The 61,197-nt window shown below is 32.8% G+C and overlaps 6 protein-coding genes, 1 long non-coding RNA gene and 1 other non-coding gene across 10 annotated transcripts; 6 read left to right on the top strand and 2 right to left on the bottom strand.

Moving 5' to 3' along the window:
- The first annotated feature begins 2,257 nt into the window (after window positions 1-2,257).
- LOC100807186 (beta-glucosidase 18) lies at window positions 2,258-12,024 on the top strand. The gene is made up of 12 exons (XM_006593235.4): window positions 2,258-2,538; window positions 2,661-2,727; window positions 2,997-3,055; window positions 3,127-3,202; window positions 3,282-3,356; window positions 4,947-5,034; window positions 5,211-5,463; window positions 5,594-5,709; window positions 6,185-6,437; window positions 6,553-6,655; window positions 11,538-11,646; window positions 11,729-12,024. The coding sequence occupies exons 1-12, from the start codon at window positions 2,356-2,358 to the stop codon at window positions 11,985-11,987; spliced, it is 1,641 nt and encodes a 546-aa protein (XP_006593298.2). The 5' UTR covers window positions 2,258-2,355; the 3' UTR covers window positions 11,988-12,024.
- A 5,221-nt stretch (window positions 12,025-17,245) lies between these two features.
- LOC100807715 (beta-glucosidase 18) lies at window positions 17,246-21,653 on the top strand. Of its 3 annotated transcripts, XR_005887636.1 has the most exons (14): window positions 17,246-17,479; window positions 17,666-17,732; window positions 17,851-17,909; window positions 17,999-18,074; window positions 18,160-18,234; window positions 18,440-18,527; window positions 18,668-18,920; window positions 19,010-19,125; window positions 19,246-19,498; window positions 19,614-19,716; window positions 19,924-20,032; window positions 20,131-20,389; window positions 20,640-20,711; window positions 21,489-21,653. XR_005887636.1 is itself a non-coding variant. In XM_041007633.1 (13 exons), exons 1-12 carry the CDS (start codon window positions 17,336-17,338, stop codon window positions 20,375-20,377), a joined length of 1,590 nt encoding a protein of 529 aa, XP_040863567.1. In that variant the 5' UTR covers window positions 17,246-17,335; the 3' UTR covers window positions 20,378-20,389; window positions 21,489-21,653. The 3 variants fall into 3 exon arrangements, 2 of the variants coding, with proteins under 2 accessions (XP_040863567.1, XP_006592906.2); XM_041007633.1 differs by lacking the exon at window positions 20,640-20,711; XM_006592843.4 differs by lacking the exons at window positions 20,640-20,711; window positions 21,489-21,653 and having other exon boundaries at window positions 20,131-20,510.
- Window positions 21,654-22,197: 544 nt separating this feature from the next.
- Window positions 22,198-22,271, top strand: TRNAN-GUU (transfer RNA asparagine (anticodon GUU)). Its single transcript has one exon. It is a non-coding gene; the product is annotated as a tRNA-Asn (tRNA).
- Window positions 22,272-24,379: 2,108 nt separating this feature from the next.
- LOC100788649 (nuclear/nucleolar GTPase 2) lies at window positions 24,380-29,855 on the top strand. The gene is made up of 11 exons (XM_003540409.5): window positions 24,380-24,751; window positions 25,030-25,163; window positions 25,270-25,399; window positions 25,838-25,998; window positions 26,351-26,452; window positions 26,571-26,675; window positions 26,842-26,970; window positions 27,161-27,301; window positions 28,042-28,142; window positions 28,625-28,682; window positions 29,340-29,855. Exons 1-11 carry the CDS (start codon window positions 24,520-24,522, stop codon window positions 29,694-29,696), a joined length of 1,650 nt encoding a protein of 549 aa, XP_003540457.1. The 5' UTR covers window positions 24,380-24,519; the 3' UTR covers window positions 29,697-29,855.
- A 2,136-nt stretch (window positions 29,856-31,991) lies between these two features.
- Window positions 31,992-40,071, top strand: LOC100808247 (MLO-like protein 11). Its single transcript, XM_003539544.5, has 15 exons — window positions 31,992-33,132; window positions 33,677-33,734; window positions 33,884-34,110; window positions 34,208-34,324; window positions 35,408-35,468; window positions 36,185-36,279; window positions 36,905-36,979; window positions 37,147-37,232; window positions 37,609-37,658; window positions 37,900-37,940; window positions 38,195-38,365; window positions 38,451-38,486; window positions 38,730-38,797; window positions 38,999-39,059; window positions 39,363-40,071. The coding sequence occupies exons 1-15, from the start codon at window positions 33,007-33,009 to the stop codon at window positions 39,717-39,719; spliced, it is 1,629 nt and encodes a 542-aa protein (XP_003539592.1). The 5' UTR covers window positions 31,992-33,006; the 3' UTR covers window positions 39,720-40,071.
- Window positions 40,072-41,695: 1,624 nt separating this feature from the next.
- Window positions 41,696-42,379, top strand: LOC121173221 (uncharacterized). The gene is made up of 3 exons (XR_005887637.1): window positions 41,696-41,765; window positions 41,866-41,965; window positions 42,070-42,379. It is a non-coding gene; the product is annotated as an uncharacterized lncRNA (long non-coding RNA).
- Window positions 42,380-43,760: 1,381 nt separating this feature from the next.
- Window positions 43,761-52,164, bottom strand: LOC100789185 (choline transporter protein 1). The gene is made up of 10 exons (XM_003540410.5): window positions 51,810-52,164; window positions 51,134-51,492; window positions 50,727-50,872; window positions 50,008-50,191; window positions 49,053-49,126; window positions 48,848-48,961; window positions 45,999-46,355; window positions 45,643-45,903; window positions 44,737-44,964; window positions 43,761-44,259 (listed from the first exon to the last, which is right to left on the bottom strand). The coding sequence occupies exons 1-10, from the start codon at window positions 51,992-51,994 to the stop codon at window positions 44,068-44,070; spliced, it is 2,100 nt and encodes a 699-aa protein (XP_003540458.1). The 5' UTR covers window positions 51,995-52,164; the 3' UTR covers window positions 43,761-44,067.
- A 2,834-nt stretch (window positions 52,165-54,998) lies between these two features.
- Window positions 54,999-60,019, bottom strand: LOC100808770 (vicilin-like seed storage protein At2g18540). The gene is made up of 8 exons (XM_003539545.5): window positions 59,223-60,019; window positions 57,316-57,361; window positions 56,864-56,913; window positions 56,498-56,539; window positions 56,133-56,246; window positions 55,709-55,787; window positions 55,540-55,611; window positions 54,999-55,451 (listed from the first exon to the last, which is right to left on the bottom strand). The coding sequence occupies exons 1-8, from the start codon at window positions 59,906-59,908 to the stop codon at window positions 55,404-55,406; spliced, it is 1,137 nt and encodes a 378-aa protein (XP_003539593.1). The 5' UTR covers window positions 59,909-60,019; the 3' UTR covers window positions 54,999-55,403.
- Between the last annotated feature and the right edge of the window lie 1,178 nt (window positions 60,020-61,197).

A 61,197-nucleotide genomic window follows, 5' to 3' on the forward strand; every position in this document is an offset into this window, starting at 1 on the left:
GAAGGGTTTTTTTGTAGGCAAAAGAAATATATCAGTAAAGATTAAATAATACAAGAAGTGTTAAAATATGGCCAAACAGATAAAAGACAACATATAAATAAACATTAAAGTGCCTCTTCCTTGACACATGGATAATATTCTACAAGCGCAAGACATCCTTGTCACAATCCATGAAAACAAAATTCCATTAATACATGGATCCCCTCGTTTAAAATGCAAGCAAATACCCTTCACTAGTTATCTATCATAACTCCATGCACATAATATTATTGCTCTAGTAAAATTTCACTGTGTAAAAGCTCCAATCCCTGAAGCAACACCAAGCTCCAATGACATACGAAAATGACACGCCCAAAAGTTTGCACCTTAGCCTTGCTCCCTGTAGGCTGCAGTCTTCATTAGGCATGGCTGCACCCATGACTCGCGAAGTCCTTCCCTCCCTACAATTTTTGTGGAGGTCCAAAAATTAGACTTATTCTTATCCCATCTTCAATTCTATCTTGTTTTTATTTATTTATAAAAAATGGAGAAAAGATAATTTTTTTTAATTAGAAGGAATCTATTATAACATACTAAATTGAAATTTCAAGTAAAAATTATTTGATCTTATTTATTTTTTGATAACTTAAGGAAGCAGTGATTATGTCATCTTATTTATTAAGGTTTAAATTTTAAGTGCTTACCAACAAATTATATAAAAATTGTTTGTTCTCATTTATTTTTTGAACTCAACATGAAATTAAGTAAAAATTCTACACAAATATAAGAAAAATAATAATTTCATGTATAAAACAAACATTAATTCATTAAAATTGTAACATTATAATAGTAGTTTAAAATATTTATAATATCATAATAGCAGTGGGGGGAGGACCAACATACCTGACCTTATTTCCAAATTTGATTTTTTTAATTGGAAAAAACTTGAATCTGATCCTGGTCTCAGTCAATTCGATTTTTTTCCGTCAAAGTCGAGATAAGGATAGATCAATCCCCACAGAGATGGATACACTTGTCATGCCTAATCTTCATATTACCTCGTTTAATATCTCCTCTTTTTTCATAATTTGTTGTAACTTCCAAATTTTTTCTTATGTTGAATGACTTTAGATAACGAGGACTAAAAGAGTTAAAAAAAATTATAACTACATATATCAAGATATAATATTTTAAATTATAAGAACTAAAAAAATCATTAAACTTTGAATAAACAATAGAATAAGATAATCCTTGATAATTACTACTATAAAATAATTATCCTAACACAAACACTCTCATTTTAATCAATTTATGTCACATGATGCAAAATCCTGTTACTAAAATAATTTCAAGTAAATATTTACTTGTTTGATTCGATTATAGATAGAAAATTGATTTTGAGTAAAAGTAGCGTTAGATTAAATATTTTATATATTAAGTTTTATTGTTAACCTATTTTTAAAATAAAAATAACATTTTAATATAAATTATGTCACTTTGAACATCAATGTACCATGCCATTACTACCTTTCCTTGTGCTCAGCATGGCCATAATAACACATATACTATATTTGTTTATTGGAAAAAAGATGAATAATATTAGGAAAATATTCTTTGTGAAAGTTGTGGATGTTAAAAGATTTTAATAAATATCGTCTTACTGTGCGAACAACTGTTTGCTAACTATGCACTTTCTATTCTTTTGAATGTCGGCTAACTATCTTCGACCCAAATAATGCTACTGAACGAATTTTATAAATATCTTCATAATTATTACTCATCAGGAAAACTTTAATTTATTCATTATTATGATTAACTAAATATCTTCGACCAAATAATGCTACGATACTTTCACCAGTCTTTTCATTAGAACCAATCAACCAATTCATTAAGATTAAAGAATTGGTAAATTTAGTTAATAATTTTAAATTTATTTCTTTTTTCAAAACTATCTTTAACATTAATAAGACATATTCTTATTTTTTTTTAAATATGTTATTAATTTTAATTCTTTTAATCTCTAATCATTAATACTCCCTTTATCTGTATGTAAGATACTTTCTTAAAAAAAAATATTTTCCCATTTTCTCAAATTCTATATTTTGTTATTAAAATATCCTTAATTACTCTACAGTAAATGCTATAAGATTATATATGTAAAAAAAATTAATATAATTTTTTAATTAACTTTTATAAAAAATAAATCAAACCAAACTTCTAATTTAGTTCTTATAAAAAGCACCCTAACAAATATAATGAAACTGCTTAGGATTTACGGAATTAAGAACCAACATAATAAATATTAATTTGAGCATGTGGGAATTCTGGCACTATCATCACCAGAGACTACTTTGAAACGTTTTTCTTGCATCGATCATGGGTGCCATCACTAGTCATACCAACAAAATGAAAATGCTGCAGAGGCAGCTAAGTGTTGTGATGACACTCCTTTGTTGTGTTCATTTTCATGTCCAATGTTGTGATGAAGTTGAAGATGCAATCAGCAGATCTGACTTCCCAGAAGGGTTCCTCTTCGGAACGAGCACTTCCTCTTACCAGGTACTTGTTTACTTTTTCTTTCACCATTTTCATAAATTTTGTTGGACTTACGTAGTACTTCCCCTTCTTGAAATATTTAAAATGGTGTTTCTGTCAATGGAAAATTTGAGAAACAACAACAGATTGAAGGAGCACCTTTTGAAGATGGTAGGGGTTTAAGCAACTGGGATGTTTTTAGTCATACACCAGGTATATGGTCACTACTCATCTCATTGCACTCTATCTAGATTGTTTGTCGTCCATACAGTTAATTGTAGACTAACTCATTGGTCGGAATCTTACTCGACTTGATCCTCTTAAACAAGAAGTGATCAGTCAAAGATTTCCAATGGAGAGTAATCATTGATAAAATCCGTGAATACTCCATACCAATATCATAATAACAAAAAAAAATATAGCTAATTGTAGAATTGTAATGAAGGGCATGAATAATCACTATGAAACTTATCAATTTTCAGGAAAGATAAAAAATGACGAGAATGGTGACATTGCAGATGATCATTATCATCGCTACTTGGTAAATATCAGCTTTTTACTTTACCTGCATTTATTATATACTCTGGCTCATTTATCAACCTTTGTCAACAGGAAGACATTGAGTTGATGTCGTCTCTTGGGGTAAACGTATATCGATTTTCTATTTCATGGACAAGGATTCTACCAAGTAAGTATTTAAATTTACATACTAGTTCACATAATCTTTCAAAATTTCCGCATAATTTGATCTTCATGAACCGTAACAGGAGGGATATATGGGGACATAAATCCAAATGGGATAATGTTCTACAACAAGATTATAGACAATCTGCTGCTTAGAGGTGAAGTAACAATGTCAATGTCCACTTGGTTCTCTATAATGCTACTTTGTCTTGACCATAGTCACATATATAATTCGCTCAACTTAGTGGAGAACCGTGAATTAATTTGCGTGTACCAATTCACGGTTCATTTACGAACCGGTGCCGAAATTAGTGGTTGAATTCGTGAATATGGAGAAGGGAAAGATTGTGAGTGCATAGGGATGGAAATGAGTCGAGCAGCTTGTCAAGGGTCTATGGCTCGGTCTATTTAAGGCTGGGCTTAACTTGTTTACTATAAAAGTTAAGTTCAAGCTTTTTAAGAAGCTTTTTTAAATAAAAAGACAAAAGTCAAACCATAAAAAAAGCTTGTTAAATTTGACAAGCCAGCTTGTTTAAGTAATAATAATAATAATAATAACTATTATCTATATCATTTTTATGATATTACGAATGACAAGATGAAGTGACATAAAGTGTTTAAAGAGTTCACTTGCATGTGAAAATTTTTCAAAAAGAAAAAGATTCAAGTTAAGAGGATAATGCAACCAGATTAATACTTCCAAAGAAAAAAATGTTTTGTAAAGATATGTTCAGACAATTTAAATATTTTTATTTGACTATATTAATATAAATCATCTCTAATCCATATATTTTTTAATATTATGCTCTTTTTTTTATTTTCTTTTGATATACTTTGTGTTTTAATAACTTAAATTCAATATGATTTTATTTATCAATTATTTTTGGATTTGTACATTACTTATACGAAATTTTATAAATTTCTTTTTTTAGTTAGTATTTTACTAGGTTTTAAAATAATTAATTGGTTATGAGTCAAACTCAAACCTTTTGTATTTAACCCAAGTCGAGCTCAAGCCTAGTAAACTTAACTTAATTCATTTCCACCCCTAGTGCTGAGACATTCAATTTGGCAGTGAAAAGTGGGGTCATGAAAAATGAAATAATATATGAATCTGAAAAGTAATATGCGACTAGGTTAGGTAGCCAGGAGTTGAAAAATAACAGGCAGTTCGGTTAGGCAATGAAAAGAAAAAGTGCAAATTGAGGTTGAAAAATAATGAAGCTGGATTTTGTGTATACTAGGAGTTGTAGACTTGTAATTGGATAATGGTGTTTCTGTACACTTTTCATTTTTTTGGGGGGGGGGGGGGGGGGGGGGTTGGATGCTGCACACTTTTTTTGTTAAGAGTACAGTAAATAATATTAATTATTAAAAAAAAATATTATTTTAATAATATTTTTACTAGACATGTAAGTTATAATTTTTAACAAGATAAAAGAGTTATTAGTACTAACTTGTAAACTTAAATAACTCACCAAAATGCATATCTTTACATACCAATACTTTATAAGGTCACATATGGTGTATCCGTACCCATACCATGAGCGTATGGTGAATTATGTGACTATGGTCTTGACTTGACCTAAGATTGATATATTCAGTCTTGGTATGTGTCAAGATTCAAGACATAATTAGAACCAACTCTCGTGAAAGTAAAAGCTAAAGCTGCTAAGGTAAACCTAATAAATGGTTTAATATTTATATTTATTACAGTATGCATTACCCTAAGCTGTATCTAAATCCAGGGATTGAGCCATTTGTGACAATTCATCATCACGATTTGCCACAAGAACTGGAAGAAAGATATGGTGGTTGGATTAGTCTCCTAATGCAGTAAATCCGCAGCTCTCATTTTTTGTTTACTTCTAATTTATAATGCTAAAGAATTTAAAGTTTAATTTGTTACTTCATCAATGAATTGTCCTGTAAGCTGATGAGTTCTCCTGCATAATCATAGTCCAAAAGTTTGAGCCAAGTGAAGATAGAAACTTATACATTCTCTATTGTAGGAGAGATTTTGTTCATTTTGCTGAAATTTGTTTCAAGAGCTTTGGAGACAGGGTTAAGTACTGGACTACCATCAATGAGCCAGCCCTGGTTGCAAACTATGCCTATATGAAAGGAATATATGCCCCTGGTCACTGTTCTCCACCTTTTGGAAATTGTAATACTGGTAACTCTGATGTTGAGCCTCTCATTGTCGTGCACAATATGTTACTGGCACATGCCAAGGCTGTTGAATTATACCGCAAGCATTTTCAGGTAACAAAAATTGTCACATACTAGCATTTGTTGTCACATTTTCTTGGTTAGGAGAAAGAGGATTAAAGGCCAAGATTGGGAGTTTAATTAGTAAGTGATGTACCAAAAAAAATCACTCATGCTGATCCAGGCAAAGCAAGGAGGAACCATTGGCATTGTTGCACACTCCGTCATGTATGAACCACTTAGAGATGAAGAATGTGATAGACAAGCTGTGAATAGGGCCTTGGCATTTCTCATACCCTGGTAAGTTGTTGAGAACTAAGAAGTACTCTCTTGGCCCTTTTTATAAGAAACAAATATCATTCAATACAACAAAATAAAAGGAAAAATGAGAAGAGTTTTGCTTTTGAGTTATGACAATCATGCCTGCATAAACTAATATGAACATTATTAATGGAAAGAATTAGAAGCACACAATCATTTTATTTATGAGCAAATTACAGCAACACTCATTGAACTTTTATCAAATTACATATAACACCAACCTTTTTTATTTCCCTACACTAACTAACCGTCTTTTTAAGTTTGAAAACATTATACTAAACACCCTCTTATATGTTTGAAAACATTACATTGACAACCCTCAAATCTACATTAACATCCCTTATAAGGGAGGTGAGTGCTTATGTAATTACACGAAATCTTAGAGAATGTTGAGGTAATTTACTCTTTATTTATTTTTTTTTTGAAACTTTTTCTGCTCTTTTGGTGACAAAAGGGTCTTAGATCCCCTGGTTTTTGGTGAGTACCCAGCCGAGATGCATTCTATCCTTGGGAGTCAGTTGCCAGTGTTCTCTCTTAAAGAGAAAAGTCTCCTAAAAGGCAGCATAGACTTTATTGGCATCAATCACTATGGATCTCTCTATGTTAAGGACTGCTCCCTCTCTGCTTGTTCTCTTGAAGCAGATCATCCAATAACAGGTTTTGTAGAAGTAACTGGAATAAGAGATGGCGTTCCAATTGGTGATCAGGTTCCCTTATGTCCTTTAGCTGCTCTTTTCATTCTGTTGTTTACTCAAATGTTTGATACAGGAATAAGTATTGAACATAATTAATCTGTGACATAATTTCTTTTGTTTTATGCAGACAGGTTTTTCATGGTTCTATGTTGTTCCAAGGGGCATGCAGAAGCTTGTAGACTACGTTAAGATAAGATATCATAATATACCCATGTATATTACAGAAAATGGTGAGTACACACTGAGTACGTACATAACCACGAAACATTTTCTGTTTTCATCTCTTGTACTCACCTCTTGTACTCACCGATAACCGTAAAAGTGTCATTTTGATTTTACTCTATGAATAAATATAATTTTCATCCTATGTCATTTTATTTTATTTGAATCCTTATAATTATTTTTAAAAGGTCTTTTTTTTTCTTTATCCTTAGTTCTTGTTGTTAAAAACTTTAACAACTAATGTGGCTATGAGTTGCTAATGTCAGCAAATGTCACATCAACAAGAGATAACCTCATAAAATATCACATCATCAAAAAGTATCATGTCAACAGAAATTAATAACAAAAAAAAATTATAAGATTAAAACGAAAATAATCTATAAGAATTAAAAGTGAAATAGTGATGGCATATATATTTGTAAGATTTTTTTTTATCTTGAATTAAATGTTATTATAAAATAAATAATATGAAAACTTAAATATAAAGGGGACCTAGTTGGATTTTGATAGGCTTAAGCCTATATTGGTTCAAAAGTAAAAAAATTTAGCGTGGCTTGTTTTTTAGTTATAGGCTATCCTTTAAAGTCTTTGTTTGAAGATCTGACCTACTCTAAAAGTTTTTACGTGAACATGCACCAGGAAACGTTTTACATAATCATAGTGTTGAGTCATAGTTACACAGACAAAGAAAAACTATTTTGAAGGTTTGAGCAGGCTGGTAAAAATATTTGGGTCTCAATCTTATGTGGGCCCTGGATCTTAATCAGCTGCTAGATCTGCAATATAATCATCCTCAGCTTCAACATTTGCGACATCATCATCAGCTACACCAAATGTGTCACCCCCCAACAAAAGAAAGTTGGTCTCTTGGCCAAGCAACATGGGCTAGAAATGCCTTGGGTGTCATCACGGGCTGTTGGAGAGAGAGATGGTGGAGACTCTACACCAATAGGTATTGACCGTGGTGGAGACTATGCAACATAGTTAGGAGTCGTTCTGGCCAAGAAAAAGGTATAGTCTGACCGACGGGTGGAGGAAAGACATCTGGCGAAGGGACTGCTAGTGGAGGAGCTGGTGGAATGTCTAGAGTGGCTCGGATCTTGACATGTTTTGGCCCTAGAAGGACCCTATAAGAGTTTGTAGGATTCTCAACTGTTTTGGCTTCATCTTCTTCTAGGAACACATAATTCAGGTGCCCCCCCAACAAAGTTAGCTTTTTGCTCAATTTCCTCCACCTTAAAAGAAGTCTTGCTATCACTGGGATGCTTAACTCCCTCAAATAAGTTGAATGTGGCTTTTTGGTCTTCCACACTCATCTCCAAATTATCCTTCCCCATGTCCACAACACACTTTGCAGTCACCATGAAAGGCCGGCCTAGAATCAAGGGGATCTCAGCATCTTCTTCAATGTCCATGATTACAAAGTCCATCAGAAAAGTGAGTTGATGGACTTTAACCAGAACGTCTTTAACTACCACGAACGGTCTTGTGAGAAAGAGGTCAGCCAACTGGAGTGTCATCCTTGTAGGTTCAATCTTCAAATTTCCAATTCTCCTACACATTGACAGGGACATCAAGTTGATGCTTGCTCCTAAATCAATGAGAGTCTTCCCTATTGACTTCTTCCCTATGGTGCAAGGGATTGTCACGCTCCGGGGCTCTTTGAATTTTTCGGGCAACTTCCTCTGTATCACTGTGCTACAGTTGCCTCCCACCATAATACTTTCATTGTCAATGTACTTCCCCTTCTTAGTGAGGATTTCTTTCATGAATTTGGTGTAGAGCGACATTTGCTGTAAAGCTTCCCCGAATGACATTGTTATCTCTAGCCCCTTGAATATCTCTAGGAAACGCTTGAAGTAGCGCTTCTTATCCTTCTTTGATGGCACTAAGGGATATGGGGGCTCCTTTAGAGGGACTCATGCCTTTTTTTTCCTAGCCTCTCAAGCTAACTGGCTCTTGGTCTTAGGGAGTAAGAACATATTCTCTCTTTCTTCATTCTTCTCTTCCTTTCTCTCTCCGCCTTTGTCTGCTCTTCCTTCCTCAGACTGGTCTACTTCAATTTTCTGTAGGCTTCTAGTCCACACCGCCTTATATTCCTCCCTTGGGTTATTTTTTGTGTTGGCTCCGAAGCTATTGGTGGGTTTTTCAACCATTTGTTTAGCTAATTGCCCCACCTGTATCTCCAGGTTCTTGATGGTGGCTTCTGTGCTCATATGGTTGGACATAGATACCTGTATGAATCGATTAAGCGTCTCCTCAAGCCTGCTAGTCTTCTCATAAAGATCTATCCCTTGGTTGGAATTTTGGGCTGGTTGACTTCCTTGCTCCTTGGTGAACTGGTTCCCCGAATGATTCCTCCAGCTCAAGCCTTGTGTGAAATTTCTCCCTTGGTTGAATCCTGGCGGTCCTCCTTGGTTGTAGCCTTGGAAACCGTGGCGATTCTGAGCTCCCATGTAGTTCACTTCCCTGGAAGGGTCTTCTTGGACCATACATTGTCCAGGCTCGTGTGTTCCTCCACATGTGTGACATCCCCCTACCTGCATAACAGAAGAGTGAGAAGGACTTACCGCTTGTAATTGTTGTGGAAGCTTTAGGGCGTCTATTTGTCGGGACAACTGCTTGTTCTGAGCCAAGGTTGCATCATGAATGGTGAGTTCTAGAAGGCTTCTCTTTGTTGGTGCATATGTGCGATCCCGAAGAATGGCATGATCACTAGCCGCCATGTTTTCTATGAGTTCCATTGCCTCCTCCGATGTCTTTAGCTTGATCTTCCCTCCTGCGGATGCATCCAGTAATTGCTTTGATTGTGGTCACAGGCCATCTATGAAGATGTTTAGTTGCACCGGTTCACTATACCCATGTGTAGGCGTCTTCCTGAGTATTCCGTGGAAATGGTCGAGTGCCTCGCTGAGGGATTCGTCAGGAAATTGATGGAATGAAGAAATTTCCATCTTCCATTTAACGGTCTTTGACTCTGGGAAGTATTTCTTCAAGAACTTCTCTATGACTTCTTCCCATGTTCTTAAGTTGTTACCCTTGAAGGAGTGTAGCCACCTTTTTGCCTCCCCTGCTAGTGAAAAAGAAAAGAGATTGAGGCGTATAGCGCTTTCAGGGACTCCGGCTATCTTAACTGTGTTGCAAATTTCTAGGTAGGTGGCGAGGTGAGCATAAGGATCCTCGTTTGGAAGACCATGGAAGAGGTTTCCTTGGATTAGTTGGATGAGGGAGTGAGGATAAGAGATGTTGACCGCTTGAACCTCCGGTCTTGCGATGCTTGTGAAGAATTACGAAGTAGTTGTACTAGAGTAGTCCTCTAGTGTGACTCGTTGTGCATGTTCCTCCTCCATTTGAATGTAGATTTGTGGAGAAGGGGGGAAGTGAGGTGTGACTGCTTTTTTGTGTTTCTTGCTTCCTTCTTCTTCTTGCAGCGTTGTTATGCCTACAAGTGGCTTCAATTTCCAAGTTGATAGGGACTATATCTCTAGTTGAAGTTCTACCTCAAATACACAAGAACAAGCACTACCAGTGCAAATTATGGAAGAAAGAGTAGAAGAGAGAATGAGAAAGAAAAAGTGCAAAATAAAGAATTGCTTACAAATTGAAAAGGTATGGCAACCAAGTACGAAGACAAAATCTCCGGCAACGGCGCCAAAAACTTGTTAAGCGTTTGACAAGTGTACCAAATGTCCAAGTAATAAAGTCTCGGAAGTCCGAGTGTCGATTCCACAGGGATTTTGTGTTGTACTTATCTTGGATACTTTTTAATTTATAAGGAGAAAATAATAAAAGAAATTAGTAGAAGAAAGAATAGGAGGTAATAATAGTGAATTATAAATAAAAAGCAAAAAAATTAAAAATAGAATAATTAAAGAGAAAATTCAATGGAATGCGAATGTTAGGACCTAGCATGCCTTGTTTGCCTAGGATGTATGAGTTTATGATTTTTCTTTATCAATTTAGGTGATTCTATTCTACCCACATCTGTTCATTTACTTGCCCATGATTCCTCATGGTGACAAGCCTATTTTATTTATCTATCTTCCAAATTTCTTTAGAAAGACTCAACAAATAAAATGCATGAATTATGAATTCTAGATGTTTGCAAGAATGTGTGGGCATAAAATAATCATTCTATGTCTAGCAATGACTTTTTTATGAAATTCTTTCTTTTTGTTCTATTAGAAGTTACCTTCTTCCAAGTGTCTAACCCCTAAAACTAATGCATGCATATTTTTTTTAAATCTTATTTAGAAGTTATCCTCTCCCGAGCGTCTAACCCCTAAAAGAATATAAAGATGAATAATGTAAGATAAAAGCAGAAAAAATAGTAGAATAGAAAAACCAAGAAAAGAATCTTGTTGCATTGATAAATATAAAGTACATCATACATCAATTTGACTTTTTAGGCCTCTCAGGCCCTAACTAGGGATTTAGCCACTCATGATCATTGAGGACTTTATAATGAGAGGGGGTGAAAGAAAGAAATGGATAAAGATAATAACAAAAAAGAGAAGAAGAGTTTTGCGGCTTTAGGTAGTAGTGAGAGTGTTCTAAGACTATCAAAATAAGCATATCTTCCAATGCTTATATATGAATGAAAACAACTATCAAAATAGAAACAAAGAAAAGGGAGTGGTATTTTATGATTATTTGTAAAAATTTGAAATGAAACAAGAAAGTTGTTTCTAAACTCTCTTTTTCTCCCATTTGTGTTAACCTGGTGTTGTTGCTTGATGAATTAATATTGAACACTATCTTGAATTAAAAGACCAAAGAAGGGACTAAAGAAGGTCCACCTTTTGTTATATGTATATGTTTAGGTTATACTTTTTTTTGAGGAATGAGTTAGTTAACAAATTTTGGATTACTACATAAAACTTGGTTCAGGATATTGTTCACCGCTCAAACCGGATGAGACAATGCATGATTTACTACAAGATGTAAAACGAATAGATTATCACAAAGCCTACCTTGCAGCTCTGCTTAGAGCCATAAGGTGAGAGATAATATGTGAGCACAACCCTTGTTTTAGGGTTATTTTCACTTTGCTGACAAGGTGCAATTTTATTGATGTGCAGGAAAGGTGCAGATGTCAGAGGATATATGATATGGTCATTGCTGGATAACTTTGAATGGGCAAATGGCTATGAGATAAGATATGGGCTTTATCATGTGAATAGAGACACTCATGAACGAATTCCCAAACTTTCTGTTCAATGGTTTTCTAGCTTTCTCAACAACACTATCCGCACCAACATAACAGAACACTTGAGTGAGCAACAACATACTATGTTTAAAAGCAAGGATGTGAGAAATGTTGATTTCAATTTTATTTAAACTATCCTGTTAGTTTTGGTTTATATGTTCTTAATCAATAACTATAACTATATATAAATGTAACTATCTATTTTATTTCTATAATTACATTTATAAGTTATTATTTTATCCTTATAACTACCTTCATAAATCACACACAAAGTTATATCATCTCTTTTTATTTAAAAAAAAACATGAAAAAGCAGTTAGTGTTTTCCCTTAATCATAATAAAATCGATCCATTTATCTTGTCAAACATTAAATCTCCGGAAAAAATTATGATTTTTGTTTTAAATCACTTATATAGGTATTTTATGGTAACCTTTCTTTAATAGATGCAATGTGTTAAGGATATATATAAGATAAATATGACTTGAATGAAGATTCATACCTTAAGGACACGTCAACGAGCAAATACCTTGAGCTACCATGCAAATAATTTGTTAGATTACTTGTGTAATTAAAAATTTTAAGCATTTACTCTTTGTTTTTCTCTCCCACATAATAAATAAATAAAAATATTAAGAAGCAATTGCATTGCAATGCTTAAGAAGCACCTGAGCTTGATAGGAACGGTACTTTTGTCCAGTTTTTACTTTTTACTATAGGAGTGCATTGCGTGTTAAGCATCCCCTTACTACATGTTAAAAAGTACGTACTGCCTTTTTCCTATACGTTTCGATATTTAAAGTTATTACACACAGATTAATTAAGAAACATTTAAAGATACTAAATATTAATGCATTTAAACTAAAATATTCTTATTTAATAGTTTAACCTTTGATACCTACTTCCCAAGTGAGTATTAATTAAGGATATATTTGAAAAAAATATGTTAATTAGACTTTAAAATTCTAAAACAATTATTTTGGGGAAAAAATAAGAAGTTAAAACAAAAGATATGGGAAGGAGGTAATATTTATTATCGAAGCAACGGTGATTAGCACATTTATAGGCAATAATAAATACTCCCCTTGTTTCATATAATTACCGTTAGTTGTTTTGCATAAGAAAAATCAATAAATAGATGAAAAAAAATAATTTTATAAAATTAATTAACCCCTCATCATTAATTCATTTTTTTTGTTTTTTTAGCTCATATTATTAATATCATAAAATAATAATAATTAATGTTACATTAAAAACTAAATTTTAGGACAAATATTTTTTTTCTTAGATGTCAATTATAATAAAATGGAGTATTATTTAAAAAAGTAAAAAAATAAATACAAATATGTAATGATGGGACTCATTTAAGATATTAAAGTAAAAAAAAAAAAAGGTGCCTAATTGGAGAGATTGAAGCTTAAATTGAAAATAGTGAAAATGAGTTGTGTATAAGTGAGACTCGTTGTTGTTTGTGAATGATCTAATGTTGTTTTATTTCTTTGTTTTACATGTCTTTTCAAATAAAAGAAAGAAATTTTTTTGATTTAATTACACTTTTAGCCTCTCAACTTAGCATAATTGAAATTTGAAGATCAAAATCACGAAATTGTAAATCTAGATTTGAATGTAGAATTAGACCTATTTTTTTTTAAAATATTTCAAATGAACGCTAAGTTCTAACAAAAAGAAAAATATTACTCCTCCCTAAGATTTCATTTCATCTGTATTGCATATTAATTATTTTTTGACTAAAATATTTTAAATTATTTTCTTTTTTCTCTAATGGAGATTGGAAAAAGATGAATAGATTCTCAATAAACTTAAGAATATATTTGAAAAAATATTAAAAGTATAGTCAAATTTAATGTTAATAAATAATTAACTTTTTTAATAAGCATAAATTAGTCAATAGGAAGGGAGGGAATAAGATATAGATGTGGTTGACGTAATGTTTTTTTTTTACATATCTTTCCAATTAAGAAAGATAAGAATTTTACTTTTTACAACTCCCACATAGCAAACGATGAAACGACACCTTTCCTCGTGCTCGGCGAGTTCCTAACCTGCATGGCAAGGCAACCACATATTTTATCCTATACATAATATATTGCGATTTGCTAGTAAGAATTTAACTCAACAAATCACTTGTACAATTGTGTCTAAATATCTTCTACTGAAATAATGCTACTGATTTTTATAAATATCTTCCTAATAGTTTTTCTTAATTATTAAATGAAATATGTTAAGTATGTTTCACTTTCCCACCGACAAATAGACAGCACTAGTTACAGTTACAGAATTTAGCATCAATTAGAATAAAATCTAGGCAAAATTATAAATTTAATTTTGTATTTGTCTTAAATTACAAATTTGAGTCCTTATAATTTAATTTATAAATTTAGTCTCCTATATTTTTGTAATCCCGTTATTTCACTTCTCACATCGATCATTAATTTTTTGTCTTGACGGTCATATATCATATTTTTATTAAATATTAACCATTACGTGTTACATTTTTATTAGACATTAATTTCATGTATTTAATTCAGTCTTGGTATGTTTCATGATCAAAGATATAAGAAATAACTTAAGAAGTAAACACTAAAGCCGCTAAGTGAAATCTTGTAAATGGTTTAACATTATATGAAGAGTGCCAATAACACTTTCTTTACAACAAGAAATTATTAAGTGATTCTAGACCATCATGTTCCCAGCTAATATTCACATGACACATAATCAAACATTATTATTTATTTTTCGTAACTTGTAAAATTTAAATTTATTATATAAACATAGGTTTGGATCAGGGATAAATGGTGATCCAAAGTCACCTAATGATTCCTCATTCTAAACGTACTTTCTACTATTGGTTACATTTACGTGTGTCCTGCTAATTTCTGAATGAAACCCACATACAGTCTCACATGTATTTCACCTAAGAGAAGAGAGTGGCGCTAACATTTCTCATCTTATATTTAAATAGCTTGACATTGTCCTAAGCTGTACCTAAATCTGAACAGTGTACCTAATCCAGGGATTGAGCCATTTGTGATAATTTATCATCATGACATGCCACAAGAACTGGAAGAAATATATGGTGGTTGGATTAGTCCCCTAATACAGTACATCTTCAGCTCCAATTTTTGTTTACTCAAAATATATAAAGCTAAAAAAATTGGAGATTTTGTCGATTCTTCAATGAATTGTCCTGAAAACTCATAAATTCTCCTGCAAAGCCATAGTCCAAAAGTTTAAGCCAAGAGAACAGTGAAACTTTTATAACAATACACGTTCTTTGTTGTAGGAGAGATTTTGTTCATTTTGCTGAAATTTGTTTTAAGAGCTTTTGAGACAGGGTTAAGTACTGGACTACCATCAATGAACTTAACCTGTTTTCAGACTTTGCGTATATGAGAGGAATATATCCCCCTGGTCACTGTTCCCCACCTTTTGGAAATTGTAATACTGGTAACTCTGATGTTGAGCCTCTCATTGCCTTGCACAGTATGTTACTGTCACATGCCAAGGCTGTTGACTTATACCGCAAGAATTTTCAGGTAACTATGTCCTAAACTAGCATTTGTTGTCACATTTTCTAGGTTAGGGGAAACAGGAATAAAGGCCAAGATTGGACTATTGGAGTCTAATTAGTAAACCATTCACGCTAATCCAGGCAAAGCAAGGTGGAACCATTGGCATTGTTCCACATTCCCTTATGTATGAACCACTTAGAGATGAAGAAAGTGATAGGCAAGCTGCGAGTAGGGCCTTGAACGGATTCCCAAACTTTCTGTTCAATGGTTTTCTAGTTTCCTCAACAACACTAGCCACACCAACAAACAAGACCTGATTGAGCTATATGTTAGAAGCAACAATGTGACCAATTGCTGGTTTCGGAGTTATTTGAACAGCCTGAAATGTACGGATACTAGTGTGCTGTTCCACTTCTCAACTGAGATTTTTTGTTTGAAAAATGTTGGCAACATACTCTTTAAATATTCAATTGTTTGTTATAATTTATTGAAAATTACAAAATTTTGTAGACCTTGCTTATTGTTTAATCAGTCTCCGTCCTGATTTTATAATTTTCAATAAATTTTAATCAATAATAGAAAGTATGTTAGAAGATCATGTATTGCTAGCACTCAGCTTTTGTTTATAGTATGTTTTGTTGAAGAGATATGAACCGGTAACCACAAAAACAGTAAACAAAAAGGCTTCTTGTGAGGGAGGTAAATCGACAGATTTGAACCACCATATTGTAAATGTTTGAATTCAAAGTCAGCGAGGCTTCTTGTAGCATCATCCTTGAACTTCATCATGATCCAAATGAATGCATTGGTCTTGTACTAGCCCCCATGACTTGTGTGTCATTTCCTCAAAATTTCAAACCTTATGAACAATATTGCTATTATTTTGATTCTTCTATTCCCTATCTGAAGTGCAAATTAGTTAGTAAATTGAATTATATACCTTCCTTGACATGGCATACTTAGACGGTTAGACATCCAAACTACAGTATCTTGAGTCTAAGTAGGATAGAATCCTCTGTGAAGAAAAGAACCTAATAGAGTTGTGAGGGTGAGTAAAAGGACCTGACACTCCCACTCAGCATTAAACTTCCTCTGTGTTTTTGCCCAATCCACTTTTTCTTGGCCCTTCTTGAGTGATAAAATCTTCCAAGGCTACCCCTTAAGGAATGGTAAAGTTCAAGATAAATCCTCCAAGTTCAATATGTCATACTAATAATAATACCAAGCAACAATTCAGCAATCCAGCATTGAGACATTAAGATCTCTGTGATGTATCTAGAACGGTTTAGTAAGAGCAACCAAGTACTCCAGTCAAAATCCTAAATTTTACCTTATTATAACTTGCCTAAGCAAGCATGATTTTGGGTTAAAAAAATCAATACCTTTAAATTGTAAATGAACCCTGCATTTTGAGACTACATCACACCCAAATTCTTGAGCATAATCAGCCAAGACCAACACAAATACGGACGTAACAAAACTACATATAGTTTAAGTGTATATTTGGTTAAATTGTTTTAGAAACATTTATAGAAGAAGAAAGTAAAAAAGAAAAAAATAAAATGAATTTCTTTATAAATTAAAATTAGTTTAAGAATAAGTCAATAATATTATTTTAAAAAAACAAACATTAGAGAATTTTTACAAATTAACCGTAAACTAATTTTAAAAGTTTAAGGAAAAGTTGTCAAGTACCAAAATCGTGACCCCAACTTGTTTGTTATTTTCTTCATAAATAATAAGATAATTATTGAAATATATAACATTTTCCCTAGGAAGGAGGCCCCACAAATAATTGTAGCAGTTGCAGAATTGTCAGAATTATTAAAGCATGAAGAATATGACGAGCCACGTAGTCAATTTGATAAAGTTTTCAACGTTTTATGCCCCACGAGTCACGACGTTATTAATCTCCTGAATGATTAAACCATACGAACAAAAAAGATAATGCTGGAAAAGCTGCGCCTTGTGTTGACACTACTTTGCTGTGTTCATTTTCATGTCCAAAGTTCTCTTGGATTTGAAGATGGAATCAGCAGATCTCAATTCCCAGAAGGGTTCCTCTTCGGAACATGCACTTCCTCATACCAGGTAGGTACATGTTTTCTTGTGCTTTCCCTGCCTTCAAAAACGTTGGAGTTACTCTAAACTTTAACTTTTCCTTGAAATATAAAAAGTTTGTTGGAGTTACACATGTTTTTCATTTTTTCCTTTTTTGTTTCTGAAATATTTAAAATTTGTTGTTTCTATAATGGGATTTTTTTTTTCAAAATAAAGATTGAGGGAGCACCTCTTGAAGATGGCAAAGGTTTAAGCAACTGGGATGTTTTTAGTCATATACCAGGTAAATGGTGTCTGTTGATATGATTTCCATCTTGATTCCTTGTTGTGCATGTATAAAGTTATTATAGAATTATAAGGATGGACATGAATGAACACTATGCAATTTGATAAATTTTCAGGAAATATAAACAATGATGAGAATGGTGACATTGCAGATGATCACTATCATCGCTATTTGGTAAATATCAGCTTCATATTTTACCTGCCTCTGTTATACTCTGACTAGTATTGTTGATTTTCTTAATCATTGTTCTTTGTATTTGACAGGAAGACATCGAGTTGATGTCCTCTCTTGGGATAAATGTGTATCGATTTTCTATTTCATGGGCAAGAATTCTACATAGTAAGTTATTAAAAATACACAAACAGTTAGCATAATTTCATATTTGGAATTCCCTGCTAAATTTGGTCTTCATGAGGTGTATCAGGAGGGATATATGGGGACATAAATCCAAGTGGGGTTATGTTCTACAACAAGATCATAGACAATCTGCTTCTTAGAGGTGAAGTAATTAACATTGTCCACATTGTTTTTAATATTCCATAATAATGCTACTATTTTCTTACTTCAGATTGATAGCATTCAGTTTTAACATGTGTCAAGATCTTGTTTCGTGGAACCTCATAAGTGGTTTAATATATATGTTTATAACCACATCACATTGTCCTAAGCTGTACCTAAATTTGAACGTGGTGTACTTAATCCAGGGATTGAGCCATTTGTGACAATTCATCACCATGACTACCCGGGAGAATTGGAAGAAAGATATGGTGCTTGGCTTAGTCCCCTAATACAGTAAATATGCTGTTCTCATTTTTTTAGTCCCATGATATAAATGCTAGTGAATTTGGAAATTTGTCACTTCTATGAATTGTCCTCGAAGTGTAAGCTAAGTGAACAGTAAGATTTAACAACCGTTTAATACTTCGTTGTAGGAGAGATTTTGTTCATTTTGCTGAAGTTTGTTTTAAGAGCTTTGGAGACAGGGTTAAGTACTGGGCTACCATCAATGAGCCCAACCTGTTTGCAGACATGGGTTTTATAAGGGGAACATATCCCCCGGGTCATTGTTCGCCGCCTTTTGGAAATTGTAATACTGGTAACTCTGATGTTGAGCCTCTCATTGCCGTGCACAATATGATACTGTCGCATGCCAAGGCTGTTGAATTATACCGCAAGCACTTTCAGGTATTTGTTGTCACACTTTCTAGGTTAGTTGAAAAAGGACTAAAGGCTAAGAAGGGTGTTTAATTTGTAAACTACTCATACTAATCCAGGCAAAGCAAGGTGGAATCATTGGCATTGTTACTCATACCTTCATGTATGAACCTCTTAGAGATGAAGAATGTGATAGACAAGCCGTGAAAAGGGCCTTGGCTTTTGTTGTAGCCTGGTAAGTTGTGTTAATAAGTGGCATTTAAACTGCATATACCATTATGTACTTTATTAATGAAAAGAATTAGCAGCACCAGATCCTTGAAATTTTGTGAAAACTTTTTCTGCTCTTTCAAAGGTCCTTAGATCCCTTGGTTTTTGGTGAGTACCCTCCTGAGATGCACTCTATTCTCGGGAGTCAGTTGCCAAGATTCTCTCCTGAGGAGAAGAGTCTCATAAAAGGCAGCATAGACTTCATTGGCATCAATAACTATGGAACTCTCTATGCCAAGGACTGCTCCCTCACTGCTTGTCCTCTTGGAACAGATCGTCCAATACGAGGCTTCGTAGAAGCAACTGGAACAAGAGATGGCATTCCAATTGGTGATCTGGTACCCTTGTGTCCTTCAGCTGCTCTTATCACTGTGTTATTTTTTGACTCAAATGTTTGATAAAGGATTAGGCAGTGAACATAATCCATGATCTAATTTCTTTTGTCTTAAACAGACAGGAAACCCAAGATTTTTTGTGGTTCCAAGGGGCTTAGAGAAGATTGTAGACTACATCAAGATAAGATACCATAACATGCCCATGTATATTACAGAAAATGGTGAGCGAATACTAAATACATTAGATGATCTCATATTCTCATTTTCTCCCATTTGTTATTTTCATGTGTTTTTGCTTGATCAATTGAGTAATATAATCTCAAACACTTTACCTTGCATTAAGGAACAAGGAATTTAACCATTCAGGGTTGCCATTTGTAAAGGTATTAGTTAATTACTCATTGATGGCTAAATAAAATATGGTTCAGGATATTCGTCACCGCACAAACCAAATGTGACAATGGATGATCTACTACAAGATTTCAAACGAATAGATTATCATAAAGCCTACCTTGCAGCTCTGCTTAGAGCCATAAGGTGAGTGATGATGAGGACTAATATATGAGTAGCATCCTTGTTTAAGATCAAATTTCAGTTACTTTGTTGACAAGGAAAGGTAATTTTATTATGTTCAGGAAAGGCGCGGATGTAAGAGGATATATGATATGGTCATTGATGGACAACTTTGAATGGACAAGCGGCTATGGCGTGAGATATGGACTTTATTATGTGGATAGACACACTCTCGAACGGATTCCCAAACGTTCTGTTCAATGGTTTTCTAGTTTTCTCAACGACACAAGCCACAGCAATAAACAAGACTTGAGTGAGCAGTATGTCAGAAGCAAAGATGTGACAACTGCTGGTTTCAAAGTTGTTTGAACTTGCTGAAATGTATGGATTCTAGTGTAAACTAAGATTCTTTATTTATGATAAATGCTAGCAGCATACACTATAACATTGTTATTTGCTGAAATTTATTGGATACTACAAAAAAAAAAGTTTTACCTCATCAGCTCATCGCTTATTATTTCACAAGTTTCATTTGTGATTTTATAGCTTCCAAATAAATCTTAATGAATAACAGAGAATGTGTTTAAAGCAGTATATTTGTAGAATTGTAGCCCTCATCTTTTGTTTGTAGTATGTTTTTATTGAAGAATATGAACCCTCCCCCACAACAACAGCAAGCAGAAACGCTCTTGTTACTTGTTAGGTAGGCAAATATTTAGTGTATGTTTGAATTCAATTTTGATTATATATATATATATATATATATATATATACTTTTTTGAACTCTAGTCCTAGACGATGTAGTTGCTCCTTGGCAACTTTTGTTTTTGAAACACTTGCACTATTTTTTTACCAGTATTCATGAAATCTCTTATTTCCAGAGAAATAGATGCTAATTTTTTTAGAGCTTTTTCACTAAGTTAATAAAAACAAGGGATTATCTATTTAAAGTAATTTTAACAAAAAACAGGTAGTAAATAAAAGGTTGCCGTTACAGTACTGTATATAGATTAAACTTTTTCGTTAGTTCAAGGTCTATACAAATTGAGTCTTTCTTCATTAGTTAAAGATCAAACAATTAATAGAAAATAACAAACTAAGAGATAACTGCTGATACACATTCAACACCACTTTTGAACATGTTCTATACACATGCAATTCACAGACACCGAATCAAAAGTGGTCAAGCAATTACACAATAAAGAAATTATCCATCCAGCTATGCACTATATAGCTTTGGAATTTGGATGATGGGGGCATGCAGGGGTAACTAATTTTCTCAGTAATGAACTGATGAATTGTCCCTTCATTTTATGTACATGCATATACAAATTTGCATGCCTTTATCTGCACAAAAAACTCGTAAGAGGAAACTGGAGGAGGGATTCAGGGCACAAGTTGTAAGTAGGAAGGATTTTCTAAATGCTTATTTTGCTGATACTATTCGGTGTCTTTTTCTTGGCTACTTGTATTTTTTCAGCTGCAAGAACTTACATGGACGTGGAGAAGATGATACTAACATGCCAAGACAAGACTAGAATGAAAATGTTACTTCATATATTTCCAATGCCACTGTTTTATGTTATTGGTCGAACATCAAATTTGTATCCACGGGACAACACTGAATACTGATGTTGATTACTTAGAGAGTTTAATTTTGATAGTTTGTCAGTGTAAAGATTCAACTAATTGGAAATTATTTTAAATATACTAAAAATATAAAGATTTTTTATTCCATTATTTAATTACAAACTAATGTATATATTTTTTTTTAACTACTAAGGAGTCTAGCTGAGGTTGATTGAGCATGAGACATGAGTTAGTAAACTTTCTAATAGTGTTTTCGATTCTGCCAATAAAAAATAGTAATTTTTTAAACTTTTATAATAACTACGAAAGTTATTATAAAGTATCAGAATTACAGAAGCTCATGAGTGAAGTCACATGCATATGCATTCCAAAAAAATGTAGCAGGATCACAGTAACTGAAGCTCATAAGTGAAGTGCCATTAACTATCAGCATTTTTTGGGGACACCTGTGTATGAAGTATGAATCCTTTCTAACAGATAATGCACTATCAAACTCTTCAAGAATTAAAATGTTATCTAGGACTACGTAAATATTCTAAAAGGTAGCTTCTAAGAAAAAAATTATCTAAATTAAATTTGAAAGGAATGTGTTACAAAAAGCTGGAATAGCTCAGTTGGCTAGAGCGTGTGGCTGTTAACCACAAGGTCGGAGGTTCAAGCCCTCCTTCTAGCGATTTCCCTTTTTGTTTTAATGGTTAATCCCATTAACTATACAAATCTCAATTTAGTCTATAAAGAGCTTGTTTATACGCATTTTTATTTTAAAATATTTACACTATTTCCTTTTTCACTTAAATATATTTTAGAATCATCTAAATTAATGTTTTTTTTGTTTTTCATCCCTATATTTTTTTGTTTTAATTATTACAAATTATGTTTGTTTGTCATTCTTATTATCAGTATCCATTAAAAAAGATGACATGACAAATAGAATGATGACATTATCTTGCCACACCACTATGGAGTGTCATATCATCATTAACTTACAAAAACATAAATAAAAAAAAATATAATTTATGGGGATTAAAATAAAAAAAATGGCATACTTACATGGATGAAAAAATATTTAAGTTTTTAATTACATATTAAAATAAAATAAATTAATTAATTAATATTTTAATATTAATTTATTTACATCTCAATTTGTATATTCTCTTTACCTTTAAACTATTTTTCTTATCCCTTTTTTTCTTGTCATCCTTCAAATTTCATCCTTGAGTGTCTTTCTCACACTATTCATCATCTTTTAACAATTATGGTAACTGAGATAGTGGTAGTGAAAGTAACCATAACGAGACATTGGTGGTGGTGGTGATAATAGCCAAAACAATAATATTTAAGACTTTATTTTAATATTGAATCAACCGTGACAGCAACAATAGTAACGATGGTGATGACCCCAATAATGTGGATATGGTGGTAATAACAGTAATAACTGTGATAAATCATTTTTCATAATAGGAATTAACAAAAATTTGATAGTGTTAAGTGTATCACATTATTAAATGTACAAAATTTAATATTTAATTTGAGGCTCTATTATAATATTTAAGACTTTATTTTAATATTGAATTTTAGATTTAAATCATTTTTTATCCATGCAAATATGTCATTTTTTGGTTTTAGTCATGTAAGTTATATTTATTTTGATTTTAGTCCCGACAAATTAATGATGAGAGACATTTTGTATTAATGTGATAGGATGATGTTATCAAATGCTGATGTTATATGATAATGTTATCATTTTATTTGTCACAATCAAGTGATGATGTGATATGATAATGACAAGAATGAAAAGCAAAATAAACATAATTTGCAAAGACTAAAGTGAAAAAAAATTACAAGGATAGAAAATAAAAAATACTAAATTGTAAGAACAACCAAAAGTATATTTAAGTCCTTCTTTTTTGTGGTGCAAAATTTGTATATTTAAGAAAAGGTATATAAAAATCTTTTTCCTCTTATCTTGACTACCAAACAAGTCCTTAATGCAAGGTAAATGTATTTTTTTTATAATAATTTAATTTAAATGTACTAATATTAAAAAAATACATACTATTATCCAATAATAAATGATCATGATAAATTTATTGACATTGAAATAATAATCTTATAAATTATATAAAAAATGATTTTTATAGGACATTACAATATATATTAAACTCTAAAGATAATCATCACTCATCAGGATCCATGAGTTTAAATTTTAATATTTTATTTCGATCTCTATTAAATCAAATTTTGAACTTGATGAATCTTTTGAGAGAAAGGAGGCAGGAAGAGCTAAATTCATCTTAACCTATTATATCATGCTTATCTTTTATTGGTTAAGAGGTTAGAAACTTTCTTTTTTTTTACGATAAATTCATCTTAATAAGACATTTTGATCATATTTTAAATAAATACATTAGATGTAGAGTTTCCTCTAATCAAATAAATAAATAAATACATACAAATTTGAGAATTGAATAAAAAATTATAAATTTTCTAAAAGGTAAAGACTACTAAAATTATGAAAGAAAAATAATAAGTGATTAAAATAATAGATGAAGAATTAAAGAGGATTATTATTCTCTTTTGTACTACCTTTTTTCAGACACATCTTGTGCTTTGGATAATTAATAATATTTTTTTGCTTCGCAAAAAAAATAAAATTAAAGAGTATCAAAACTGCAGTTTAATTTATCTTAAATCTTTGTATTTTGCTTAGTTGGTCTGTCACCTCTTGGGCCCATTAACTAGCTTAACATTGGGCCTGCCTCTGCTTCAAACCTTCAACCATTGTAAAAAAAAAAAAAAAAAACACGTTCCCACCGCTCCTCAGCGGAACAAAAACCCTAATCTTAACTGTCCTTCGCGGTTTCGCTCTTTTCAGCTGCAACAACCAACTCTCTCTCTCTCTCTCTGTTTCTGTTTCTGCAATGGCGAAGAAGAAGGAGAAGAAGGTGAACGTCTCCGGAAAACCTAAGCACTCTCTCGACGTAAACCGCAGCAATGACGCGAAGAAGGAGTCGCGCTCCGCCGCCACCGTGCGCCGCCTCAAGATGTACAACACCAGGCCCGTGCGCGACCGGAAGGGAAAAGTCGTATCCCACGAGCTTCAGTCCAAGGAGCTTCCCAGCACAAGAATCCAACCCGATCGTCGATGGTTCGGTAAGTCCAATTTCGCAACAACAATTGTTTAATTCTTATTTAATCGAATAATAATCGCGTTTCTTCAACTTGAATGCTTAACTACTTAGTGTGTGTTTTGGAAGCAGTTGAATCTACTTTCAGATGATGAAAGTTACAGCATTGTTGCTTTGAAATTTTTGCATTGGACACGCGATTTCTCCTTTAACGTCATTTCAACGCTAATCCAAACGCACACTTAATTAAATAATAACAATCGTGTTTCTTCGACATGAACTTACGAATTTTATGATTCGCAGGGAACACGCGTGTTGTGAATCAGAAAGAGCTTGAGTTTTTCCGAGAAGAGCTACAGAGCCGCATGTCTAGTAATTACAATGTAATTCTGAAGGAGAAGAAACTTCCGCTTTCGCTACTCAACGATCACCAGAAGGTTTGCTTGCTTTTCACGATGTGTAATTGGTGAATGAATGAGTTGTGTGTTTTTCAAAATGAAAATGTTAGTGAATTTGATAATGGTTTGTGGACTTTGAATGTAGCAAGCTAGAGTTCACCTGCTTGATAGAGAGCCTTTCCAGGATGCGTTTGGACCGAAGACTAAGAGGAAGCGCCCCATCCTCTTGGCGGCTGACTACGAGTCATTGCTGAAGAAAGCCGATGGGTCTCAGGGTAAAAATGATGGTTTCTCTGTAAATTTGTAGGTTGGATGTGTAATCGGCTTGTGCTGTTATCTTTAAGAGCTTATGGCCTGTTTGCTTGGAGTGTTTTTGTTTTAAGAAAGGTTTAATTAGTTATTTGGTCTCTATAGTTACAAAAACTTATCCTTTTAGTCCTTGTACTTTAGTCCCTACTCCCTACACATGTCACATTCCATTTTTCTAAAAGTTATAAATAATAGCTTAAAAAGTTATATTAAAAAATTGATTTCTGTTTCTTATCTAAAGGCACCCCTTAGTTTGTTACTTGTTTTTCGTTGGTGTACTTAATAATTTACTTAATTGAAACTGACTAGTAATTGTTTGTTTCTTTTTTGGGAATGCTTGTTTTGTGTGATTTTTTGTTTCTCTCTTCAACCTAATAATGTTTTACTTATTTCTTACATTGCAGATGCTTTTGAAGAGAAGTATGGTTCCAGTGTATCCGCGGAAGCTAATGATGAAGATGGATTTAGAGATTTAGTGCGACATACAATGTTCGAAAAGGGTCAGAGTAAACGCATATGGGGTGAGCTTTACAAAGTGATAGATTCTTCAGACGTGGTTGTCCAGGTAGTATCTCCTTCTATTTTTCGGGGATTTTTCACATATCTTATGTTTTTGAAGTGGTATGCATGTGTGTATTTCTATAGATACGATTTTGTGCAGAAAATTGAAAAAAAAGAGCTTTTTGACGGGCATTTCTGCTGCTTTGCTGCTCTGTATTTTGAATTTTAAAAAGAATTTTGTCTTGGTTAATGTGTTCCTCCTTTTTAAGCAATTTTCTTTTTATGGTTGTTTTGTGCTTTGTCAGGCTGTAGAGTCTATGGTAGGTCAGATTTCTTTTGACATGACTCGTGGAAGTTTTCACTTGGATCCTTCTTCTCTTCCTCAAAGTTTGAATACCTTATGTATCCTAATGCAGGTTTTAGATGCAAGGGATCCACAAGGAACAAGATGCTATCATTTAGAGAAGCATTTGAAGGAAAATTGTAAGCACAAACACATGGTGCTTTTATTGAACAAGGTTAGTAACATCATTATTAGTTCTTTGACTTCTTTCAATTGCTCTAAAATGTTGCTAAATGCCCTAAATTGCTATTACGTGAGATAAAACAATCTTAGTTTTATTTTTCTTTTTTCAGTGTGATCTAGTTCCTGCTTGGGCAACAAAAGGATGGCTTAGAGTTTTGTCAAAAGAATTTCCAACTCTAGCATTCCATGCAAACATTAACAAGTCCTTCGGAAAAGTATTTCTGTTACATTTGATCATTATTTAATTTGTTTACTTTATCTGCCAATTTTGTTACATTATGAAATAATTTAACTGAAATTTGAGATAACACATCTTTCTTTCCTCTCCATTCAGCATCAGCTGCTATTTGCTATTTTCTTATTGGTCATTATTGTGCTTAGGGTTCACTTCTATCAGTTCTGAGACAATTTGCTCGATTGAAACGTGATAAGCAAGCAATATCTGTTGGATTTGTTGGATACCCAAATGTTGGGAAGTCATCCGTAATCAACACATTGCGTACAAAGAATGTAATAGTTCTTTCCCTTTACTGCTTCGGAATTTTTTCTTAATCTGTTGTTTGAGTTTGCGAGGACATTAATGCAAGCATGAAAGCACAAATCTTTTCCCAAATCCTCTCTGGCATTAACATTTTAAATTATTGTTGTGGAATAATCATTTTAGCATACTGATTGACATGTGTCTAATTATATGTTAAAGGTCTGCAAGGTTGCTCCAATTCCTGGGGAAACAAAAGTATGGCAGTATATAACCCTAACAAAGAGGATCTTTCTGATTGATTGTCCAGGTGTTGTCTACCACAACAATGATTCTGAAACAGATGTTGTGTTGAAGGGTGTGGTAGGTTTCCTCCTGTTTTCTCTGATTTTGTTATGTGTTTTCATAAAGAATGCTCTGTTCAGACTTTTTTTTGAGTGTTAATTTAATATGACACAGTGGCATCATTTAATCCGTGTAGGCAACTTCACCTAGTGGGGATAGTATTTCATTTTTGTAATTTGCTAATAGTGTTTTTCTTTGTGCTCTGCAAAGTAAAAAAGAATAACCACCTACTTAGGGACATGTCCAATCAACCTGGTTGTCTCCTGAGATATCTATTTTGTTTTGTTGTTGTATATTATTCATTGTGATTTGTTGGACTCTCAAGTCCAAAAAGAACTATTCTTATATTTTATGAAAGGCTGAATGACTAGTTACCTATTTGGGTGTTATATCCAGGTAATGACACGCAAGTGATACTAGTCATAGCTTTCATGCCATCAAAATATGATTGTGATCAATGTTGCTTTCCCCTTGTGCTGATTTATCAAAATGGTGACTATCTATTATTGATGTGATAGTATATTGAGTGATATAATTTTAGTATCAACCTGGCATCTCCTGAACAATCATAGCTTTTATTTGGTTATGTTATATCATATATTGTGATTGTCGGGAGCCATGCTTGTTTTGCTTGCCCAATGGATAATTTATTCTGTGTTTGTGCTGATAGAAGTTCTTGTGGAATTAATTTTGCATTTTAGTTGGTAATATATTATTATTACTTAATACAGTCAGGCTAATGCTTGTGTTACTTTCAGGTGCGTGTAACTAATTTGAAAGATGCTGCAGACCATATAGGTGAGGTTTTGAAACGTGTGAAGAAAGAGCATTTGGAGAGAGCATATAAAATAAAAGAGTGGTATGGTTCTGTCTCATGAACTTAATGGTGTAGATATGTGTTAACTGTAAAGTGTGTCCTTTTTATATTTTTGTGTTTGCTGAAAACAACCTAAGTTTGCCCATCAATCTTAATCTCTGATAAGATGCTGTTGTAGTTGATAGAGAACAACACTTTCTACTTTTCGTGCCATGTTATGCAATCAACCCACATGCAAACTTTAGACTTTAGAAAATGTAGATAAGCAAAAACTGACACAAATATATCAGGCAACAACTTTTCTCCCACTTGTCTTTCTGTGCTGACATCTTTTAAGATTTTTTTCTTTTTCCTATATTAGCTTCTGGTGATAGATTGTGCACAGTAAGGCAGTGATGACATAATCTGTGTGACCATTACATGCTGTTAAGACTTATTCACCTTGATTTGCTTACTTATCTGTATGTATCAGCATAGCATAAGTACAAAACATTGGTTTTCATCAATATTTTTCTTGTCACCAGGGATGATGAGAATGACTTCTTACTGCAGCTTTGCAAATCAACTGGCAAACTTCTGAAGGTATTCTTCTTGAGTTGTTCTGAATCCTTAGTTTTATATTTGGTAGTCATTTCATGATAGTATTGTTGTTGAGGCTAATGATCAGCTCTACTAATGTATTCTGGCTCTCCTCAATTCCGCCAAGACTTGATATGCTGCCTGTATGCATATTCTTCCATGTATGGGATGACTATCGGGAGTCAAAACCAATATTGAACTAAAGCAACACCTGTGGGTGGACACTGGACACAAACAAGATATGTTGTACTTATAGAATCTATTGTAAAAGTTGGTAGTATCTTAGCGTTAGGTGGTGTGGGCATGTGGGTAAGACTTGTAGAGGTCCCATTAAGGAGAGTAAATCAGATGGAGGGTTGTACAATAATTAAGGAACAGGGAGACCAAGACAGGGATAGGCCATATCATCAAGAAGGATTTACATTATATTTACGACAGGATATTATGGCATTGTTTGATTCATGTACCTTATCCCACTTGGTGGGAGAAGGCTTTTGTTCGGTTTTTTTTAAGCTTGTTGCTCTGGTACTAAACCTGATGGTCATGTAACCTATGTAGCTGACCTCACTTAGTGGGATAAGGATAAGGCTTTTGTTGTTGTTGAAGGTTTTTGCTCTTGTAAGACAGGGTAAAATCTGTGACTTATAATGTTTGTTTCAGGGTGGTGAGCCTGACTTGATGACTGCGGCAAAGATGATACTTCATGACTGGCAGAGGGGTCGAATTCCCTTTTTTGTTCCCCCTCCTAGGCAGGAGGACTTGTCTGAGGAACCTAATGTTAATGGTGTTGACCTAGATGATTCAGTTGATGGCAACGAGGCTTCTGCTGCTATGAAGGCTATCGCAGATGTTCTTTCATCGCAGCAACAAATAAATGTACCTGTTCAGAATGATTTATATAGTGAGAAGGAGTTGAAGGGGGAAGCTACTGATCAACATCCAAACACTAATGCAAACGAAGAAATTCTGGCCCTTGATAGTAACACATCTGAAGAGGATCCAATCAGCGAGCCATAACTTTTGGTTGCTGTTGTAGCAGTCAGGAAATTGTAAATTTTAAGTTGGTTTTGTTTCCATCCTCTAAAAAGCTTTGAAGAGAACAAGCTTCTTTTCCCTCAATTCACTTATGCACAAGCGAGTTTCATGCTGGGACTTCAATGTAAATTTTTTTTTCTATTTTTATTCTCTCTATTTTCATAATCCAATACACAGTTAATAATTTTTGTATGAATGTTGATGTTGATGTTAAATTAATAATTTTAATTTAGTAGAATAACTTTATAAAAATTATGTAATTTAAAATTAATTAATATTACATCTATTAACGTCATTTTAACGTCTAATAATTTTTAAAATATAAAAAATGTCAACAATTAAAGAATATATTTATGAACATTTAATTTATCTCAAAGGACAAAGAAACAGATAAATTAGGACAAATTTTTCCATCTCTTTTTTTCTTTTTTGGATTTCTCATCCCTTCAACACTACTGTGGTCGGCGCTTTGTGATGAGTTTGAATTTTGAGGTAAAAGGTTTTTTTGGCTTTATCATTCATTGAAGTCCAAAGTTGAGGCGATTATTTCCTTCAAAGAGATACTAGTCACAAATGTTAACTTTGACACTGTTTGATAAAGTTGATTTAGGTGGGTAGTTGAGATAAGAGGATGGGAATAGGGGATATATTAGAAATTGATGTTGTTTGGTTAAGGTTAAGATATGTGAGGAGAGAAATTAAAAGTAGGTAGGTCTTACATGAAAATATTTTTCTGGTGGAGTGAAATAGTGTGTAGATGAGATTGCACAGTGATTTCGTCATTTCGTGTGCCAAAAACTGTTCTAGTGCTTTGTGTGATTTTCCCTTTCACTATGTTTGATAATTATGAAATGTCTGATAATGGATTATGCATTGTTTGCTAATTGGTTACGCTACACCTTGTATACAAGAGTAAAATAACTTTTTTATTTTATTTATTTACAATCCAATTTCTATCCTCCTCTCCTGCCGTTTAAAACAAATAACGTCACAATATTATTTTTTTCATTCCATTTTTTTCTTTGCTACCAAACAAAGTGTAAGTAAGCCATATTTGTAGAAATAATATGGTACTAAATGGACTCTGTTGTACAATGACAACGAAGATTAAACTTAAGATCTCTGTAAAAAAATATCTTGTTATGAATTTGTCTAATTGAATAAATTTTTAGGCGCTTTCAAGTGTGATATTTCATAGCAATTGGATCTTAAAAATGAGATGTGATATTATTGAGGACCAAATTACATTCATGATCATCACATTTATCACTTTAAAAATGAGCCTTTTGATCATTGGATTTAATATATATTTTTTTTAGAACACACATTTAGTATAATTAAAAGTCCTAAATAGTACTAACAATAAAATCTTTATTATTGATTTAAAATTATTAAAAAAATACAAAATTAGTCATGAGAGAAAAATTTACAAAATTAGTCATAAGTTTAAAGGTTTTACCTCATATCGGTTGCCTCAATCCTTGGAGTGCAGCTTATATACCTGTTGGACAACTTTACTTAATGTTAATTGATTTTAAAATGAAATCTAACGTGGACCCTAGACCTCGCCTTAGCTTCCGCTGCGACGAGCACCTTATATGATATTCAAACTTTTCATTCTTACTCAATATGAAACTTCATTTCTCACTTATAGTTTAACATAAAATATATTTTAAAAAATACAATTTTAGAGAGAAAATATAAGTACAATAAAGACTAACTCCAGGAAATGAGTCTAATTTGCTTTAATAATTAAGTGTAAAAGAAGATGTTTCGTTGATGCAGCAACGACAAGTGCGGTAGCATATCATGCAGCGCGAAAAAAGATAGTTAGGGAAACACGTGCATGCTGCATGAACATCACTTTATGTTTTTTAATCACATATATTTTAGTAAGATTTTTTTTGTTGATCATATTTTTTTTACGATTATCAAATTGAGATTTTGCTTAAATTTATTTTTTATTCACAAATATTGATTTATTAATTTTATTAGAAATATAAAAATACAAATTTATAATATTTCTTTTCTCCTTTTTTTCTTATTTTTCTAATTATTACTGAATGAACCTTATATCTCTTTAATATTTAACATATATGATTGATAGGATTGAAAGATAACTTTACTGTTAAATATTTCTGTATCTCATTATATGAAAAAGCTTATAATAAAAGAGATGGTTTACCCAAAAAAAAATACTTTATTATATAATCTGTGAGTAAGAGTTGGCAAGCACCTGTGGCCCAGTGAAGAGATACTGAACAGTGTGCATTGCATTGGCATTGACATAATATTGCAGCTGGAAAAAGACGCACTTTGCCCCTAGCAGTTTATATAGGAATCATAAAAATGCATGTAGTTTTTGGTGAACTCATTCAATGTATTAGGAACAAACAACTGTTTGTTAGTTACAGGTTATGACTGAGTGAGAAAGAGAGTGAGAGGGATCTTCAGATTTAACTTTTCTGGGTTCACTTATTACAGCGTGACAAGTTCCATTCTGAGTTTCGTAGATTCCTGACAGGGGTTTAAGGTTGTGAGTACTTGATGTTGGGAAAAAAGGTGTGGCCTTTACTCTCATTGGAGAATGTCTGAATCTGCTTGGCACTGTCGTTGAAGTTGAACCAAGGAAAAAATGAAGCTTTTATAAGAGCCAGTAACGTGTCTTGGGAATGTGAGCATGATTCGCAAATGGGGTTGCTCTGAATAGTTCACAAGAGCTCTCAGCCTCTCAGGAAGGAAAAAAAAGAGCCTTGTTTTTTGTTTTTTATTTTTTATTTTGTTTGGAGAAAGTGAGAGAAAAAAGGTCAAGGAAATTTCCTTTCACCATCTTGTTATATTGGAAATATATTTCTTTTTCCTTTTCTTCTGGGAGAGTTTTTGATAGTTATGGAAGATTTTGATATGCTGTCAAGAGTTTGCGAAAGTTTTCTTTGTTAGCAAGTGGTATTGGTTTGTGTTTTATGCTCAAACCTGGGAGTCAATGGTGGAGAGATTAGAAATTAGAGCTTCCATTTGGGTCCTAATCCTTTGTTTTGCTGTATCTTTGTATGTAAATTAGGAATCAGGATTACTAATTGCTGTTGTTTGTTGGTGAGTGACACTGCCATTAGGATTTCTATTTATAGGATTCAGTATTATCTCACTGATTTATAGGCCGATTAAGCGGTGTACTATGAGTTTTGCTTGTATAATTTTTGAAGTAGATTTTCAGTGAGACCATATCTTAAGTCCTTGGATGTTTAAGGCATAGTCATATTTAAGGTCTGGTCTGTGATTTGGGTGTTTCAGAATGGAAGAAAATTCTCAAGAAAAGCGGTCTTTGGCTTTGACTCCTACATGGTCTGTTGCCACTGTGTTGACAGTGTTTGTTGCTGTCTCTCTGCTTGTGGAGCGCTCCATTCACCATTTAAGCAACGTAAGTATTGCCAGACAAGAATCTTTATTGAGCTTTGTTGGTTCTTGATGTTAAACTCTGTAATGTAGCAAAAACATTGCATGGTAGAAATTGGAATTTGTTCAATTTTTAAGGCATTTTGGAAACTTGTGATTAAGACTTCAGCTGCTATCAGACTTGTTATGAATTGAGTGATAGAAGGGCAGCGATGAAAAAATGAAAAGAGAAATATTTAGTATTTTCTCTAACTACTGCTTAGATGTGGTAAGAACCTTCATTTGTGATTTTTAAATGTATCTCTATAACAAATTTATTTGGATATGCATTATTTGGCATAGGAAGAAGTTTTCTCTCTTTCCAAAAAATAAATAAATTAAACTGACATGTATAGATTTAAATTTTTCCTTTTTTATTTAAACTTTAAAGCTTGATTCTGTCTTAATTAATCATATATTTGTTTTACTTGTGATAGAACCATCGATTTAAGTGTTATTGAATAAGAAGTTCTTTTTGGTTACCTTTGGCCTGAATTCTCATGTGTGATTATGTTTTTCTGTGTCTGCAGTGGCTGCGGAAAACTAATCGAAAGCCATTGCTTGCAGCTCTAGAGAAGATGAAAGAAGGTGTTGTGCATTAAATTATACTGGAACTCCTTTTACGTATACACAAGGATTCTTTTTTACTTGTTAATCTTTACTGATTTTACCTCGTTGTAATGTAACGTGTCTCATTTTACTGATCAATTCTCTTTATTTTGCAATTCTATCTTCAGAGTTGATGTTACTCGGATTTATATCACTCTTATTAACAGCTACCTCACGCATGATAGCCAATATTTGCATTCCATCGAAGTTCTACAACAGTGCTTTTGCTCCATGCACTAGATCTGAGATTGATGAAGAAATGGAAGACAACAGCTCTGAAGAGCGTAAATTATTGATGGCTTCTTCTTATCCACACTTAGTTAGAAGGATGTTGAATAGCAGCACCTGCAAAGAGGCATGAGCAATATACCTTACATGTATAAAATTTGACTCACTAGCTTATACCACTTTAAATTAATGTAGGTTGATTTTCATTTTGTTATCTTGCTCAGGGTTATGAACCTTTTGTTTCGTATGAAGGTCTAGAGCAGTTGCACCGATTCATTTTTGTCATGGCGGTAACGCATATATCTTACAGTTGCCTAACTATGTTGTTGGCCATTGTGAAGGTGAGTTATTGTTTTTTATTCATAGATGAGGCCTGTCTGCCACACACTTATCATTGTTGCAAAAAAAATGAGCCATGTATTATTTTTCTGTTTCAAAATCTGCTTGGGTTTTCACATTGGATTTGATACTATATTTCCTTTTGAATACATCAATACATTATAAATTTATAATACATTGCAGTTAATATGATTCAGCAGAGTGTCTGATAGGTACCTGCAAAAAACATTGTGAAGAAACAGAGAGACAGAAGGAAAGAAAAAAGTATCTGTATTGTATTCCAAGTTTTTTTCATATCAGCAAATGCTAATTGCTAGTTTTGTTAGTAGGGGGGATTGAACCCATGACCTTTCCCCCCTTCCCTTCTTTCTTAACCACCCAATCTGATTTGTATTTCAAGTATCAAGCCCAAAGCAAAGGATTTCAGGTCCTGATTATATAGTTTTTGTGTACAGTGAAGAAAGAAAATGTAAAGGTCTATAGACAATTCAAGAGGGGCCTAGTCTCCCAAATCCGAGTCCAATTCCTGTTCCCCCAATCATAGTCCTTGGGGTTATTCTCTCCCCCTCCAACAAATTCTCACACACCCCTCTCCTCACTATTGCTAATTAGGCAGTTATTTATTCTTTTCTCTACCCTGGCCAGGGTCAAGTGCATTACACCTTTTTCTTCTCACATAACTCCCTGGTAAATTTGAGCCTTGGGACCTTTTCAGTGTCAATCATGTTCTATGAAGCATCATCATGCAAAATAATTAAACTGAGCAAAATTAGGGAGAAACACGGGACCGGAATTGTCACGGAAAAGGGTATATAGGCAATGTATTAAAAAGATACATGCAATACCAAAAAAGTATAGAGAATATTATATTATTCAAAGTAAAAGTGTGGAGGTTGCACCTAAGAAAAGTAATCTACGAAAATTATTCCTGGATGTTTTTTATAATTGAGATTCGAGAATAATAGTATGAAACAATATCATTCAAATATTTTTAAGCTTTATTTAGTTGGCTCTATGTGGTAAAACATTCAGGTGTTATCATTTTGGATTTTGTTTGACATAATAACACTAGTAGTTTAAACCAGATTCACAGTTGGAGAGTGTGGGAGGATGAGGCTCATATGGATCGGCATAATTCATTAACTGGTAAGCACAATACTTCTCAATGTGCCTTTGAACAAAATCTATTTTCAATTTGTTTTGTGTTATCCTGTTTGGTCCTTTGAAATGTTGTTTCCACTTCTATGATTGACTATACAAACTTATGAATCACCTCAATCAGGTTTGTTATACTACAATTCATCTTTTCTCTCACTTGTGTAGTTGTTGTACTTGTAGGTAATATGTTATATAATTAAAATCCAAAAGCAATTTCTCTGTTTCATCTCTCTCTTTCCCACTCCCCTAAATCACTTTACTGATCCTGTGGGGCAATTATGTTGATTTTTGGCTTGGTAGCCACTGAAGTTCAGATAAATAAACAAGCATTTTGGATGACCAAAATCTTCCAAGATTGAATCATTCAGTGATTTATGATAGATGGAAATTCTAATATATAAATGTATCTTTACCAGCCAGCCCAAGCTTTTGGTCCTTGATTCGTATTACATCGATGATCAATTGATCATGTGGTCAGGAGTTTAATCCTTGCATTAATATTTAATTTTAATTTAGTTCTTAATTATAGTCCTCGCTCTACGCTCGAGCTTGTGTAATGGAGCATGTTAGAAATGTTCATTTACCTCTGTGCCTAACAGTTTAGGCCTTCAGGAGAGTTGGTCATTGACAGAAATTATACGGTCATGTAGTGCATATTTAAAACATATTTAGTAGTTGATTTGCCTATTCTTTTGTTGCAACAGAAATTACAAAAGAGTTGACCATGCGAAGGCAATCAACCTTTGTCAAGTCTCATGCATCAAACCCATTGAACAAAAATAGTTCCCTCATTTGGGTGGTAAATACGTATCTCCACTTGCTTTCTTGTTTCCATTTGATTTCAGTTCATTTATGTTTTTTCCTTTTAATATGTCTGTCTGTAGTTTCTTAAATTTATTTGATGAAAGAAGATATAAATAATGTTTGAAATCAGAATATACACAAAAGATTTTACCATCTGTGCACGGTTAATTTGGCTAGACTTCTTACCTTTTGATCAATTTGCTTTCACAAACAAGTTATGCAAGAGTAGTTTGTTGCAATGGTCAATTAACTTAGCTAAACCATTACAAAGTTTTTCTCTCAAGGAAGCAAGTATGTTGAGTAAAATAAGATAAAAATTTCAATGATTATTTTTTATTTTTTTTTAAAGTGGTAAAACATATGAGAATTCATTTTGTGGTTCTCTAAATACTAAATGCTAATAGTTCTTGGGGGCTAATCACATGAATTTCGTATAACTATCAGAATCTTTTTGAGAACAAATATTATATGAATCTTTATTGTTACCGTATACTCTCTACTCCTCAATGTTAAGAACATATGTGCAAGAAATCTTGATTTTACAAATCCAGATTTCATTTTGAACCATTTACTCAGGATAATTGTATATCTATCTAATTTTAATTTTGATTAAGTTGTAGACATGCTTTTTCCGTCAATTTGGGCATTCTGTGGTTCTTGCGGATTATCTTACGCTTCGCAAAGGCTTCATCATGGTATTCAATATTGCAAAAATATTTGTCTCTTTATTTATTTTTTTGGTCTAGATCACAAGTATCCTCCACTGAGGCAATATTCGAGCCTAATTTGATTCTTATCTCACAGTATTTAAAAGCTACCTAATGTGGTTCTTATATCAGTTTGTTTTCATTATTCATGGCAGAATCACAACCTTTCATTCAAATATGATTTTCACAGCTACATGATTCGATCAATGGAAGAGGAATTCCAAAGGATAGTTGGTGTGAGGTGAGTAATAATAGAGATTCAGCAGTCAGTTTCATGATTTTCTCTTTTAGATACCAATTTCAGTTCATCAAGGATTCAAAGATCTGTAGTGTAATTTTATGCATTGTGCATGCCATGATCTTAGATTTCCGTGGTGACCTGTTTTACTAAATTGTTGGAAAAAAATAGTCATTCATTTATATTTAGTGTTTTAAGAGGTAGTTTAAATTTTCCATTCCGAATTCATATCAAATAATCAATTAAAGGAGGAAAGAATATAATGTCTTCATTTAAACATCTTGGACTTATTCTTGTTACATTTTATTGCTTTAGTTTTTCACAAACTGACTCTCATAGAGAAGTTGAAAGCTGATTATGTCTTTTAAATCTCTTGCAGTGGTCCACTCTGGGGATTTGTTATTGCCTTCATGCTTTTCAACATTAAAGGTATAGCCTATTATAAACAGTCTAGGTGAAAAACATTTCACCATCTTTGCTCTTGATTTTAACATTATACTTCCTCAGTGTCCCTTCTCTAAAAAAATCTCGTTGTTATGGATCTTTCTTTTGGAAATCGCTTCTACTTTCAGGCACTTTCTCTTAAGAATACTTGAAACATTATGGTCAGATCATACTTGGTTTTACATGCTGTTGAAACTTACAATATTTTTTTTTGGGTTTACCACAGGATCTAATCTATATTTCTGGATAGCTATCATTCCTGTATCTGTAAGTTACCTTGCAATTTCCTTCATTTCTTTTTTAACTTTTGTTCCCGAACCATTTAGATGTTGTAAATGGCTCTTTGCAAAGTAGTTGGTTGGTTTTTCTATGGAATTTGAATGAAACAGAATGCTTGTTGGTGAACCTGCATAAAATATGGCCTTATTTATGAAATGTTATATGATTTTTGTATGCTAAATAATTTAGTTGAATAAATTATTGAAGTTATTTAATAATACTATCATGTGTTTCATGAACAGCTTGTGCTCTTGGTGGGAACAAAACTACAGCATGTTATTGCAACCTTGGCATTGGAGAATGCTGGAATTACAAGGTTCTTCCCAGAAGCAAAGTTGAGGCCTCGTGATGAACTTTTCTGGTTTAATAAGCCTGAACTATTGCTATCGTTGATCCATTTCATTCTCTTCCAGGTTGGCCATGGTTTGTCTACATCTTATGTGATAATTTCTTGCTGAAACTTGTTATTAATGTCTGATTCCTTGTTCTTTTTGGCAGAATGCATTTGAGCTGGCTTCATTCTTTTGGTTCTGGGTATTTCCTTATCCACTTTACATCCTAGAATTAGACCATGGAGTAATAGGATGTTGTTTAAGTATCAACTGAATCTTGATTACTTGGAAATGAATTATCCAAAAATGAGAGCAAGATTCAGTTTTAGGGAGTTAAAATAAAATAAGATACAACTATATATTTGTGTTATTGAATCATATAATACACGCAACTTTGAATTTTTTGCATTTTACTAAACTAGAAAAATGTCTTTTTTTACTACAGTGGCAGTTCGGATATTATTCCTGCTTTATTAGGAATCACCTTCTCCTTTATATAAGGCTAATATTGGGGTATGTAGAAATCAACACTGCTTATTTTATTCCTTATTCAGGATTTTACTTCATATTATACTTGTGTAAACTAAGTCAATAAATAATTGACCTGTCACTATTTTATATATAAAATAACTATTTAATGTAAAATGTCAGTGTTGGATATTTATCGGCTTAGTTTACAAAAATCAATCAACCAACTTGTATACAACTGTGTAGGTTAGCAGGACAGTTTCTTTGCAGCTACAGCACCTTGCCACTCTATGCACTTGTTACACAGGTAAGAAACCCTGGATGTAGAAAAAGAAAATACAAGTTTAAGTCTGACATATATGACATGTTTGTAGTTTTGGAAGTATCAAATTATGTAAATGGCATGCCATACCCAAGTTTCATTTAGACAATACTTCTACTAAGTACTAACATGTTAGTTCACTACACAAGAGTGCTATTATAATTGGCTTTGATTTAGAAATAATGAATAAGCTCTCTTTGTTGGATTTCATGCATTGAGTGAATCATTTTAGTGAAGGGTTTTTGCCACTTTAATGTTCCATGCAACAACATCTTTTGTGTATTTCAGATGGGAACAAACTACAAGGCAGCATTAATCCCACAGAGGATAAGAGAAACAATTCATGGTTGGGGCAAGGCAGCTAGGAGGAAGAGAAGACATGGCATGTTCACTGATGACTCCACCATTCACACAGACACAAGCACTGTGTTGTCTATTGAAGAAGATGATCAATTAATTGATACCCCTGAAGTAGAATTACAACCAGCAACAGCTGTTACAGCTACCCCTTCTCCCATTGCTAATGAAACTTCAAGTAGGGCTGTTACACCCCTCCTAAGACCCTCTGCCTCAATATCTTCAGTGCAATGCAGTTCTAAAGCTGAAGCAATTCCAAGATGCTCCTCTATGCCAAGTGGAAGATAAATTGTGAACAATGGAGACTAATGAAACTAGTTAAATGGTACATTGATAAAGATGGCTTTTGTATGATCATCAAAGATGTATAAGATAACTACTTATAGTTCCCTTAAAGAAAGCTTTACAAGGGAATAGTGCTTTTGGACATTACTAATTTATGTGGGACAACTATACAATGGGGTGACTTTTGTATCTTGATGCCGAGAAGTAACACTGGAGAATTGGCCAAGTATATTGTAATTTTCTTTTTTTGGATTTGAAATAGTGTAAATTAAAGTTGATTGTACGTCAAAGAAAATGATTATCATTGTTTTTTTATAATCATGTTATGGATTACATAATCCGTATACCTCATATGAATTATGTGATTTGTAAGTGTTTTTTTTCTAATTTTTTTTCAAAAATATGTTTTTTAAATTTATTAATAAATTATTATTTTTAATAGTAAATATTTTTTTATTTATAAAAAAATATACGGATTAAATAATTCGTATGAGTTATATCAAAATTAATTGTCATAAAATTTATTATTTAAATTTACAGCGCATTAAATATACATTAGAAATTTTAGTGTTATATATAACAACATTATTTATTTTATAATATAATTGCCCTATTAGCTCAGTTGGTTAGAGCATCATGTTAATAACTTGAAGTCACATATTTGACTCTTTTGTGATCTTTGAAATTTTAGGAGTATTTGAGAATAAAGGAAAACTATTTATTTTCACTTGATTGAAATTTATTTTGAGATTTTGATAAGATATATAAAAATGAATGTTGGATTATTAGTTTATTTTATTTATTGTGAGTTCATGATGTAGTTCGCTACAACAAAGAGATAATGTAGTCTATGAGTCAATTACTCATAGTATATTTATATTTGGTGTTTGCTACAACGAAGAGATAATGTAGCCTATGACTCAATACTCATAGTATATTTGTATTTGTCGTTTGCTACAACGAAGAGATAATGTAACCCATCAGTCAATTTCTCATAGTATATTTATATTTTCTGTTTGCTACAACGAAGAGATAATGTAGCCTGAGTCAATTTCTCATAATATATTTATATTTGTCGTTTGTTACAACAAAGAGATAATGTAGCCTATGAGTCAATTTCTCATAGTATATTTATATTTGCCGTTTGCTATAACGAAGAAATTATATAGCCTATGAGTTAATTACTCATAGTATATTTATATTTTTCATTCGCTACAACGAAGAGATAATGCAGCTTACGAGCCAAATGTCGTAGTTATATAATTATGGTTCACCACAATGAAGATATAATATGATCTATGTACACATAGTGGAATGAAAGTTTGATTATAAAGTTATTATTCTTGAATACCAGTTTATAGGTTGTTCTAAAATATATTTTTTTATACAATGGTTTCTAAAAGCAAGTTGTATTATTTATTTAATGTTATTTAAATTCCTTTTGGATGTTAAGACTTGTGCAATGTTGTGTTCTCCTTCTTGTCCGCTTTGTATTTTATGCCCTCACTAAGTCTTTGTGACTTATCTTCTTATTTTATTTTATTTTCACTAAGTATTTGTTGACTTATCCAGGAATTTGATTATTTTTTGGTAGGCCACCATTGCGTTCGATGGATAGTTTTTTTGTTATGACTCCAATATAATGCAGTTATAAGGATAAAGATAGTAATAGATTTAGAAATAATTCCTTTATTTTGAAATTTAAATGATCTTCTCTTACATGTAATAATTGTACTTATAATGTTTTCAGACACTTTGATTATTAGTATTTATGACCAACTTCGTTATTAGTTGATATTTTGAACAATATGTTAATATCTAATTGTTGGATTGGGATATATATATATATATATATATATATATATATATATATATATATATATATATTTGTTTGTTTGTTTGGATATATTATATGTTTTTTTATAGTTCATTTAACATAAATGATGTTGTTAGATTGTTTACTATTTTTTTTAATGCACAGGGACATTTTTTTAACAGAAAGGTTCTTGAAGCAGATCAAAAATCTTCTCAAAAGCTTTTTCGAATCAAGTTAGTAGCAAATATAACAATTTCTTTCAATCTTCACCTTTTTAAGCCATGTGTTTCATTCCTTGGCTCATTGGAAAGCATTACTTCAATTTGACTGCAGAGAATCCGACGATGACGAAATGTCTCTTGATTTGCATGAACATGAGCCAAAGCAAGCCCTTCCTCTTCTCAAATTTCATTTAACTACTCTGGCTTTCCTGGTAGGCACTAGGCAGTAATTCTCATCCCAAGTCATTAGATTATGGAAAAAAATTGCATGGAACACCTTAATCTGACAAATCATTTCCGACTTTTACATTTCCAGCAATCAAATACCATCGATTCATAGTTGGGACAGGGAGATGAAGATATGAAAGGGGCTCGGAAAAAATTGGCAAGTCACACACTTGAGATTAGCTTAACAACTTTGTGCCACTATGTGGGGATTAATATGTAAATTTACATGTAGTATGATTTAAAATAGATGTTATGCTTAAGGAAAAATGACATGTCACTCACATGTTACATTTCAGTGGGTAAAATGCATATGATCTCCTACTCATGCTCAGCATTCAAATTTTGGATACACATTTACATTATATTTCCTTGTGTATTTATTAGGAGACAGAAAGTGAAAATTGTATTGAATTCGATGAACATACTTTGTTGGGGCCTGGGGGGTCATTTTGATATGTTCATTTAGTCCAGTTGATGAAGTTTAAGAATATTCCTAAATCTGTAGCGGATTATTAAGCTGCTGACCAAGAATTCCATTAATTGGACGGAAGAAGACTATGGTCCTACCTTACGTCTCCCAAGTGGATGTAATCGATAGGAAAATTTTGGAGTTTGCTAAAAAGAAACTGAATAGTAGTATGCCCTTCAAAAATATGCCTGACTTAGTCTTTTACATACATACATATATCAGATAGATATTCTAAAGATATATGTAATATCAATTTTCTTTTACTAGAAATGCAAGATGAAAATTGTCCTTTCAAAGTCATTTTTTCTTCTTTTAGATTTGTCTATAGGATTACATTAAATTTCTGCTTAAAGGAAAAAAAAAACTAATGACATAAGATCATGAAAAATTAATTTTATAATGCAAAATAAATGTGATATGATAATATCATATATTTTTGGTGAACAGATTTATTTACAATTTTAAAATTAGAAAGACCCAAGAGTTTGACAATATGGTACCGTTAACTAGTTGGCAAGTCATCATACAACTAATAATGTCATTGACTATCTAAAACCATGTGTTATGAAGCAAGCTTGACAATAACTTGAGAGTCAAGCTGTGCTAAGTTATGGGCTTATAGCATTATTGGATCTGTTTTTGGAATCCTGAAATCATAATTTTGACAAAAGACACGAGTAGTTCTGTAAAAAAACCAGAGTAGTGCTTTTACAACTCATGATTTTAGAGTTTATGAAAGTTAAAGCTGCGAAATCAATCATGATACTAATTGATGTTAAAATTTAGAAAAATATTAACAATACTTTCTCTAACATACTTTTTTAACACAAAATTAACTGTTAAATTTGTAGAAAATCATAAATTTTTATGGGTTTTATTTTTTATTTAACAAATTTCCTCTTAATTTTGTAATTTTTAAGAAAATTTAATTAGTAATAGAACATGTATTAATAATAGAGCATGCATTAGAAAGAATGTGTTAGTCTTACTAACACTCCTTTGAAATTTATTTTCTGAATCTAAGAATACTTATCATCTGTTTGTTTCATTGTTGTGGTCGTTACGAATTTTAAGACAAGATCAATTCAATGTGGCACGGGATATGATGGACCATGAACATTTGAGTGACAGTACCAAATTTTTGCTATGATGACCAAAATCAATTGCTACCATCCTTAAAATAATTGGAAAATAAATATGAATAAATAAACAATTTAGCTTACAATCCGTTATTTCTTTTAAGATTTCGTGCTATCTTAACTCTTCTGAAATAATGCTATATATGATAGAAGAGGATCTACAACTGAAGATCTTATAATTCATCACAAGATGCACGTTTGAAAAAGATCATAATTACACAAGAACAAAAATTGAATTTGTTCTGTTTGTGCCCATAACATGTCCTAGCATAACTCATTTCCATTTGTGAAAAAATAAAAATACTTTGAAAGCTACCTAAATCAAGAGGGCACCTTTGTTGAACATTGGATATAACATATATACAAGGAGAATGGAGAAGAACAGAACTCAGGTGGCAAAATTAAGGACCTTAACAAAATTCTAAATCTTGAAGCTCTATTAAAATTCATCAGAGACAAAATAATACAAGGAAATATTTCATTGGGGTCCTTGTGTAAGTCTCTGCATCTCATTTTGGTCTCCAAGAGTTTCAATGAGAAGAGGTGGAGCATACTGTGCTGTCCCATGCTCTTCAGAGTCTTGGCAGAATGAGAGAATGATGGTGTCAATTGACATCTCTACAACTGCAAAGAAAAGAGTTGCAACAATATATCCAAGAGCCCAGCAAACCTGCATTGCAAAAAATCCATTGAGATTTTGATAAATGTTTACAATTCAGCATTAAAGGGAGAATTAACATGGATATATTTTTTGCAACTTTTTTTGCAGCCCTTCATCCTTTTAGCTAGCATGTTATCCATTATGGTCATGTTGACTGTATAAAGTCAATTTTTTACTCAGTGGTGATGATTGTATGGCCACAGATTTCACTCTTAATGATGAACAAAAAACAAGTTCTTTAAATAGAAGTAGCAACAAAATGGCTAATTTAGGCCCAAAATAATTTTGAACCAATCAGTTTATATGAATACTCAATATTTTGGAACTGAAACCTATGGACATACTGAAATATTTTCACCCACTATCCATCTAATCGAGAGTCTACACATTTTATCAATTAAAGTTGAAGAACCCTCTTTCATGGTTTGGTTAAACCATAATTGATCTTTAAGCCCTTCCCTTTTAATTCGATTATGTTAAACATACCACAACAGGCAATAGTGGAGATGAGATCTTGTTATGTGCAGATCTGTACTTGTGTGCGTCCAACATGAGGAAAGCAAAAGCAGCACTTGAGAGGCTGACACATAGTTTTCCAAGGAACAAAATAACATCTCCAATAACGTTAACACGCCCAATCCGTAGGATGTTATTCATGATCAATTCTGTTGCAATAGCAGAAGCTCTAAAGAAACTTTTACCCGTTATAGCAATCTGCAAGTGTCAGGCAGATACTTGAGAAGTTAAATGCAGAAGGATAAATTGAATTAACAGAAAAGGATAACGCATTGAATAAATAAAAAAAGTTAGTGAAAATAATATACTAAGTTAAACAGAGAATGCCTTATTAGGAAAAAGAAACAAAATTCTAACATAATACTTCTCCCTCAAAATGTTAAAGCAAAACCATTATTCTAGGGAAGGGGGGACATTGACTGTAAACATTTTAATGCCACAAGTATAAAAGATGATAGAAGTTAATACTTAGTAGACAGTTTTTTACCAAGCCTGAACTCTATCAATTACCATGCAACCTGTCCTGGAATACACCTCTGGAACTGGATAACAAGTAATCAGGAAAGGACTTTATCTGAGGTTAAAGTGCCAAAAAGGACATTACTGGAGGAATCCCGAGAAATAACAGCAAAACTTATTTTAGGTTAATAAATCATGCAAGTCTATATATGTTAACATTAAAGACCCATAAGCAATTCAGCCGCTCCCATACTTGCTGATTAGAATTACAAGGCAAAAAGTACATTAAAATTAGCTTTTCCATTTATTGGTCCTTAATATATCCTTATTTGTTAAATAATAACTGCAAATTAGTATGCAGATATTTATCAACATGATGCATACATATTTGGCTTATGGAAGGTTAACAAAAATTACCATGATGTAAGCATTTCGGTTCACTGATTTGATGGTCCACTCAATAGACCTTCGAAAACATTGAGAAGATTGGTGAGCAGCCTTGCCAATCCAGCTATCAGGCACGTGGCTAGAGCCTTTAAGTTTCCGGCGAATAGATTCAAGCAGAAAGCGGATTGACTCTACAAATGATACAGTCAGAGAGCCAAGAGCCACAGAACCAAGACTGTAACGCAAAAGCCTCTTCATGGAGGAAAAGACTGAAAGAAAAGGAATTTCAGGCTGCGTTGAGAAAGATGAATTACATTTAGTAACATTGTATTTTGACTCTGAATTGCATTATTCATTTCATTTATGAACATGGTATTTTGACTTACAGATGCTTCACCATGGGCCCAATAGTAAGAGGCAACAGATCCAGCAATCACTGTTGATGAGCAAGCTATGAGAAACTGTGTAGCCCAATAACAGCTAAAAAAGTGAAAAAGGATGGCAACTCCAATATGCGGTGTGTAAAGAATGCTATATCCACAACACTGATCACAGATCACCTTTTTTTCCAACAGGTCATATGCGCAACAGTTAGAGTTGCAATTATTCTGAACAACCCGACCAGAGCTAAACAAATGAAGAGCAGCAGAAATCCAGAACATGTAGAACACTGCAAGAATACCATACGGTATGATTGGAAAAATAATAAGTGCTCGAACTTCTCCTATCATTTTTGCAGCAACCTGTGAGCAACACTTGCATTAAAATCAATTTAACTGACTGTCATAAGGGAAAGAATGCAGTATCATCATTCCACAATTACTTATAATTCTAGGATTGCTATGTTGTACCATATTATGTGCCTATGGACTAGGTATGTCTAACAATATTGTGAAAGAGAAGTTATGCATAACTTCGTCTAACAATATTGTGAAAGAGAAGTTATGCATAACTTCGTGACAACTGGATGTGAAACCTAATGTATTACATGGCAGGTTTATACTTATAGATCACAGAAGTTAGGAAATAAATGTTCCATAAGCAAAACATATATCACATATTAACAATGAAAATGATGGTTAACAAATAGCATTTTCAGAGTGAAAGATGAAAGGTTAAGTTTCCATTGATTGAATAGTAAACAAAAAAAATGGATGGTCAAATTGATATGACCAAAGTTTGAGTATGATGTGAATACTTATGCTGCCATATGCAGACTTGCCAAGATTAGTTTTCACAAGAACAGGTAGGTAACACCTCATTTTTTCGTGAAATAAATTAAAAAATATTTTATTTAAAAATAAATAGAATTTTATAAAAATAATGAGATTTTTTGTAATTAAATAAATAAGGAGAAATAATTTTATTAATTAAAATAATAGTTTTAAGGTAAATAAAATAAATATATATTCTTAAAAAATAAAAATAATATTTTATTTATTCATTTGATAAAGAGTAAAATAGAGTTCTTTTTTATAAAATAATAAAATAAAAAAATAAAGTAAATAATAGGCGGCTAAGAGTACCCTAGTTATAAATAAAAACATATTAGATCAGATTTTATATATGCGACGAGTTTATATGCTCTCTCTTACTCTTAAATTTGTTTTTCCTTTCCCTTTTCTCAAAACCTTTTCTTTCTCCACATACACTCAAACATGTTCCAGTAAAATATGATCCTAGACTCGTTAACCATTGAATCGTTGTGAAATTTAAACACCAGGTTCCGAACTCATTTTCACACATTCCCACCGTTGGGATATAAGAAATAATATCTATGGTGAGAGAAAAGTCCCTCGCATGTAGCTCTCTTTCTCCAGCATACACTCAAACCTGTCCCAGTAAAACTACGATCCCTTGGATCGTCGTGAAATTTAAACCCCAGATTCGGAACTCATTTTCGAACATCCCCACCATTGGGATTTGCAAAATAATGTCTGCAGCAATCAGAGGAAAAACTTGAGGAATTTTAAGGAACCGCTAGAGCCCACTTTGAGGTAAGAGATGAGTTTATCACAATTGGGGTTAGAATGAACTTGTGTAAGGATTCTTAAAGGATCAAATTGGAGTTTATTTTGAGATGTTTATTGTATTGTAATATGATTATAATTACGAGATTGTTGTGTTTGACAGACCAATTGATACCCTAATGCGAATTGATTGATAAAATTGAGTGTTCTTTGTGTTTTTGTGTTTTTTCCTATGATTTTGATTACTTTGATTTTGATATGATTTTGTAAAATTGTTTGAGGGGTTTTACTCCCATGTTGTGAGAAGCATTTTTGTATAATTTGTTGGTGTTTTAGATAAGATTTACTAGATTAGCATGATAAATTGTTATATTTGAATCATGAAATTGTGATTGAAATTGTATGAAATGATAAATTGTGAGATAACATGTTGTTTTGAGATTATAACATTGTTATTAAGATTGAGTATAAGTGAAAAGTTAAACATGTGTTAATTTGTAATATACACGTAAACATGTGATGGATTGTGATATTGTGAAATGTTGAATTGTGAACATGAGATATGATTGTGAATAAGTGTGTGGTTAATACTTGATGTGCCAATACTTGTGTTGTGAGTTATGAATTATACAATAACCTGACACTGAGACATGGGTTTCTGTTTTAATTGCATGATGTTCCAAACATGTATTTTACTTTATTTTATTTTGTTGCTTAACTTGAGTTCTTTTGTAAACTTGAACGGTCTTGTTTTGAGCCGGAGGTGTTTTTAACAACTTGAAGCGAATGTGACTCTTTTATTCACGTGAATTAGATTAAGTAATTTAAATAAAATTGATTTAATTAAATTCCAAATTTTTATATGTTTTTCTTAATCATATGGATGTCAAGGTAGAGGGTGTCATAAGATAAATTCACTCCAATTGCTTAATCTAAGTAGTAACTAGTAAGTAAAATTTGGGTTAATTGAAAAAGAAAAAGTGCAACAGTAGATATAGGTACTGGGTAATTTACCATAATTTCTTAACAATCACCAAATTCATAGAAAGAGTTAATCTATAGCAACTTTGCATAGAAAAGAATGTCCATACGTTACTTAGAGATTATTAAAAATGCGTGACAAATGTGACCCTGATCGGAAGTTCAGCCGTAGAAATATATTTTAGGTTAAAAATACACATAATTGACATCAGATATCAATCAACGAAGAAAAACAACAAACTCAATCATAGTTTCATAATTGCATATAATAAAGTTATGCTTGCCTTAAGGACAGAAGTTGCCATAAGGATTCGCCGAACAACAGCAATTGATGTAAGAATGGCAACAAGCATGATAAAGGTCATAAGGACAGTGACAACTCGTAGATGAGTAAGCTCCTGAAGATGAATTTATATGATAAATCAATAAGTTATCAATGTAGTGAGAGAGAGAATAAATATTTAAGGTCTCAATCACAACGATACTTACCCTTACAAATACATGAATGTAAGGATCATGCTCACCTATGATGGGGGAAATAGCATCATTTCCTATCCAGCCAACTGAAAGCCAGGAAGTCAACATTAGGCATTATATTGTTTGATTGGTGCTTGCTCAAAATCTAGAAACAAAGAAATAAAAATATTTGGCTAGATAATTCAAAAGTTACAGAAGCAAGTACAATAGACTTCAAATTTAATAACAGATTACAACATGAGTATCAGTTATACCAATTCTTTCATCTATTTGAATATTTCATGACTCATGAGTTGTATACCACACAAATAAACAATTTTTTTCATTGTTTCCAATGCCCAAAATGCACTGAAGACCAAGGACAAGATCTGGATCATTTCCCAAGTCCTGATAAATGACTAGGCTATCACAATACAAACTCAAAAAGTTAAGCCATATCATCTAATATTTTGGCATTCCAAATTCTAATATTCAATAAAAGAAAATACATTACAATTAATTTGTTCTGTTCTTTTCAAACGGCCCCTGTGTCTGCCTCGTACCATAAGTCATATTTTACCATAATTATGACTGGAAAACATCTAGTTTGTGTCTGGCTAAATTTTTTATTTTTTAACTTTTGGTCTAAGTTGTTATGCAGGCTAATCTGTGGTAAGGGCCTGAAAATAAGTTAGAAACATTTGTCAAACTAAAAATACAACCAGAGAAGCGTTGTGTGCTTGATTGGATATATCAGAGAGGATGATAAAGTACACTTGATGGATGGGTATTTATGAAAATGGTGATTTAAAAAATGAACAGGCTATGCAGCTGACAAGGAAGTAAACATTCAATATAAAAGGCATGGAAAGGAAAAGTGAGTATAATAAAAAAAGAAATATTCATATTTTGGTCATCTTCTGTATAGTGCTACTTCCTTAAAAAAACAGGCATATGCAACTCGAAATAGCCCAGCAGATATCCTAACCTTTTAGGTAGAAAAACATTGTAACTGATATTATAAGAACATTAAACAAAACCACTGTAATCCAAGGCATGGCAGCAACAAAATGCCGAATCATCAGCAGCCAAATCACAGACAGAAACAGAGGTAAAATCCCTCCACAAACAATCAGCACAGGCCATGCCTTTCCTATGTCAGCCATGTATCTCTGCATATAAAAGTATTTGTGAAACTTCAAATCTCTGCAAGACTGCAACACATGCATAATGATATAATGCTTAATGGAAGACCAAATGAAAGAGAAAAACAAAGTTTCAAACAAGTGTACTTTGTAGAGTGAAAATGCCACAATATTCGAAGCACAATGCATATCGACAAGCATCAATAATTTTTTACTCTATTACCTTCTGTTCATTGCATTGTTACCCCTACCAAGAACAATCAACAAATTAAATGTAAAACTTTATCAGCAGAGAGCACTGGGTGTGATATGAAAGGTGGTAAAACCAAGGAAATAAAACTCGATATAAGTGTGCTCTTCACTATCCTGCCAGCATATCTTATCAGCAGAATGCTCATATCTCTTTTATACTTCCTTGCTCCCACAAACTTCTTTTAATTTCCTGTTTCTTGTGTTACAATTTAAAACTAAGATGCTGATAAGGTGTTATGCTTTCCCTGGGAAAAATCACAGTCATAACATCAATTTAAAAAAAGAAGGTAGAAAGTTGAAAAAAGCTAACCTTTAAAACAGCTGAATGAGAATTGATATACTCATGAATGGACTTGTCAATAACAATGTCTTCATTGATGTTAACTCCACCCATCTGCCGCCAATGCTTTAAGGATACATTCGATGCTTTAACAATGAATTGGCAACTCCAGTAAACTAGACAAAAAGTATGCAGTAAAAATCCGGTATTTATAAAACTCATCATATGTAGGAAACAGTTCCCTAACACACTATCCACTCCCCCTCCCCACAAAGAAAGAAAAAAGCAATCCTAAAAATAATTCCTTTCCTACAAGGAGCACAATTTGCAACCAGGGTAAAATCTCAAAGTAATGTATCCACACAACACAACCATTAGCAGGCATACAACAACACATGACATTTATGAATACATTAGAAATGCAAAAGTTTTCTCACCATTTACACTAGGAAATATGACAGGATAACAAGGGCCTTGAAGTTGAAGAGAAGAGTTTCTCATTTCTGGCGTAAGGAACTCAAAATAATCATAGTTCATATCAATCCAATCATTCAATGAAACGCGAATATCTCCTTCAGGATAATCACACACCCAAGTAAGTGAATCTTCAGAAGGTATAGGGCAGTCCAATAAGCATATACTGCGGGCGTTGGCCAGCTTGAATTGGCTATCCTTCAATCCACTTTGATAAACCTGATTAGGACTTAGCCAGTATCTGAGCTCCAATTCTCGAAGATCTTGAACTGCATGCTTTTGTCCACACACGTTTCCTTTGTAGTCCAGCCCATAAGTAAGCCTAGTAAGCCATAAAATGTGCAATCACAACTTACACCACCATAACAACAAAAGGGAGAATAAAATTACAGGTTTCATGTTACTATACAATAGAGTCCCACACACACACACACACAAGGAAATGCATAAAATGTTGAAAGCTAAATATCCATGGCAAATTTTTCTAAAGAGAAAAAAGAAAGCAGTATAGAAGTATCCCTTTGAGAAATTGCATGTAAAGGCTTAAATTTGCACTTAAAAACTACAACTTGCCAATTACAGCAACTCCATTAGCACAATGCACAATCAGAAAAAAGCTGCAAAGTTTAAGATCCTCACCTCAATGGGTTTCCTCGGTTGAAAGCAAAGCTGGAGTTGACAATCAAGGCAATCCAGAATGCAACAAAGATGACAAGAACGGCTATGTCTCTGCATTTTTTGTTGTGCCTTATGATGCCACCCAAATGAGTGGTTCCATCACTTGAAGGGTACCTTCCTATGACTGCACCCAAAGGACCCCTCATTTTGAAGCCCTTGTATGTATGTATCTATCTCTGTTTCCACTTGCAAAGCAACAAGCTTGGCTGGCTCAGTTCAACATTCCAGAGAGAGAGAGAGAGATGCAAAAAAGCAGAACGAGGGACAGAAGTGAAGTAGAAGGTAGGACACTGTCAAAGCTTCTGTAGTGAGCAAAAGGGTTTTATTTAGATGTGGAATATTGATTGATAATGATTATTAACGATTAAATTTTTCATTATTTATTCCATCATAAGACAAAGATATTCTCTAAAGCCTTAAAGTGAAAAAATAAAATAAAAAGACAAGAGTCCTTGTCTTGTTATGGCTCACTTCATGAACAAATCCGAGCTGTGAAATGTGTCGGTTCAAAGGAAAATTATGTGTTTGGGTTGTGAAGCAGAGAGTGACATAACTGAAAATTAGATTCAATGGCCGTATATTAAAATTAATATTTTCCATATTAAAAACATATATGAATGATTTAAAAAAGTAAATTATAATCCTACGAAATAAAAATTGTTCTACCATTATTTTCTAAACTAATACAATCTATTTAATTTCAATGATATTGTATAGTAATTTATTTTAATATTATATATTAACATAAATCTAAACATGTCTTATTAATTAATTCTCCTATAAACAAATAAATATAATTTATGTTTTCAAATAATCTACTAAATATCTTATATATATATATATATATATATATATATATATATATATATATATATATATATATATATATATATATTGTGGGATAATGTCACATTTAATTTCATATTCATTCTCTTTAAAAATATTAAATGATATAATTTAATTCAATTATTAATTCAAATCAATATTATTCTATTATGAATAGATTCTATTTTATTATTCATTATATTATAACTATACTTAATTATTATTCTATTAAAGACAAATAATTCTATTTTTAGAAATTTTATTTTTAATAACAGATTTTATTCTATTTTCAAAAAATTCATTCTTAATAAATTATTGCATTTTCCTTTTAGTATTTTTTAATAACAATTTTAATATTATTTAATAATATATTACGAAAAATAACCAATCAATTTATTTCATTTTTTATTTTTTAGTTAATAATAAAGTTAGAAATGAAGAATGAGCCGAGAGCCGAACGCTAGATACAAGCCAGGATGGGAAGTACTTAAAAGACAAAGAAATTATTAGATTGGATATTGCAATCAAGGGATTTCAATATATTGCATTGCGCCGATTTGGCGATAAGGATAGACAACAATTTAGTTTTAAATTTTTTGACAAGATAGACAGCAATTTAAGCTAGAATTAATAAAATAAGTAATTGTGATCCTCCCCTAGTTTCTTCCTTCCTAGTTCCTTCCTTATATCATGACTCATGGGTCAAGTGGACTGTGAAGTGATATGTACCAATTAAAAGCGTTGGATGGCATCATTTGAGTCCATAACATGGTGACGGGTAAATATTAAATAACATCTTTCATGGGAATGGTTGGTGGTGGCCCCTTCAATCTTCCAATCTTGTCTCTTCCTTCAAACTTCAAAGTCACGAGGAAAATAAATAGTTTCCTTGCTACTTTTTTTTATATAAAAATTAATATGCTTTTAGTAAAAAATAATTGATTTACTCCTTTTTATTATAAAAATAAAAAGTAAAGACAGTGAAAGAAAGGAATATAAGACTGTTTGAAGAGAGAGCGAGGGGAAATGGTGAAACAAATGCAAGAAATACACATGTTTTAAATTTGTCTAATTTTGGATGGAAAAGAGAGAAAGGTGGATTATATAATGATATATTAAATTATTATTTTTTATTTTCTTATTATACAATTTTCAAAACCATCTTACTTTACCTTTTTTTCACTTTCCTTTTAAAATCAAATATATCTTAAATAGTGGTATTAAAATGAAAATAAGAGTTGTTTTTAGTATTACATAGAATACCAGTGTCTTTAGACGAGACATGCCTAGTAATGTAATAAAATAAAAAGAATGGAATTTTAATTAAATTTACTAAACAATTAACAACAATCAATATAATCAATATAAATTTCATCAATTAAAAACATGACTACATAGAGTTATCATCTTTGTTAAAGTTTGTTATCATTAATCCACTTATCTTGACAATCATATGTTTGGCAAATCTTGATTTACTTATTTAGACAATAGGAAAAGGATTTCTTTTGAAAATCGGTGGATCATTGTATACAACTTGATTGGTCATTTAGAACTAAACTTTGAAAAGATGAAAAATATCTTCTCCACTTCATTGTCTTCTAAAACTCAAATAAACTTCGTTCACCTCCAATTGCATCCATAATTGCTTTTCTCAAAATACCAATCGACATTTCCTCACCAATTTTAATAAATTTAAGACCATTAAGATATTGAAATAATATCCCCTAAGAAGTTGATACCACATGACCATCATAATACATAACAAGGACTCCCTCCATTTTGAACCTAATATGGTGAAATATGAACACAATACATTGAGTAGCCTCAGAGCTCATTTTTATTTATTAGCATATTCTATTGTTCTATCGTGAGTGTATTATCAGTGACGACAAAGATTGCACCAACAAAATACACAATTCAAATTGTATCGTGCTCTACAACCAAGAGAGGTGATTTGGTCTTTTAGTTTAAATTGTCTTTTGATGGATTGTTAGTGTCACTGACTAGGGTTTAGGTTTGGGTTTCTCCTGTAACCGCACTGCTATCTATATATTCAATAGAAAACATTTGTCCAGACCAAACAGCCACTTAGCTTCTTTCTTTTCATGCTAAATGCTGCAAACCTCCAATTAAATTTCAATCAAACTTAATGAAGACAATTATCTTCCATGGAAGCAGTAAGCCCTAACAACTATTAGTGGGTACAAAATGCAACTGCACATCTCATATTGCAGCTTCTGTCCTTCACTCCTCCATTTCAATATTTCCTTCCTCTCTATTTTCACTCAAACATGGGTTTAAAAAATAGTTTCAGATGAACGATCATTTGAAAAGATGAATGGTCAAACAAATTTTTCACTAGCAAGACTGTTTATTACATGCAATACTCAATTTCAGTATGTCCGAATGATGGGAAATTTTGAAGCCATGCATGTAGCTTGACCTCTTTGACATTTTTGAAATGGTCACTTAGTCAACTACAATGCCAAAATCTCCATCATGTGAAAAAGAAACATTCTTCAATTAGCAATGGTAGACGTAACAGAAGAGCCAAAATTTACTCATCCATCAGAAAATAACCCATCCACAGCATGCTAACACTAAGCCGAAAGACACATAGTTGACATAAAATTAATCGTCATGGTGACGGGACCATCATTACCCTGTCATGGTGATGGGAAAATTGTTACCCTATCACCCAACACTTCAATTTACAGTAAGTATGTCCAACTATATGGCAGCATCGGGATCCAACCTTCTCTGGATAGCAGCAGCAGCCTATAGAGATAAAATAACAGCTAGTTCTAGTTGAGGCTCAAAAGCTAAAATCCAATCTCAAAAAAGGAGTTTATTATGTAACTCTCACCTCAAAGTTTCCAAGCTTGTACTGGTAAGCCATCTCCTCCCTAAGTTGAGTTTGCTCTTTCATTGCCTGTGCCTGTAAATTATTGCATGCCAATGTCACAAAGAACCTTGCCATAAACAAAATGACAAGAAACCAAATTTCCATAAAAGAAATCCAGTGAAAAACCAACCATTCCAGTTTGCATAGAGTGCTTCAATGCCATTACTTGCTCCTCCTTGTGCTTTTCACGAGCTTGCAACAATTCTTGCCTAAAATGCAATAAAAAATTATGGCAGGGTGAAGCAACTCAGGTCAACACTATGCATGGATAATGTTTTAGAGGTCATATTCTGACTCAATTGTAAAGACAGCTTCAAGTAATTTAATATAGGTATCATTTTGCAAATGAAAAACTGTTGACAGAGTGAAAAGAAATAAGTAGTTATTGAAAATGTAACATATTAACAACAGAAACTAGGAAGATAGTAAACATTGTTGCTTCTTAAGAAAATAAATAAATCAAATAACAGTAGATGTAGAGTAATTTGAAAAGATAATGGTTGCTAAACCAATTTAAGATTAAATAAGTAAAAGCAACATGTACAATATTATACCTGCGCTGTTCTTCATCATTGAAAACAGTGCGCTCTGTTGCCTGGACTTTCTTAAAACCTTTTTTCATCTCTTTTTCCATTTGATGCCTGTAGTAAGCATCAAGATTGTAGTACCTGCCACATTAAACCATTTGTAAAACCATATAGATACACAAAAATGTTTCATTCAAGATCTTAGATCCATGTCATCATTGCAAAAACAAGGAGTTTGCATTCATGAGCACAGCACGGATAAATCAAAAGACAAATATTTCCAGATGGCAAATAACAAGTATGTGGGCATAAATTATTTCTTATTTACAAAAATGAGCACTAAGGTCTGTATAGACTTAAATAAGGTAAACTAAAACCCTGCAAGATCTTACTTTTTGGAAGGAAAGGTAGCTGTGTTGTGATCCTCCATGAATCTGCATATAAGAAATTAGACACAATATTACATTTAAATCTACACTGTATATGTACCCAAGAAAATAAAATCAACACAGTATTGAATGTAACTATTAACATGTGAATAATTAAAAAATCAACAAGTCCACTAAGGGGAGAGTGAAAGAAATCATTAAGAACATATTAGGGATCCTTAGCACCTATTGTACTACGTTAAAAGTAAACTTAACACTTAACAAACAGCAACTTTATATACTATCCCCCCCCCCCCCCCCCAAATCCTTCTTTCTCAATTATTTTATGGAACATTTCCCCCCACCTGAGAAGCAAGTTTTAGGGCTTACTCTTTGAACATCTGTTTTTCTTCCCAATTGGACATATTCTCCAGATTCACCTGTTAAAATGCCTCAACAATTACAATACAGGATATATTTTATGTAATCATGACACATATAAATTAGGACTCCAATATATGAATGAAAAAAAGGTTTTTCTGCAGTTTATTTAAGGACAAAAAATATCATCAAACTGACTGAGTCCAACAGGCTTTCAGGCAAAAAAATAAATGGCCTCTAATTCTTATGAAAATCTGGTTTCTTGATGAAACAAGATAAATAGTTTGTGTGAAGAATACAGAGAAGATATTTCCCCAGATAATGTAAAGAAACCACAAACTTAATCTTTTACAAGAACAGGTGACCACCAAGGAAGAAGAAGCATCATACATTTTTTTTTGGACAGAAAACATCATACATGTTTAGACTGCATAATATAGAAAGTGAAACAAAATAATCACCTGCTTTACTTCTGCCAACCATGCAGTGAACTCTGGTCGTTTGGTCCTGTAATATTCATAACGTCACTCACAGAGAGGGATGACAAGACCTTTAGTTCATAAGATATAAAAGCCAAATTAGCTAGTTATTAAATTCAGACACACAAAAAATGCAGGATGCTTTTTACTTAAACAAGACCTTTCTAGCTTTACTACTTAATTATAAGCTTTGGTAAATTGATACCACAAACATTAGAGTTGAGTGGCTTAGGATAAATTGAAGCTTCCAAAATAAAAATAAAAGTATGATCATAATATCCAGTAAACATGTTACTGATTTTACAATTTTTTTCAGTTACTTTATCTTCTAAAGCCTAAACAGAGAAGTGCATGCTTTCCTGGACATAAAGTATAGCTAAAGTACCCAGCAAGAGACAACAGATGGAACAAACCATAAGTATCAAGCACAAATTGCTATGTTATGCTTAAACCCTTTTCAACAATAACCCCAGTTAAGAAATTTCTGCTGCTGTTCCCCCTACATTAACACCTTGTTTGGTAGAGAGAAAGGAAATAGAGGGAGTGGTAACGGGTAGGAGAGGAATAGAGAAGAGAGAAATAGATAAAAAAATAAATAAATAGAGTAGAAGTATGAGTTGAAATAGAAGAGAATAGAGTGGAAATAAAATTATGAGATTGTCGGGTGTGAATTTTGAAAGAAAGGAAGGGAAAGAAATTAGAATATTAAGAAACACACTGTTTTACCCTTTTATATTTATTCATTATTTTTACCCATATCCCCTACATCGCCCTTATAATCGATTATACAATCAGTATAATCAATTACATGGCATAATTATATTTTTACCCATTCTCAGATGCGTGTGTTTTCAAATAACAATTCATGGTATAATTATATTTTTTATATTTTCATTTGTGTTACTCGTGCCACACCCTCACCAGTGGGAAAACTGACCAACACACCAGTGGCAGAGACACCATAGAGTGAAGAAGGCAGCTACACTTCCTCGCTATTTCATCGCATCTGAGTCCCGAGAACGGAATGTTTACAGTGTGGGGCCCACACGTTTTTTAAAAAAAATCTCCCCACTATTTAACGGGTACCAAATGAGGGAACTTCCGTACCTCAAATCCCATTTCTTCACCCTCCCTCCCTCCCATTTCTCACGTATTTCACCATTATCAAACACAACCTAAGAAAATAAATGAAAAAACTGTCACCTTTGCTTATGCCAACACCTAGCATCTTCCTGTATTGTGGCATGAGGACAGTAGCCAACAAATTTCAAAAATTATAAACCCTAAAAAGTAAAAACTAGTAATCATAATCAGGAGAGTAAAGTATAACCTACTGTTCATGCAATGAAATGACTTGTGAGGTTCTGTTAAAATAGTACAGTTTCTGAGTTTTAATTTTCTTGTAAGCAATGGAAGATAGATTTTTTGGAGCATACAGGAACTTTCTTTTCGTTCCTCTTTCTGTGTATCTTGTCATGAGAAAACATCAAATCCTGTTATTAGTCATTGCCCTTCACCAATCTTAATAAGGTCACCACTGATCAATTTAAAAACCTATAATTCTTAATTCCATCATCAGTCAACCAAATTCTACAATTAGCCTTGTTCAATCACAAGTCTACTGACCACATTCAGTCTCATCCTCAAGTAACCACAAACAACATAACTCACATGCAAAACCAAAGTAACAAAACACTGCCAGAGAATTTCAAAACCTACACTCTACAACTTTGTTATTTTGTCACAATTCACAAACAATCAATCAGCCTCTATGACCACACAATTCAATCATCAATCACAACAAACAATCATCTCTCACATTTCATTTCAACCAATAATCGAACATAACAATTAAGAAATAATAAAAAGGCATTAAACTAATCTCTTACCACATATCAGTTTCTCTAATAACACCATACTTCCCCCAAGAATTCGTCACCGCTCCCTTCTTCCCTCTCTCCTCCTTCTCCTTCTTCTTCTTTTTCTTCAGCTTCTCCTTCTTCCTCCTCTCCTCTTCCTCTTTCTCTTTCTCTCTCCTTCGCCTCTTCCTCTCTTTCTCTCTCCTTCTCCGCTTCCACTCCCTCTCATCCTCCTTCTCTCTCCTTCTCCTCTTCTCCCGCCGCTTCCGCTCCTCCTCACTCTCCGATTCCGAACCGGACCGCTCCGACTCGGACTCCTCCGAGCCGAAGTCACTGCTGTGGCGCCGCCGCGATTTCCTCTTCCTCCGGTGCGTTCTGTCGCCGTCGTCGGAATCCGAGCGTCCTCCCTGCGATTTTCTCCTCGAATTGCATTGCTTTCTATCGGTTTCCGAGTCTACATCAGAATCTTCTCGCGCTTTCCCGGAACCGGAATCCGACTCGCTGCAGTAGTGCCGCCGCGATTTCCTCTCCCTCCGGCGGCGCCTATCCCCGTCGTCGGAATCGGAGGTTCCTCTCCGCGAATTGATGTGCTTTCTATCGGGTTCAGAATCTACATCCGAATTTTCTCGCGATTTCCTAGAATATCTCCGTGCCGGAGCTTCGTCGTCGTCGTCGCTTTCCGGCTGAGAACCGTTTGCGTTTTCGTCTCTCGACATTATTTTCGTTAGGGAATAGGCTGAGCTTTGGGTTTTGCAGTGAGTTAAGTAGCTGAAACAGGTGGAGCCGATTACTGAATGAAAAACTCTTAGACGAAGATCTATTTAGTGGATTCTTATCAAATGGGCATGGATGAGAGACTAATAGAGGTATGGGCCCTGATTATATTTTAGGAATCGCCCGTGTCCGAGTGAGGCTTCGGCTTTGCTAGGTGCACCAGGCATATTGCTTGTGCCCCCAGCATTAAAACAAAATTTCAAAAATGTCTTTAAGTGTTTTTTATTTTTACGGATTACATAATTCATATACCTCATACGGATTATGTGATCTGTCTGAGTCATACGAATTAACGCATATAAATTATGTAATTCGTATGCATTAATCCATATGACTCATACGGATCTATGAGATGATCCGTAAGTGTTTTTTTTATAAAAAAAAATCAAAAATATTTTTTTTAATTTATTAATAAATTAATTTTTTAATAGTAAATATTTTTTATTTATAAAAAATATACGAATTAAATAATTCATGAGTTATAACAAAATTAATTGTCACAATTTATTATTTAAATTTACATGTATATTAAATATAGGTTAGAAATTTTAGTGTTATATATAACAACATTATTTATTTTATAATATAATTGACTTATTAGCTCAGTTGATTAAAGCGTCATGCTAATAATTTGAAAGTCTTATGGATTGGGCTCATACTGAGTGTACGTACGTGAGGCTTTGGGGAAGAAAAACTAAGGTTGAGACATTAGGTAATTGGGGGTTGAATCCTAGGCCCCCATACTTGTATCTTACACCCCCAACCACCTTTGAAATTATTATATTACCCTTAAGGAATAAACCTACCCTAACACCTCCCTTTCCAATGGAACGGTCATTCTGTAACTATATTTTTTTTTCAAAATAGTCTTTCCATAAGCAAAAAAAAGCTTTCGAATTGGACATTCCATAACCAAAAAAACCTTTTAGAATGAGTTTCTCATGAGCAAAAAAAGTTTTAGATTCCAAAAAGAGGGTTTCCGAAAGTTTATTGGATTTACGAAAAGCCCATTTTGGAAGCAACAAGTACACTCGAGAACAAGCTTTCCATAATAGCTATTTATTCTTTCCAAAAAAGGTGTTATGAAAAAGGATTTTCTAGAATGATCGTTCCAAAAGCAACAAATGCACTCCAAAATAGGCTTTCTATAATGACTATTTTTACTTTCGAAAAGGGTTTTTCAAAGTGCATTTATTGCTTCTGAAACGACCATTCCAAAAGAAACAAGTGT

This window comes from Glycine max, chromosome 12 (genome assembly GCF_000004515.6).
Source record: "Glycine max cultivar Williams 82 chromosome 12, Glycine_max_v4.0, whole genome shotgun sequence".
Lineage (NCBI taxonomy): Eukaryota > Viridiplantae > Streptophyta > Magnoliopsida > Fabales > Fabaceae > Glycine > Glycine max.

Bases quoted from the DNA above. Each gene is read 5' to 3' on its own strand.
- LOC100808247 (XM_003539544.5), top strand. From the start codon at position 33,007: ATGGAAGAAAATTCTCAAGAAAAGCGGTCTTTGGCTTTGACTCCTACA. The intron at 37,941-38,194 runs GTAAGTTACCTT...TTTCATGAACAG, and splicing joins TAGCTATCATTCCTGTATCT to CTTGTGCTCTTGGTGGGAAC. The intron at 39,060-39,362 runs GTAAGAAACCCT...TGTGTATTTCAG, and splicing joins TCTATGCACTTGTTACACAG to ATGGGAACAAACTACAAGGC.
- LOC100789185 (XM_003540410.5), bottom strand. From the start codon at position 51,994: ATGAGGGGTCCTTTGGGTGCAGTCATAGGAAGGTACCCTTCAAGTGAT. The intron at 50,873-51,133 runs GTGAGAAAACTT...CTTTTTGTCTAG, and splicing joins CATATTTCCTAGTGTAAATG to TTTACTGGAGTTGCCAATTC. The intron at 50,192-50,726 runs GTTAGCTTTTTT...TTTTATATGCAG, and splicing joins CTCATTCAGCTGTTTTAAAG to AGATACATGGCTGACATAGG.
- LOC100807715 (XM_041007633.1), top strand. From the start codon at position 17,336: ATGCTGGAAAAGCTGCGCCTTGTGTTGACACTACTTTGCTGTGTTCAT. The intron at 19,126-19,245 runs GTAAGTTGTGTT...GCTCTTTCAAAG, and splicing joins TTGGCTTTTGTTGTAGCCTG to GTCCTTAGATCCCTTGGTTT. The intron at 20,033-20,130 runs GTGAGTGATGAT...TATTATGTTCAG, and splicing joins GCTCTGCTTAGAGCCATAAG to GAAAGGCGCGGATGTAAGAG.
- LOC100808770 (XM_003539545.5), bottom strand. From the start codon at position 59,908: ATGTCGAGAGACGAAAACGCAAACGGTTCTCAGCCGGAAAGCGACGAC. The intron at 57,362-59,222 runs GTAAGAGATTAG...TGAATATTACAG, and splicing joins ATTAGAGAAACTGATATGTG to GACCAAACGACCAGAGTTCA. The intron at 56,540-56,863 runs GTAAGCCCTAAA...TCTTATATGCAG, and splicing joins GAAAAACAGATGTTCAAAGA to ATTCATGGAGGATCACAACA.
- LOC100788649 (XM_003540409.5), top strand. From the start codon at position 24,520: ATGGCGAAGAAGAAGGAGAAGAAGGTGAACGTCTCCGGAAAACCTAAG. The intron at 24,752-25,029 runs GTAAGTCCAATT...TATGATTCGCAG, and splicing joins ACCCGATCGTCGATGGTTCG to GGAACACGCGTGTTGTGAAT. The intron at 25,164-25,269 runs GTTTGCTTGCTT...CTTTGAATGTAG, and splicing joins TACTCAACGATCACCAGAAG to CAAGCTAGAGTTCACCTGCT.
- LOC100807186 (XM_006593235.4), top strand. From the start codon at position 2,356: ATGGGTGCCATCACTAGTCATACCAACAAAATGAAAATGCTGCAGAGG. The intron at 5,035-5,210 runs GTAAATCCGCAG...TCTCTATTGTAG, and splicing joins TGGATTAGTCTCCTAATGCA to GAGAGATTTTGTTCATTTTG. The intron at 5,710-6,184 runs GTAAGTTGTTGA...TGGTGACAAAAG, and splicing joins TTGGCATTTCTCATACCCTG to GGTCTTAGATCCCCTGGTTT.